Consider the following 72,089-nt stretch of genomic DNA (forward strand, 5'->3'; position numbering starts at 1 on the left):
GTTTGGCTAGCCACAAAACCAGGTTCAACCCAACATGTTTTTCAGAGAAATTTTGTAAAACATTTAGAAAAAATCGTTAAAAACTCACTCTAAATGGCATTTACTCCTTTAGGAGTCAACTGAAAATTTTTGTCATATTGACTTATTTGTAGATCTTACTTTGCTGAGCATGTTGCTGTGTACAGTTTATCTCTATCTTTAATAATATGAGGCAGGAATTACCTGTGAATGGGGACGAAGTCTATGATTGTTTTTTTAAATCAACAATGTTAAAAAGAGAAACGGAAAAACCGTATCGTTTTCTGTTTTTGGTTCATTTTAAATGTGAAGTTATTTAAGTTATGACGTCATATTCAATGTAAACAAAGAAACGTTGTCATTAGGTAACGTTTTTTAAATAACAAACATTTTTTTTTAAATGAATTAGTATAGTTCCTTTCTTAGACTGATAAATATACATTTTATTCAAAGTCTCATGTAATCAAGACCGGAAACGGAAGTAGATGTCTGCGCCGATCCGGAAATTCAAAAACCCGACAACAAAAAAATTGAACGATTTTGAGTTTATTAGTACAATGAAAAATTCGGGAAATGTCTTTTTTTCTTTTTTTTATTGAATTTTCTACTGTAATAAGGGACTTCGTCCCCATAATATTCAAAATAATAAAAAAAAATGGCAAAATTTCCCTATACTTACTAATTTTGGGTTAGCAATCCAACAACGGGTTCTCCGCATATAGATTTTAACCTGATAAACACTATAACCCCATGTTGAATTCGCTCTAAATGCTTTGTTTTCAAAGATGTAAGCTGAAATCTACATTTGAACCCTATGTTCTATTTTAGCCATGGCGGCCATCTTGGTTGGTTGGCTAGGTCACCAAACACATTTTTAAACAAGATACCCAAATGATGATTCTGGCCAAGTGGTTTTAGAGGATAAGGTTTTTGTTAAAGTTAACGACGACGGGCCAGGTGAGCTAAAAACGGATGCAAACACCTTATGAATGCATCAACATATGCAATCTTTAATGACTTTACAACAGCATCGTAACTATATTTCTTCTTCAAAAGTACGGTAAAAGGTTCGGTTAGCTTTTGAGGTGAATGACGACATTTTTGTGCTTTGTGAAGAATATTACAATAGAAGATTAAATGTAAAACAGATAAACGTATAAGAAGTCTGCGTGTTGATTTATATTTACGAATGGTATCTTTGCACCTATGATAAGTAAATGTTTTGCATATTTTTAATATTGGAAACCCTGGAGTAATAACTGTTCAGTAATACAGAGATATTTGTCGTTGAAATCAAATATACTGAACGACTTTAGAAACGCAACACTCATTTTGTTGATTTTTTTTTACAAAATCTGTTTTTATTCTCTTTCAACGACTTTTCAAGCTTATTATGCTTCTTTCTCCTTACAAAAAATCAAAATCTGACTTACCTGTGGTTATTGAACATATCGAATTTTTGAAGTCGCACGAATTTCTTAAAGCGAAATTTCGGTCCCATGAAAGATTGTTACAGTTTTTTTTGCTTTGTGAAACAGTTCTTTCAATCCTTTGCCTTACTTATTTTTTTTCTAAATGTTGTATCTGCATTTTGCCAAGTCTGAGAAATAAAAAAACCCAAAAAACGGAATTAGCCCTTGAGAATACTGCAAACATGAAAACATAAATGTGCTGCAATCATACCGTATGACTTCAGAAACTCGTCCTACCGTCCTTCCGACAACTCTACAAGTAGACAAGATTTGTTACTTGTCATCAATGAACAGATCAACGTGTAGTGACAATGAAACATCAACAGAATTTGAGTATGCAACGTCATTTGACAATCATGTTTACGGCTGCAACGTCAACTGCTAACCAAATTGCCGAGTGCCATTGAGTACAGATTCATGCCATACATGTTTTCCATGAACTGCATTGCCAAAGAATTGACTACATGAAAACCTTTAAAGCCCTCAAGATCCTACAGCATAATTGCCATAACCAATTGATAGGTTGAACAAATGCAAAATCAGAAGGTGTAAAACAGAACCCCAAAAATGTCAGACAGAATTTGTTGACCTTTCTGACAATCATTTTGGCGTTTTTAACAGCTGGCATTTAACGCTTTTAACGTTGACACATACATTAAAAAAACACAAAAATAATCTAGTGTTGCGTTTTTAAAGTCAGTCAGTATACATTGAAACCTTATATTTGTACTATTTTTTGTGTAAGACAGTTTTGATTTATTGAAATAAAAGATTTCTTCATGAACAGTACACAAAACACCACACAAAAAGTTATAATTATCTGGATTTAATATATCCTGGAACAACAACTTATATCATACCTTTTTCTTTGGAATAAAACTAGCAAATGTTAAATCCAGATCTTTCGGATAGTATTCCGATACTCTAGATTATGTTTTTGTTTAAAAGGCATCAAAGAATAATTTCACAAGTAAAAAAACATTTATTTGGTTAAATTATATTACGATATACCAATTACTGATTAAATAAAACAGACATGATAGAATCTATTCCTATGGTGATCTATAATGAGTACAAGTAGATCAAAATTCATTTCTTTATAAGAAAGCAATTTAGCAAACTACATGAACTATGATTTTCTGTATTAAATAAGCTAACAAAACAAAATAAATGTAGAAAAACTTCACAAATTTAATTTAATAAATGAATAATTATACTATTACTCTTCCCGTGATCAAAAAAATATATATATGTATATAATATCAATTATTGAAAGTATATGTACAATCGTAACCAGGAGAGTAATTACCCAAAAAAACATTGTTTTTAAAAGTGATTTGTAATGTTTCACCATTGAACTAATAGATTGCCTTGCATCTCAGTTACGTAATTATAATTTGTTAAAGTAAGAAGTACAATTATATGTGTTCAATGTCATTATTTACACTTGACAAAACGAAAACCAAAGCTAAGTTTCTAGATGGATTTGAAATATAACTTGTTGTTTGACAAATTATAAGAATGATATGATCTAGTCCTTGTAAGACAAACATACCATGTGTGATGTGCATGAGGCAAGACAATGCATGCCGTTTTAAATGAATTATTTGACTGTAAAGAGTTAATTTACATATTAATTCTTGAAATTGATCATGTTGATATAAATATCAGTATTAACTCATTATTTCTTGTTCACGCTTTAGCAAACATCATAACTTAGGATCCTGTATGGTGATCTTAAATCTAAATAATGATGAATGGATGTAAAAGTTAATCTTTTTGGTCGATGTGATTATGCTTTTGATTTTAATAGTTTTATTTAAACAAATCTTACCACAACAAGTACAGATATATATATTTAAGCTTAACTTTAATGACGTAAAGTCTGCGTTGTGCCACTGTAAAAATGATTTACCAGAGGTAAACAAAAGTAAGTTGATAAAATAATGAAGGTTTCCCTATCGAACAAACTAGTTGCATGTGTGCACAGAAAACATAATCAGTTATACGCTGTCATACATATTGTTTACATGGGTAGATCAATGTTAATTAAGATAAACAAAAAAACGTATTTAGAATCATACAGCTGGAGGACACCACAGTCTTATTTTGTCCTTTAGATCAGTAACATTTTAATATATGCAATCATTGAATAAGCTTTGGATGTGATAACGTGATTCTTAAACGTTTTGTTTGAATCCGTAATCTATCCACTTATCTTTTAATGGACTCCGTAGAACAATTAGATAATGAGTACATTAAAAAAAATGTTACTGTACGCCTTGTTTGACGTCATTCACGAATGTTATGGGTAAAAACAATCACTACAGTAACACTGATATTGTCCCAGACTGATATAACTTAAGCATATCTACCATTTTGTGATTCATTGTTATATTATGATGCACATTATTTTACTTTATATCAAGAAATAGTTTCGGTTTTCAATTTTGTGACTAAAAAAAACCACCTCAATCATTTGAAATAAGCCGTAAATTAATATATTTTCAAATTCAAGATTGAATCATACTTGAGTTAACAAGCCAATGTACCGCGTTTGAAATTTAAGATTGCCTGCATCCTTTGTTTTTCATCTGCTCTTGCATTTTCTCATTTTGTTGTTTTAGTTCCAAGTTTGCCTCTCTTTGTTTTCTCTCTTTATCTCTTTGTTCTTCAAGTTGATTTCTTAGCGTTTCATTTGCTTTGTCTTTCTCTTGCTCTATATGTTTTCGATGTTCCTCATGCTTTTTCTGTAACTCTTTATCTCTTTCTACTATCTGATTTTGCAATGCTGCGTTCTGTGTTTCCATTTTTTCTTGAAGCTTTTGGAAGTCACTATCTTTTGCATTTTGATACTCTTTCCTTTTTCGTTTGTCACTCTCTCTTTGTCCTTGTAAAATTGCCTGCGTTGTAGCGTCTTGTGATTTTTTTTGTTCGTCTAATTGCATTTGAAAGGTTGCCGTTACTCTTTCTTTTTCCTCCTGTATTTGTCTTTTGTGTTCATCTCGCTGTTTAATCAACTCTTTATCTCTTTCCAGCATCATTGCCTTCATTGTTGCGTTCTGTTCTGCTAGTTGCTCCTGAAGTTTATTATAAGCTTTATCATTTGACTCTCTGTGTTCATCCCTTTTTCTTTTATCCCTTTCTCTTTGTTGATATACAATAGCATTTGTTGTGGCTTCTATAGATTTTCTTTGTTCGTCCAATTGCAATCTGAGAGTTTCGTTTGCTCTATCTTTCGCCTCTTCCATTCGTCTACTATGTTCTTCTTGTTGTTTAAGGAAATCCTTATCTCTTACACGCATCATTTCTTGTATTGATGTGTTCTGTTGTGCCATTTGCTCCTGAAGTTTTTCGTTTGCACTATTTTTCGCTTCCATAACCTTCATCATTTCATTGTATTTTTGGTTATTTCCATCTAGTATTCGTTGCATTTCGGCTTCCATTTTTTTATCATGGTCGTCAGTCACTTTTAAAAGCTGCAAATCTTTCTGTCGTTCCATGTCCTGATACTTGCGATCCATATCAATCTGTCGTTGTTGCATACTCTGCAAAAATTGCATTTGTTGTCTTTCCTTTTCGTCTAACTGCTTTGCCTGTTTTTCTTTATTTTCTTTTTCCTGCTTCTTTATTTGGTATATTTCTTCATTACGTTTCTTGTCGATTTTCTTCATTTCCTCTGACATTCTTTGAATCTCTTGTTGAGCCTTTTCTTTGTCCTTTTTCACCTGTCGTTGTAAGTCTCCATTATTTTGAACCAGTTTTGCTAATTTTTTGTTTTCCTTTTTAATTGTATTCATTTGGTTAACAAATGTTGACTGTATTTGTTCAATCTCTTTCTTTTTTTCCAGTGCTCTTTCCTCCTCTACTTTTTTAATTTTCCTTTGTAAGGCGGCCTCAGCTTCCTTGTACATGTCATTTGTATAGCATTTCCCCCCGTTTGTGTTTACAATGGAATCAACAACCTGAATAAGGGTTTTAACCTTCGCTGTTTTTTTCTTCTCAGATGATGCTTTGTTATCAATTGCAATATATCGACCTTGACATCGATTTAAGAACTCTTTCAGTTTTGCAGGAGCTTTTTTTATGTATTGTTCCATACTGGTTTTTTCCCTTTCAAGATCATCCAATTTAGTAAAGGTAATGATAGCAAATCTTCCCATCTCAGCCCCAAATAGGTCAAAAAGACGATTAAACGTTTCAATTTCTTCGTCGGTGAATCTAGCTATTTGAATAACAAGGAGAAATGCATGAGGACCTGGCGTAGACATATTTACACATTTTATTATCTCCTTTGAAATCTGTTCGAAAGGGACTTGCGTATCGAATAATCCAGGTGTATCTACAACCACTATCTTACGTCCTGATTGGGTACATTCTCCTCTTTTACATTCACGAGTGACTGACTCACCTGCTAATTTTGATTCAAAATGTTCTGATTTTGCCATTATTGTATTTCCTGTTGCGCTTTTTCCAGATCCAGTCCTACCTACCATGACTAATCGAAGTTCATTCTCTTCCCGTCTTCCTGCAATAGAAAACAAATGTCTCATTTAAAGAAGTTAAGATTTTATACGTTTCAATCACCACCTCACTATGTTTTTTTTGGGTTCTTATATGAAGTCAATCTTTCGCTTTGTAACCAATACCGTGAAAAATTCTCGATACACTTATATCAGCACAGACTCAGAGATAAACTTTATAATGGATCTTACAGTAAACCTCCCACGTTATTAACATCTACATGCATCGTAACATACTTCCAAACGCTATCATTTGTTGATTTTATTATTTCAAAAATTGAAATAGAAAATACTTTCAAAACGTTATTCTTGTTTAGAAGCTTAACACAAATATTCAATGCACGAGATCCCGAAAACCCGCGAGAGCTCATTAATGCGTTAAAGTCATTTCTAAACATGACGTTGTACACATGAAAACACTAAAACTGATGGTTTTTCTGTAACGTCAATAATCCGAATCTGGACAATATTTTATCAAAACAGAGTTTTGAGTTGATTAACTATTAACAAATATAAGAATTAAAAGAATTGAAATTTGTTTTCTATCAGTTTTTTAAGAAAAAGCTTAGATTTATTGCAATATTTCCAGCTTCCTGATTCATAGGGTGCGAATGAAAACAGCCACATACACGGCCTACTTACCATCGCTTCACTTTCATTAAATTTTGAGTTTGTCCTATTGGATTCCAAATGGTTTATGGAAGTCATAGATGTGTTGGCATATTATACATAGTATGGGCTGATAGATAATCATTAATTTTATCTTTTGCATAAGAGAAACTTTTAATATTAGAAACAATACCAAATTTTAATTGTCAAATAAATATGGCTTCTATGACTTATTTATTGAATACAATATACATGATATACAAGAATATTCATATGTTTTCAAATTCATATCTTTACTTCACTTATATAGTTACTGAAAAAATCAAAACACACTGACACTTCCTTATTAATTGTCCTATTTGTGTATATATAAAGAAACATTCAAATAACAATTGCTCACCACAGTTTAATTTAAATACCCCATTTCCTTTTTCAATTTGATGATAATAAAACACGAAAACATTGTAGCAGTGGGGACCAGAATCTTTAAAAGCATTTGCTTTATCATGTGTGGTTGCAATACAAAATGTATTCGATCAGTAATGTTTTATTTTGGATTTAAGGGCATACGATACAGGGACAGGGGAGGTAATGACGTTGCTAACGTAAATTGTTATTTTGACGAAATAAAACTATGACTTATCGGGAAAAGATTCAGTTTTGGACTGCTTTTTATCATTCTAACTTATCTAAGTTAAAAACGAGTTCATGAACACCTCTTTTTTTAAAATGTAATTTGGTTTGATTACGCGAGAAGATCATTTGTGCCAATTTTCATGAAAACGTTAATTGTGCATTTCTTTTTTAAATTTGATAAATATACAGCAAAAAATTAAGTTTTTTTCTACATTCATGAACATTTGATCAAAATGAGTTATTTCTGAATGAAAAATGTATATTACAGAAATTACAAATTATTGAACAAAAAACAATATCTTTCAAAAAAAAAAAGGGTATGCCTTTCAACGAAAAGGAAAAAGAGGCCACAAATCCGAATTTTAAGCAAAAGTAGTACATGAAGGTATATACATACATATTTGATTTAATCAGGTAAAAATTAGTCTATATGGATTTTTTTTACCAAACTGTAAATACGGGTTCAAAACTGTATTGCATGCCCTTAAGCCCTATTACAATAGGTACTATATTTCCAACAGAAGGCCCCAAAATATAGCAGTTTTACAAAATTGTTACAATGTAAATTTTTAGTTATCTATTGTACAGTAGAATGTTTCTGCTACATAAATATGGGTTTTTGACAATTCAATGCACATATATCGGGTAGTAGCACCATTAAATCATACTAAATTACTGATATCTTCACAATTCTGGTATTTTAGTTAAATTTTGGACAGTTTTCGTATAAAACGAAAGTGGCCGCATTCGCGTGCATCCTTAATATTGAAATAGAAGTTGTATTTGATGATAATACATAACAATAAATACCAATTGAATAGTACTGTCATTTGTATCTGTTTAAATGGTACTGTAATTCTTTGTTAAAGACGTTTAGATATACATTTGGATACAGGTAGAGATTTAGACGATGTCAAATCTGAATAAGGACACAGTTTTGAGGCTCGGTAAATTGCAGACGTCTAAAAATTAGGTGACCCAAATCAACAGTTAAAAAAAGACTTGTCTTTGAAAGAATTCATATTTTGTTCTCATAATACCATATAAATTTGTCCGCTGTACTGTTTCTTCATTAGTGCACATCTGTGTTTTTTCTAAAAGTTAAGAAGATATTGGTATATAAGAAATTGTAAACATATACTATTTTCGAAATAAGACATATTAAAAGTCGCATTATCATTAAAATCTGATTTAAATTGAAGAAATAATTTAGAATACAAAATTGTTTAAATTCAATTCAGATATAAATGTTTAGAATTTGAAGCTTTAAAGACGTCCATTGGTAGTTTTTCTGTCGCAAATTTAGTTTACCTGGCGAATCAAAGCTTCAAATGCAATACAGTTATCTCTATATATCCTAATGCAAAACAGTTCATAATTAAATTATTTTCAATCATCATTTCAGTTTAAAATCTTTATTAAAGAAAAATCCTTGAAAAGATGTTATCTTATTTGATCCCTACACTAGATGACGTCATATGTTTGCTTCCGGCTTGAACATAAACAACGGGCGTTTCTCTCTTCTGTGCCAATAGAATGTTGTGTGCACATTAGACAATCTAAACATTTAGGCTGTCATGTTTTATATTTGTTTATAAATTTGTATTTTCAATAATAATCCTGTATTATGTTTCAGTATACTTGTATTAGACCAAAGTAGCTGTATTTTCTAGAGACGTACACAGCCAATTTTGCATAGGTACTTATTTTATACTTAAAATCTGTAGTACTGAAAATTTACTTTTGATATTTAGTACTATTTCTTTACTTTAAAATGATTGTACTATTTACGTACCTGTATTTTACAGTACTTGATTTGTACTTAAAATGTTGGTACAGTAATAATACTAAAAGCGATCACAATATTCCATGTTTAAAACTCATAATATTAAGAGATTTGAAGAAGACATACTATCAAAATGCTTAAAATGTAACGTTGTAACCAAAAATACGTAGTACTTACATTTTCAAGTTCAAATCAAGTACTGTAAAATACAGGTACCTAAATATTACAATACTTTTAGAGTAACAAAATTGTACTGAATATAAAAAGTTGATTTCCAGTACTACAGATTCTTGGTACAGAAATAGTACCGATGCAAAATTGGCTTAGATAGAAGTCGGTGGTATGTCAAAGAAACACTTTTTTTTAATGAATTACCTACCGACGAAAGCTTTTAAATATTAAAATTTTGTGGCTTAATGCTCTTTAACCTTTCTTGTGTTTAAAAAAGAACCAGAATTTGTATATATTAACCCGAATTGTAATCGGAGAGTTGATGCTCAAATGATTATAATTATATCAACCTAATCTGACACTTAATCGTACCTTCAGATTGCGGCCTTTGAGATTTAGATGGGGGTGGCGGTCGTTTTGGAAGTGCTGGCTTGTCTGATGATTGTTCAATTCCAGGTTCTTGAAAATTAAAAAAAATCAAATGTATTTGATGTTGTAGAGTAGATCCGTCATTATATAATTTTCAACGTTATAAAAAGGTGATGAGCAATTTGATTGGTTAATTTCCAGTGATGGGTTTTTCTTATGTGCAATAGAATACTATGCGGAAGTTTGTCCATAGTACTGGACTCATGCGGAATATTTCTATATTTCACATAAAGATAATGTCCGCACATTTGTAGATATGCAAATTCAATAAAGATTTATGGGGGAACATCATATGTGGTATTATTCATTAATGATTACAACGATCAATGTTAAACCAAATATTACCATGAAATTGAAATGTAATGATTTGCGTATTTTTAACAATTAAAATAAAATAATGGTAGCCCTTTATATGTTTGTAATAATACTACCTAGAATATAATCATAGACATGGCCACATGAATCAAGTGTCTCTCCATCCGTACTTCTTGGATTTGACTCTGAAATGAAATAATAAAACAGTATATGTGTATCTTGCTAAAATCATCTTGTAAAGCATCAATTTGAAGTTATGTGCGTTAATAACAGAAAAGCAAGAGTCATTGGACAGTTTTGACATGTGAAGCATTCATTAGCAATACTATAATATCTCAAAATTTTCAGATGTCCAAATGTATATAGAGATCTATCCGAAAATGAATAATGTTCCCCTTATGAAAATCATTTTTTCATTTCATAAGTTTGATCCTTATCCATATCGAAGGTATCAATTTAGCAAAACAATATTTGAATTAAACCTAAGGCTCTTTAGAGCCTGTGTCGCTCACCTTGGTATATGTGCATTTTAAAGAAAGGACACAGATGGATGCATGACAAAATTGTGTGTTGGTGATGGTAATGTGTTTGTTGATCTTACTCAACTGAACATTCTTTCTAATTACACATTTTCCCTATCTGTAATGAACTGTGTTTTTTAATTACAGAGGAACATATTTTGTAAAAACGTCTTAAAACTATTAAAATTGACTATAAATGGCAATAAATTCTTAAGGAATCAAATGACCATTTTGGTCATGTTGACTTATTTGTAGATCTTACTTTGCTGAACGTTATTGCTGTTTACAGTTTATCTCTATCTATAATAGTATTCAAGATAATAACCAAAAAACAGCAAAATTTTCTTAAAATTTCCAATTGGGGGGCAGCAACCCAACAACCAAGTGTCAAATTCATCTGAAAATGTCAGCGCAGAAAGCTATTGATTTATAAACAATTTAACGCCTTGTAAACATTATCAAAAGTACCAGCATAATAATTTAGTACGCCAGCCGCGCGTTTCGTCTACATAAGACTCATCAGTGACGCTCATATCAAAATATTTATACAGCCAAACAAGTAAAAAGTTGAAAAGTAAGATTTGCTCTAAATGCTTTGGTTTCAGAGTTATAAGCCAAAATCTACACTTTACCCCTATGTTCTATGTTTAGCCATGCCGGTCGTCTTGGTTGGTTGGCTGGGTCACCGTACACATTTTTTAAACAAGATACCCTTATTATGATTGTGGCTATGTTTGGTAACATTTGGCCCTGTTGTTTCATAGGTGAAGACTTTTGTAAAATAATTACGAAAATTGGTAAAAAATGACTATATAAGGCAATAATTCCTTAAGGGATCAACTGACAATTTTGGTCATGTTGACTTATTTGTAGATCGTACTTTGCTGAACATTATTGCTGTCTACAGGTTATCTCTATCTATAATAATATTCAAGATATTAACCGAAAACGTCAATTTGTTTTTTGAAATTACCAATTCAGGGGCAGCAACCAAAACAACCGGGTGTCCGATACAGAGCAGATAGATCTTGACCTTATAAACAATTTAACTCCTTGTCAGATTTGTTCTAAATGCTTTGGTGTCAGAGTTATAAGCCAAAATCTACAATGCTCCATATGTTCTTTTTTTAGCCATGGCGGCCATCTTGGTTGGGTGGACGGCTCACGACACACATCTATTAAACTAGATACCCTAATGATGATCGTGACCAAGTTTTGTTTAATTTGGTCCAGTAGTTTCAGAGAAGAAGATTTTTGTAAAAGTTAACGACGACGGACGACGACTACGGACAACGCCGGACGCAAAGTGATGAGAAAACCTCACTTGGCCCTTCGGGCCAGGTGAGCTAAAAGTAAACCAAATTGCATTATAATATACGTCCGTGACGTATACATACTAGCTCCTTGGATCTGTTTTAGTTGATTTTAGTCTCTGATGCACGTTTCTGTTTGTTTATTGTTTGGATTTTAACTAGCTTCAGTGAATACAATTACTCTCAAATCGTAATTTAGTGGTAATTCAACCTAATGACACCATTTGTTATGCTTTTTTGTTATTCAATGTAATTCACTCAGCGTTACATCTCTTTGTTTTTAGTATATGTAACACTCAAAAACGTGTCCTTCCTCCCAAACGTGTCTTATTCCCCTAAACGTGTCAACATGCATGACATTATGTCTCCGAACTGCAAAACATGTCTTAATGTAAATGGGCACCAAAGCGTGTCATTCGTATGAACGCATAAACGTGCCTTACCCCATCGTGTCCATATCAGGTTTAATATTAATTTTTATTTTACTGGAACTATCATGCATGTTCATATCATAAATACGTATGTTATAATAAAATAAAAAATAAATTAATATACATCTTTTTTAAACCAACAGTATTATATGTGTAAACGTGGGTTGTCCGTTCGGCTATGTTGGATGGCAATCATGCTCAGTTTAATTGTCGATATTAAATAAGATACCTTGGGAGTGTCCCTATCATAACCTGTCTTACATAATGGAGATTCGAGTAGTTTCCTACTAAAGTCATAAAATAATCAGTATTTACAAGCTCTTTTTTTTAATATCCCGACTAGTGTTAATCCCAATTACGGTAAAAAAAAGTCCCTAAGCTAAAATCCCGATATGATAATAAATCCTATGTACAGTATTTATTGTTAGCATGATGTCGTTCAAATAATAAATGAACTATTTTACACTGGACGTTGTGTATTTTGTTAGTAATGCTCTTGACCAATTAAGGTAGTGAGTATGCTTTTGGATTTTCTCGTTTCTTCAACGTGTGGATGACGTTTAGTTTGTGCAAATATGTTGGCCTAAACATTCCTAACGAAATATTTCTTAACGAAATGCGCATTTGGCACAGTTCAATTGGTACCGTTCATATAAACATATGAAGCATCGGATATACTTTGCATTTTTTTTTTAAATTCACCGACAAATTCAAAACCACACTGAATATTTGTTTCGATTATCGTTCCTCAAAATGTTAGGTTTAAAAAGATTTAACACAATAAATGTGTATTGTTTTGACGATAAATAATATTTATTCATATTTCATTGTTTGTGATTAATGAATAGTACACAAATATTATATTCTTACCCGTATCGTAAGCAGTATTTCTGTATGCACTGGAAGTTGTATCTTTGGACTCTGTTATTGTTAGGGGCTGAACTATTTGTAGTCGTTCAGGCAAAATAGGTCGATGAAATATAGGCTCATCTACAACAATTGATTATTTAGATTACATTTGCTACCTCTATCAATTGTTTTTACTTTTCACGAATGAATAGTGTTTTCCTTATATATCTAACTATTTTTCAGATTGAAAATGCCTTGATTTCTAATTCCTTTATACATGTCAATCTAATGATGTTATGCCCTTTTTTTATACAGCTGAAGAGTTTTTTGTAAAGCTATTGTGTAACACTTCCATGATTTTTATTTTCATGTTTCAACAAAACGATTTAGCCAGCTTTTCAAACTATATTTGTAGTAGAAAAGAATATTAAAATGCTATAAAATGTTTTTGTTCAAAGTAAATCATTAACTATTAAACAATTTCACATTTACTTAATTTAACTGTTTTAAAATTAAGAAAAACAAAAACAACATACAACTGTCATGTGGTGTGTTTCCATAGGTATTTTGAGACATTTCATGGGACATTGTCTTCGGACGGTTTGTTAAAAGTGTTCGTCGAGCTGGAGTTGGAGGGGGTACATAGTTCATCTCATCTGAAGAAAAAGTAAACAAACCTGCCTAAAGACAGATGTAGTTACAAATAGATATTTTCCAAGTTATTGAAAAATGTTTACAACAGCACCAATAGTAATATTTTATTTCCATGCAATACCTCTGCATTTCACAAATAACATAGATTATTTTAATATTTTCAATCATGATGATACAACATTCTACAAAGATAAGAATATGTATATATGATTATTTTAGATGAACAAACATCGAAATCATCTACACATATCTGTATCTGAATGAAATCACATACGATTATGCCTTTACTTTGAACAGTGTATTGCTTGTTCCAGAGATATTTGTTTAAACCCTTTTAACAATACAACTGACTACTTTTTCATTTCATGACACACTTTTAGTACACATATTGATAAATAGGCCTCAACATACTTAAAAGAATTGGAATATCAATGAAATATTTACCTTCTCTGTCTACAACCATATATCATTGATTTTAATATGAATTGATTTGTATTCCATTATTGAAAAAAATGTTTGAATTGAACACTCAACATCAATTAAGTTTCATTATAAGAACTTGGACACATAGTACAATGTATCAGAAATGGTATTTATATCAAACCAGATGAGTGTTCGGTGACATTGCCATATGTAGACTTCGTTGGGTTTTGGAACGTCTTTGAACGTTTCGGAATAACTGGCGGTTTATCTAAAACATCCAAAAGTATCAAATTAATTATCTGATTTATGATATTACAGCAAGTGTTTTTGTACTTTGTAAGTGGACAACTACGCCAACCAACTTATATAAATTCAGCGATTTGACTGATAAAACATTATATACATATAATGTTGTTTGATTACTCAACTTTACGGTAAATTTCTAACTAATCAATCAAAATTTTTGTACACAAACTTTTTTTTTAAAAAGATTTCAATCATAGACGGACATCACGTTGTCCTTCGATAGAAAAACAAAACACAACATCAAGATAAAGTCACTACTAAAGAGTATACATCTACCAACAAATCAAGTTCAAGATTATAATACACATATAGAGATGATCAATACGGACATTTGTTTGTGTTTATGTTAGAAGATATGTGTCGATTTCACTGATGCTTGTGAAGTGACAACACACAATCGACCTTTTCATGTGAAGTCACAACACACAATCGACATTTTCGTGTGAAATGACAACACACAATCGACATTTTCATGTGAAGTGACAACACACAATCGACATGTTCATGTGAGGTGAGAACACACAATCGACATTTTCATGTGAAGTGACAACACACAATCGACATTTTCATGTGAAGTGACAACACACAATCGACATTTTCATGTGAGGTGACAACACACAATCGACATTTTCATGTGAGGTGAGAACACACAATCGACATTTTCATGTGAAGTGACAACACACAATCGACATTTTCATGTGAAGTGACAACACACAATCGACATTTTCATGTGAGGTGAGAACACACAATCGACATTTTCATGTGAGGTGAGAACACACAATCGACATTTTCATGTGAAGTGACAACACACAATCGACATTTTCATGTGAGGTGAGAACACACAATCGACATTTTCATGTGAAGTGACAACACACAATCGACATTTTCATGTGAAGTGACAACACACAATCGACATTTTCATGTGAAGTGACAACACACAATCGACATTTTCATGTGAAGTGACAACACACAATCGACATTTTCATGTGAAGTGACAACACGCAATCGACATTTTCATGTGAACCGACTATGCAGTCGTCTTGCCGAGTTGTTCATTTATTAATATGACGATTCTGAAGAAAGAAACGAAGTTAGCAGTATCCTGATACTTTAACTTCTTCTATAATGACGATGTTCTCTCACCAAACATTTCAAGATTAAGTTGCTACTGTATATGTACATTATTTTTATGTCATGTATTGCTCGTATAAAAGTGAGAATTAAAATGATGAATGTGTCAAAGAGGGACGAAAGATACCAGAGGGACAGTCAAACTCATAAATTCGAAAATAAACTGACAACTCCATTGCTAAAAATAAAATCGGCAAACAGACAAACAATAGTACACATGACACAACATAGAAAACTAAAGAATAAGCAACACGAACCCCACCGAAAACTAAAGCTGATCTCAGGTGTTCCGGATGGGTTAGCAGATCCTGCTACACATGGGGCACTCGACGTGTTGCTTATGTATAACAAATACGGTACACAGTCTAATTCGGTATGTCAGATTCATGAAAGGTAAGGGGATTGTAGTTAGGAACATATATATGATATCCTTTGTGAAACGGTTATTCCATTACGGTCAATAAACTCTTGATGGTGTACGTATAAATTACAAAGGGATGCTGTCAACTTCACCTTTAAAACTTTTGGTTTAATAGCTTCCTTGTGAGCAGCAACCCCCCATAAAAAGAATCATGAAAGGAAATGCAAGCATGGGAATATTGTATCAATACAATTCAATTTGCAAACAAAGTATATCCAGAAAAGCGCATGGGAAGCACGAAATTAACAAATATTTATCAAAGGTACCAGGATTATAATTTCATACACCAGACGCACATTTCGTTACAAAATGTCGTATCGTTTCATTTATAATTACCATAAGTTAATCCTTTATCCACATTCATGTTGTCATCACCGACTTTTGCCAAACCAGTGTATTCTTGTACGTTTGATGCACTCCCTATAAAGAAAACCGAAGGCTCTTAAAAAGTGTTTGATAACATTTAGAGGTCTGTGTTGTTTATACTGGTAGCCATCTCACCTATCCTTTTCTTTATAAAACGTGTTTCTATTTCTAATTAGTACTGTCGGTCTAATTTCATGTAGATGATTATCTTTGCTGATGGTTTTTCAATTTGGAAATGTGTTAGATCTAGACAACAGCGAATAATTTATCTGCTATATTATGATGCATGTGGAGAATTATCTGTTTACCTATGATTACCCTCAGTTTTTGTTGGGGTTCATGTGCTCAGTCTTTATATTTTTATGATGCGTTTTGTGTCATGTTATTTATCTGTAGGACTCAAATCTATGGTGGGTTCCAGATCTATGTTAGATTCTAATCTATGGTATATACGCAACAGTCCATTCAAAATTTTATCGCAATGTTTTCAAAACGTATCTATGGATATTATAAAAAAGAAGATTTGGTATGATTGCAATTTAGACAACTATCCATAAAAGACCAAAATGACACAAACCTTAACTACTATAGATCACTGTATGGCCTTCAACAATGAGCAAAGCCCATGCCGCATAGTCAGCTACAAAAGGCACCAATAAGACAACGGAAACCAATTCAAACGAGAAAACTAATGGCCTTATTTATGTAAAAAATAAATTAACGATACACAAATAAGGCTTAACTCATCAGATGGACAAAAAATAAAAGTGGACGTGGCCGGGTACTTATACATCCCGACACAAACAGACACAATGAACAGATCTGAGAGTACTAGCAGTTATCTGACAGCTAGTTCAAAGCCACCAACAACTAATAAAAAATCATACATCTAAGACTAAACAATCAATCCGTACGCATCCAACATCAAATGGGTTTAGTATAAATACGTTATAAACAGCGAGAGAACAACATGACCTTGTGCAATGCCAAGTTACCGACATATTGTAGATCCATGAATATGTATATGCATATAACATACAAGTAATATTGAGTGAGCTTTTAATCTCCTGATAACACAATCAACATTTATACCAATTAAAACAATATTCTATGATCTTATTACAGTGTTGAATAGGTAACTTTTCAGAATAAGTTTATTTAAAGGAGCGACAAGTTTACAAGGATCATTTCTAAATTTCCGGGCACGGTTAACAACATTTCCGTAAAAATTAGAATGTACTATCCCGTTTGAAATATTGTTTGGTTTCCTATTCTATGGCAACTTTTTGGATTTCAATATCTATTTCGGATATATAGGTTCAATTTTTTGACCGATACTCTCCAAAAAGCAAACCAGTGAATACATACATGAAATATCTGTAAATAAGAGATAGTTGTCTTAAACAAGTCGATATGTCATAAGAAGAGATGAAGCTACTTTTAAGTAAAATCAAATATAAAAAAACAGATTAGGATTATGAATAGAAAGCAAAATCATAACCATTTGTAAAATGAACATAGACGTTAGTATTGAAATCATGTTTCCCAGAAGAATAAATATTTGCTACTGATACCCTTCATTCAAACCACAACTTCCCTTTACGAACTAAAAAAAAACAGTTTCAATATTTACCTTATATGTATTTGAATGTTTATATGAATCTTGTTTTGTTTGACTGATGACGATTTCAGAAAAAGTCATGTAAAGATTAATGTCCTATCACAAACATTTTTTTTTCATAAACAAATCTTTATTTTTCATACAGTACCGTAAGTCAACATTTATATAGTGGAAAATTTTAAAAGCGATTGTTAGAAAGCGTTGACGCATTCAAAATTGAACAACGATTATTGGTTACATCAGTGTTATATAGCTGATAAATGATATTTGCTATGTTTCATTGTACATGGAAAGAAAAGGTTTTAAAGAAAGGGATTTCAAGAATATGAGAGCGTCTTGGAAGGTTTTTTCCTTTAATCTATAGTGTTAATCTTTTTTATTCACTTTTCAATTTCTTTATAAAATTTGCACAATAATCTTTATTCTGTACATTAATCTTAATACTTTATATTTTGTTTTTTTTATCCTGGTTTTTCAATTTTTAAATCCATTTACTGTAATATAGCCCCTTATATTTTATATTATCTAAACTCTATTAATAATCTCGTACAACTTTATTTTTTAACTACTGGACCAGTCAGCAAATTGTTGCTTATCATGTGAGTGTAAAATAAATGAATCGATCATGTATTTCCAAGAATCGGTGCTTTGCTATGTGTCCATAAGACACCAATCCCAGCTCGTACTATTACATACCCATATTGATTTTGCGTATTTATTGAATAATCATCTGCATAATGAACATGGGCACCCATTTTCATTTTGATGGGATCTCAACGTAACTTCAACAATAAAGTCAACCTCACAAACGCTTTATTTTACATTTCATTAAAAAAAATTACCATTGAAACCTTGGTACACACCATAAGGACAAGTGGTGGTGGAGGTAATTTTTTAACAGAACCGTCGTCATTTTCATTCATTTGTTCGTGTTGTTAGTGTAAGGAAATCGAACACTTATATATTTAAAAAAATGAGAATTGAAATGGTATTCTTTTCGTAGCAATAAGCATAAGGTGGTGGTGGCATGGGGTTTGTGTGTGTGAGTGTGTGTGTATAAGGGGGAGGGGGTAGAGGTGAATAGAACATTTATACATCAATATGCTTTTAACTAGTACACAAATTTGAATGTATACTTTTTGGCAATTATCTTTATACCTTTTTTTCAAATTATACGAATGCTAACAGATACATGTGGTAAATATCCTAATCGGGATGGAAAGATCTACGAAAATCTCAATATTATAAGCAAACAAAAAAAAATGATTAATAGCTAGAATTATGAAACGTAATAGGGACCTACGATAACTAGCCTTGTGCTTTTATTTGGAAATACTTCATCATTATATTTGTTTCACAATATACTAATTTGTTTAGATAACTTTCACACATTTTGTTACGTGCTATAGTTTAAGTCCGTGAAGAGAATTTTACAAACATGAGGAGTATACTTTTGTATTATTCAGTTATGTCGTAACAATTATCGTTTGTGAACTATTATACGTTATGTCTCTAAACCATCATTGAATTGACTGATATAAATAAAAAGTGTACTGCCTGATCCTCTCTCTACACAAAGTAAAACATTGTAGTTATCGTCAGTACAAGTGTGACGAAAGTATAAATACGGAGCAATGTCCGCTTGATATTGAAAACAACGCTCCGTGCACACGAAATCCAGACTCTCTGCACGGTTAAGATTCCTGATTATAAAATCATGTTTTGTCTGTTGTAAGGCAATTTTTTTGTCCTTTCCAATTGCCATATTTGAAAAAAAAATGCCATTCATAGACATGAATATCAATTGTTCACTTCATAAAGATTTGGGAACTAGAAAACAAGCGTTTACACTTTTCTTTTTAAGAATATCTAGGTCAAATTTATATGAATGCACGACTGACGTACCGACCTCTCCTCCCTTTTTGTAAATTAAAAATAGATTAAGTTTAAGTGCAGTTAAAGCTCAATCACTTCTAAGTTTTTGTAGTCTAATATTTGAAGTTTGAAAGCAAGGTGCTCGTTTTATCAAATTAGAATTAACCCAAACGTAAAAATGGTAAATCCACGATTATTTTACGAAGTTAAATTTCTATTACTAATGATTGGTACAAATTAACATGCATGAACACATGTTTTCTAATCATCCAAATGAACTTTATTTTTCTGTTAGATATAATATTGTGTTGCTGATTTAAACAAGTGCCAATAAGTTTGATCACTACGACTTGACATTAGACTACTTGTGAACACTCGTAAGTTTACCATCAAACTTACGATAAAACATGTAAAAATCTAATTACGATTGTTTTAAAATGAAACGGTTAAAAACTTACGATTTGACGTACGACCGAGTTACTATCTACGCTTGTCGTACTATCTTTTGCAAAACGATGGGCAGAAGGAAAAGATCCTTAACAAATGGCAAAAACAAAATCTCAAACATTGAACCAGGTTTAAAAACTAGTTTGACCCCTCACGCGTATAACAGTCACATGCAATCACATGCAATTATATCATATTGACGACAATGTGTAAACAAACAAAAAAACAGACAAACGGTTAAAATATCAAAAATTTGAGTTCAGTACAATGTACCCAGTATAATGTAATTATCTTAAAATTGAGAATGGAAACAGGACCAAGGATCATATGTTTTTATTTTGTCTATCCTTGTAGTTATATTTATCTGAGTCTTACTTTATCGAGGTAGTTTGAACTATTTACACTATACACTATCACTAACAAAATCTTTCGGTGACGTTTATTGTTGTCATGGATTGTTTTATGAAATTGTATTTTTTTTTGTAAGTCAATTTTGTTGTGTATTTGTCCAAATTTCACCTGCATTGCTGAATCTCATATTTAAGAATTATACTATTTTTTTATTTTACCTGTTTCTGAGAAATTGTCTTTAAGCTTCAAATGATTTTTGGGATACCATCCTTCTGTTTGATTATGATTTAACCAAACCCAGCCTGACTTTCGCTGGTTGACTACTTTTACAACATCACCTATTGTCAATGTCAAATCTCCAATTTCTTCTCCTGAGTATAGATCTGTTACACAGAAGATCTCTTCTGTGTTGAAATAGAGAAATGTAGAAGAAACTATTAAGCCAATTTAAACAAAAAAAGAATGCTCAGTAAAACAATTAAACATTTGTCTTTATATATCGCTGTTATGTCATGTTGGCGCTTCTGATTATGTTGTGTCCTATAAATTTTAATAACATTGTAAAATTACAAAACCAAATGTCAAAAAATGATTTTGTCGTGTTTTAAAAAGGAGACTTGGGATACTAAGAGGACACCAAAACGCATATGTCGAGGAACACACACTACTTACCAGTAAAAGTCTGATATGGCCCATATCTGTACTCTACTGTACTGGATGTTACTCGACCTATCTGAATTAGTCTATAATTTACTTGATAATACTCAACTGTAGTCTGAACTATATTTTACAGACTGAACCTGTACTCGACCTTAACGTAACATATAATACGCGTATAAAGCTAGGTGCACACTGCCGATTAAACTCGATCGAGCTCGATCAAGCCAAATTACGTGAGACTGGTCTGACTCAATCGACAAGAATGTTTGGGATAGTTTACCTTACTCTTCGTCGATCTGGTTTTCTACAAGACCAACTCGACCAATACCCGATCCATTTGGGACCACATTCGACCACTCTTCGATCTTTACTCGAGAACACACGACTGCTTCACGATTATCTAAAAGTGTGTGCGAATTAATTCTCATAACTCTACTACCGCAAAAAATATTTTGGCAACATCTTTTTTAACTGTACAAAAATTTCTCAAATAACAGTACGTGTCTTTACTTTTGCAAGGAGAGGTAAAATTTTAAAAGAAAGGCAAAATACACCAAAGGGACAATCAAACTAAAAAGTTTCAGACAAACTGACACAGCCATAGCGATAAACGGTAACCGAAGAGAAGACAAAAAGCAGTCAACATAACATAGAAAACATAAAACTTGGCAACACGTAACGGTAACACAACAAAACCTGGGATGATCTCAGATGTTCCAGAAGGAAAGAAAATCCGGCAATATTTTGCACCGGAAGATTTTTGAAATATTTAAGTAATTGTGCAATGATATTCATTATTATACTGCTGATGACTAAGTATCTTTCAAAGTTGGTTTAAAATCAATATTGTATTTTTTACCTGTTATATAGGCTATTTTCTGTTTTGTCAGTCCGTATTTCCCGTTCGTCCAGAAATATTTGCAGCATAAAAAAAGAAAATGTGGTATAATTGCCAATGAGACAGATCTTAATTGAACACCAACTGACACCGAACTTATCAATAACATCTAAAGGTCACTTTACACATGTTACAGTCAATTTTTTTTCCATTCGAACTTTTGACGTAATTTCACAAAAATGAGACGAAAGACACATATTTTTTAATTTGTGCGAATTCCTTTCTAACAGTAACGATACAAACTGTTCAGCGAGCAAACGTTTTAATCATTCGTTTCAAACATACATTTGCCAGTTTGAATTTATACACTCGCTGCAAATGCGCCTACAGGTTGTCGTTCGTCGTTTGTTAGTTCAAACGATGCATTCCTTTCTAACTTTAACATTAACATTATATTAATTATCTAAACGTGTTCTTGTCATAACTCAATACATTGTCTAAAATAACTAAAACTTTCGATACATTTGTTTCAACTTTTGTAACGTTTAATAATTTCATCCAAAGCATAACAAACGGCACATAACGTTAACTTAACATTGTTTAGAAAGAAATGCACTATTGGTCTCTTGGTAGATATGTGTACAGTTGTAAATTGTTCCAGAAAAGGTATAACTCCAGAGGATTGAATTCTACTTTTGGATATTTTGGGGAAATATGTGACATCTTTGCCCTCTTTTCTGTCAAATACATGGAGGTTGATGCCATAAAGCACACAGAACATAAATATCTTTAACCATTCAACTACTGGATATCAAATCTATGAAAAACACTGATTACATACTTATGCACATTTATTTGACAAACAGTACGCTTTATTTGTAAGAAAGTAAGGAAATGGGGATGGTAAAGTTTATGTATAGTGCTATCTAACATAAGTGCTAATCCAGTTAGAAATCTCATTTTGTGGTGTCATTTCGAAAAAAGAGCAATAAAATAACCATTTCAGTGTCCACTACGAGGAAGTTTTTATAAGCATTTGGTTACTCTTTATTGAGTTAGTGCAAGTCTCTCATACTGCCCACACATTGGTCAACAACTGACTCACCTATATTCAGCGGTACCCGTTGCTGTCTACATCATCTTATTCGTCTCTATGCACTCTACAAGCTCCGTCATAGCTATCAACATTGTCTGAGTACACAGTTATTTCGTAGTGCATTTCTTTTAGACAATAAATGGAAATGTTTAAGAAAAGCCCACCTTCGCTTTCTCAATTATATTTTTACAGTGTGTTTTGTGATTTTACTTTGTTCTACTTTTGGACAAATCATATCAAAATGATAGAAACTTCATAAGCTCTAACTCAAAATATGGACAAATGTATGTAAAGGGGGTCTTGAAATCTTTTGACAGCTTCCGAAATGCTATTTGTTGACCTTTTCAACTGGACCAAATCACTACTTTACATAATAATTCATGAATCGATAATGATTTTTTTGCAGTGTAATGCTATCCCCTTTCTTGCTTTTTGATGCATAAAACATAAAGAAATATATTTGGAAGGGGTATAACAAAATTGACAAGTAACACACTATCCACACTAGGGACTATAATCGTGGACAACAGATATCAAGGGACGATAACTGTGTACTCGGACCTAATATAATAGAAAAAAATGACCAATCTTGGATAAAACTTGGTATGACCTAAGCATAACAAATTATGAGACTGCTAAAAAAGTTTCACGACCATAGGATATATATTATAGACAGTATGATAAATTCTATATTCAACATTGCGTGTTTAAAATTGACGTTAAAATTTAAAAAAAATCAAAATATTGCAAAAAAAAACTTTTTAAATGCCTTTATATATAATATATCATGAATTAAAAGCAATATAATACTCATTTGATATATCAGACTTAGCATAATTATTCAAAAGTCAAATTTATATGAGTCTGTGCCTAAAAATGGAGGTTTTTCAATGAAGGGGGTCCTTAGATAAAGATATAATATTTTCCAGCAATTTTAAATGTTTTAATTTTTTTGGTTCTTAGTGATCCTAACATATGTTTTTATTGTACTTTAAAAGGAAGGAAAATATACAAATAGCATATCATATTAGTTTAAAAGGGTATTAGGCCAAGTAAGACTGAAAATAGTTAAGTGTTAATTTAGGCCGTAGCACATATTTACACTTAAACATGCATCCTGAAGCTATAGGAAATAAAAAAATGTGTCTTTTTCATCATTTCTATACTCAAGTTACATGGTCACCTGTCTCTCTGAGCTCTTACCACTTTTCCCCATCTTCCCTAGCCAAGGGTTACGATCCACTTCATTGGTCACCCATGGCTTGCGAAGATGCACTTTACCCACAAATCCAATTGATTTATTTCTATGTAGATATTTTAAATGTAAAACTATGATTTTACTCGGACATTCTACTGGATATAATCATAAACGGAGACCGTGTCAATGGGACACTGATAATTTCCAAGCTAGCATACTAGTTTATAACATTATAAAGGGTAGTGTATGTACGTGCGTCCAGACAGACAAGGGTAGCACTAAATGGCCACTCCGAAACGGCAGGGAATAAAAAAAACTGGACTTTTCATTCCTAAAAATATACATACCCCACCAATTCCCGATTATCCCTACGACCCATATACGATAAGGTCGATCTTGTCTGGTCGAGATCAGACTGAAATCGTGAATAGTTGATTTGGTCTAGCTATTCGAATAAAGATCGTGAACAGATCGTGAGTTGATCGGAATTATCGAATAAGTATTCATTTTGTTGTCGGAATGGCGTCGTGATGAAGTCATTGAGGAGTCGTGAATGGTTGAGTTAGGGTCGTGTATAGTCGGATGGCGGTCGGGTAGAAGTCGTTAACTAGCCCGATCAAGAATTTTGTTGAGCTTGGTCGTGGGAATTTGGACAATCGGGATCATCGATTTGATCTGATCGGCAGTGTGAACCTAGCTTTAACCATGTTCAACCTGGTCTGACCAAAACTCGACCAAGTCTATATCACCATGACCACATTGACCTATTCTATGTATTTAACAATCGTCTTTTATAAATTAAGGAACTAGTTTTAACAACAGCTATTTTCTCTGGCCAAAAATATGAACAATAATTTAAAATTGATAATAAATCTAATATAGCATTCAATCCAAAATTTCACAATAAATTGAAAATAATTTCAACACTATACACTTACAAATATACTCAGACGTACTTATATATATATGTGACTGTATCTTATATTAATTATGTACACAGCCATGCATCACCATCATTTATGGCGATCCGATGGATACATCTGTTGTAGGGTTGTCACTGACTCAGACGTACTTATGAATATAATTATTTTCTGTGATTGTATCTTACATTAATTTGTAGGATCCTTTACTATAGATAATTTAGCTGATCTGTAACAATAACATCGTCATGCCTTATATATCATGTACTGTATTACGCCGCTAGATTAAAACTGATGTGGAAAGGTAACACATGCCCACCGAAGGCTCTTTTATTGAGAGCCCAGGTGGTCGTGTGGTCTAGCGGGACGGCTGCAGTGCAGGCGATTTGGTGTCACGATATCACAGTAGCATGGGTTCGAATCCCGGCGAGGGAAGAACCAAAAATTTGCGAAAGCAAATTTACAGATCTAACATTGTTGGGTTGATGTTTAGACGAGTTATACATATATACATAAGTACGTCTACAACAGATGTATCCATCGAATATATATAGCACCTTTAGAATAAAGATTACAAATATTGGACCTCGGTCACTGAGACATCATAGCTGCTTTATCCCTAATATTCATTGTCTGTTGTCTCTTTCTGTATAATAAAACAATTATTTTACTGGACATGCGTGGAATACTAGTAATAAGTTGTTTGTCACCAAATTAAACAATATCTACTAGTATATGATACCAAGAATTGAGGCAAACTTGTTTTCTTACCATCTTGATTTTCTAAAAGTTGTACATATGTTGCGGGAACAAAACCCTTTTCATGTCCAATTTGTGCTAAAACCCATCCGTTGTTTTCAACCCCAACGATTACAACAATATCCCCTTCGGCTATTTCAATATCATCGCCTACATAGTCGTAAAGGACTTTAAATTTTTGTAAATAAGCTACAACGAGAAGAAAATATAAATGGATTACAATTGTAAAACAATGTGGTGAATTTGTTACTGCTTTCAGTACTTGGGAAACATTCGAATTAAAAGCAATTATCATTTTGTAGAACCAACTGTACCTCATTTAAACTAAAAATAGCGGTAAAAACTATGTTGCCTTCGACGTAATGCTTTACTTTATTCATTTACATGATTGTTCCGAGTTAATAAAGATAACACGTAAAAGGAAATTGTTTATCGCTAGCGTTTTTCATAACTAAATTTGTAGGTTTTATGAATGTTTTGTTTGTGATGCATAATTAAGAATTGAAAGGTTTATGTGTCAAAGAAGAACCATCCCGACCAAAGATCAGACAACACCATAAGGCAACCAATTGGTTGTCAGCGCTGCAAAAACTCCCGCAGCAAGTTGGCGTGCTTCACCTTGCCCCTAAACAAAAATGTATACTTGTTCAGTGATAACGGACGGCATACTGGACTTTGAAATTACACAAGAAACTGACATTAAAAATCATACAAGACTAAAAAAGCCCTGCGTCGTGGTTAACCCTTTTTTTGTTTTTTTCTTAAATCTTCCTGTGTCCCTCTTACAAATGAATAAAAAACAAACACACAACAATAAAAAACAGTTTAACCCAGTCCGATGTCAGAATAGGTAACAAAAGAAACTAAAACAAAATGACAACGATACATATATAAACAAAGGACTGCTGGAAGTAACTGACATGCCAGCTGCAGACCTCAGTTCAACTGATTGAAAGATTATGTTTTCATTATATAAATATCAAGCACAATCCCTCCCGTTATGTCTTTAATATTTCACCATCATAAAATATATGAGGAAAATATAAGCCGTATCATGCAAACAACCTTTTGTAGAATCAAAGTGTTTATTTCCAACGCAAAGACACTAAAGGGAATCAATATCAAAGCCAAAACATGCAATCTTAAATGACCTGCCAACAGTATCGTAACTAATTCTCTTTTTAATAAGTATGTTTGAAGGTTTTTTTTAGCTTTTGGGGTGAATGCCTACATGTTTGTGCTTTGTAAAGAATATAAAAAATGGATGTGAAATACCTGAACGTATAAGATGTCTGTCTGCATGTTGATTTATATTTACGAATAGTGTTATTGTACCAAAGAGTAATTGACAATTATAAACTATAACATTGAAAGACCTAACTACAAATCTTTTCTTTGAACAGTGTATGCTTACAAGATCGTGTTATAGTGCCTTGTTCAAGTTCTTGTTGGGATGGTTTAGGCTGTATCACTGGTTTGGGTGCCATCTTTAGTAACATAGAAACAACTAAAATATAAAGGACATTTTGACAATCGCTATAGTTTAACAAGACATAATGACTATAAACTCAATTGGTGTACATGGTTTGAAAAACTACTATTTTGTTTAGCTTTTGATCTTTATAAGAGAAAGTTTAATCAAATCCAGCGATCTCAACCTGTAGCCAATAACAATACATCAAAATATTCAACCGACGTTTATTCAGATAGTTGAATCATATTACAGGTGTTATTAGTTGCATAATGTGCTAGTGACCTGATACCTCGAATCACCATATGGAATTTACTGACACCATATATACCATATTACGTCACTACCACACTATGTAACGAATTTATCTTGCCGACTATCTTAAAATGTGAAATGATGCCTCTGCTGGTGGACAATAGTCCCCGAGGGTATCACCAGCCCAGTAGCCAGTACTTCGGTACTGGCATGAAAATACGGATTTTTTGTGTTATTAAAATTTGCTGTTACAAAATATTAGAAATTATTTTAAATTAAGGAATGTATCTCCCTCGTGCAAAGCTCTGATTCCTTTCACTGATTTGGCTATACTTTTTGGACCTTTTGGATTATAGCTCTTCATCTTTTATATAAGCTTTGGATTTCAAATATTGTGGCCACGAGCATCGCTGAAGAGACATGTATTGTCGAAATGCGCATCTGGTGCAAGAAAATTGGTACCGTTAATTTTATTACTACCACTGGGTAGATGCCTCTGCTGGTGGACTATAAGTCCCCGAGGGTATCACCAGCCCAGTAGCCAGTACTTCGGTACTGGCATGAAAATGCGGATTTTTTGTGTTAATAAAATTTGCTGTTACAAAATATTAGAAATTATTTTAAATTAAGGAATGTGTCTCCCTCGTGCAAAGCTCTGATTCCTTTCACTGATTTGGCTATACTTTTTGGACCTTTTGGATTATAGCTCTTCATCTTTTACACAGGCAAAATTTGCTCACATGAATTTCACATGAATCTCACCTGAAATTGACATGAAAAATTTCACGTGAGATTCACCTCAAATGAGCTTATACATCAAACTCACGTGAAAATTTCCATGTGAATTTCACGTGATTTGAGATTCACACGAATCTGATGTGAATTTTTTCACATGAATTTCACGTGAAATTTACAAAAAAAAAATTTGATATTTTTCATGATTTTAATTCAATTTGAAAATTTAGATATTATTTGAAATGCTCTATTTTAAAAAATTATGTGAATTTCACATGAAATTTTTTACATGATTTTCATGTGATTTTCACATGAGTTTCACATGAGATTCGTGTGAAACTCACAAAAAGTTATTTCACGTGAATTTCACGTATAAGCTCGTTTGAGGTGAAATTGATGTGAATTTCACGTGAGATTCACATGAATTTAAATTCACGTGAAATTGATGTGAGTGAAAATTGCCTGTGTATATAAGCTTTAGATTTCAAATATTTTGGCCACGAGCATCTCTGAAGAGACATATATTGTCAAAATGCGCATCTGGTGCAAGAAAATTGGTACCGTTAATTTTATTACACTAGTGACCTGTCAAAATGAGAAAGACTTCGATACTGTTAGCATTAATGAGCTAGCTAATTCCATTGATCCTTCAAAAACAGATGCCAGCAATAACAACTTGTTAGGTTTAAATGAGTTTTATGAATTTATTTCCATCTAATCACTAATTTCTGCGTCTGTTGAAACCTGTAAGATTATTTTTTTTTCAGTACCGTTTTTTTTTTATAAAGGGAAGTATCACCACTACTAACCATGTATGCAATAAGACCTGCCTCCATTTTACCTAATATATGGAATATAAAGGGACGTAACACCACTACTCACCGTGTATAAAATAAGCCCCGCCTCCCTACTAACCTAGTATCACATATACACGGTCTCCACGAGGACGTGTTATCCAATCATATTCCTAGAAATATATATGAAGTAAGAGAAATAAGTGCATTTCCATTTATAAAATGTCGTTACCTTTGTGTGAAATTACTTTTTCTAGGTATTTTTCTGGCATCCATCCACCTTTCCCATTAGAAACGATCCACACGTCACAATTACCATTTTTGTTTATAACTATGACTTCATTCCCTTCCTTTAATTGCAGGTGACCTGCATTTTCATCATTAAAGGGTTTAATGACTCTATATTTGTCTCCTGTCAATAAAATATTTGATTTAGACGAAACTTTGAAGATTGTTAAACACACACCAATAGCAACACAAATTTGCCATTCATAATTTAAAAGACACATTTTGTTCATATATATGTAACATTCGGAAACCTTTCATCAACCTCCGCCTCCTCATCTCCCCAACTTATCCAATTCCCCATATGGCTTTATATGACGTCACTAAACCACAAAAGCTGATCCAGTTTCGATATGGACCACATCGTGTCATTTTATATGAGCGTTCAATCTTGTACAATACATGAAGAGTCAAAATAAACGTCTTTTTTGTGTATGAACACTCAGTAGTGTTCATATTTTTAAAGACGCCTATCTTTTGAAAACATATGTTATTGTCCTAAGCATGCATGCAATATGTGATACTGGACGATAAGTACCCTACAAATTATATACATGTTTTGATCTAAATATGCCCGCAGTAATTGACCAGCAACGTTAAGTTAATCAATTATCTATTACGTAACTAAACCCGGTGTTAGAAAGTTACTTATTAAACCGACTGAGCCCAAAAGTCATATTTCATGTTCTTCATAAACCAATCAAATATCAAATAAATACTCTTCTATAAATATTACTTCATACTGAAATTATTATATTAGGAATTGGAAACCTTTAACATGTTTAATCTTTAGAATTTATACACACTTAAGTGTTTGATTTAAAGTGAATTAGTTTTCTATCCACATATTTAAAATGTACGTTTTATGACTGTGTCATCCACACATGTCTTGGGAAACCATCCTTCTTGTATGCCAATTTTTCCTCTCCATGTTTCGCCATCTTTTTTGAATACGCTGATCACATCGCCGATTGATAGTCTGAGTTGATCATCAGTGGCTGGTTCATAATTTGTAACCACTGTAAATCGACAATTATAAGTTATCAATATCAAAAGATTTGTTAACGTATGAACTTGGGTCAAAAATATAGTTGAAAACTAAATATTTGATTGTGCACGTTTACAAGACCTTTTTCTTTTTCGAAACATTTAACCTCATGAACAATTCAATACAGGGTCATCTGTATTCTCGACATTTACTTCGGAATTTGTTATTGTCATAATGTGCATCTTTAACTGTCTTCCTGTTGCAACTATTTCTAAGTTAAATCTTGTAAAATAGAAAACAAATTGTCATTTCAATAAAGAAAGACTTGTTGCTAGGAAGAAATTACACTGATTTTGATAATACATACATATTGTATAGGGTAAAGTTTAAGCACTGTGTACGTGTCAAATGTAATGCATGTTAGAAACGTTTGATTTCAAACATTAATATATATTTAATACGCATATTTAGTTTATTTAATTAGATCACCACTTAACTGGTTGCTAGTATGTACAAGTACTTCCTTTTCAGAAGGTCTGTGGTATAGAGTAACAACGTCACAAATTAAATGGAATTTAGTGTTGAGACAAAAACTGACCCTAAACGTCCCTTATATTTCTGTTTTACAAGAAAATGACACTTAATGTGGTTGGGGCTTCTTAATTAAAATTCATAGAATTTTTTAATAATTTGTTAAATGGAAGTATTCTCATGCTTTTTTTTAAACTAAAAATAAATTTGTTTTCTTGCTTCATATTAAGATAAATTAATTTAAAACACTCTCTTTATTTTATCTTAGTGATCTCCCCCTTTTTTGGCAAGCTGAAAAAAATAAATCAGATACTAAGATATTGTGTGGTTTATTTTGTTTTAGAAATCACAGCAGTAAATATGCAAAACATATAGTTTTCTATATTTACATTAAGGTCTTACACATGAATTAAATCCAAGATGGAAATAGACACCCGAGATACCTAATCTATTTCTTATCTTACAAAACTTAGAAATTAGCGTTTCAAATTATACTACTAGAAAACTGAACGTTTGTGTTCCATATGTTATTTCAAGCGGTAATCAACTTTCTTCACAAAACGTTTTATTTATGTTTTCTGAAATGACATTAATAATGTTAAGTTTTTATTCAGAATTTTCATGCACTGAATATTGCAAGCAATAACCACCAGACCTAAATGTTCTGTACTGTCCTTTGGCATTTGGCACTTGCTACAGCGGTCATCTTTAATTTCGTTAAATGTCGTACAAATCCTACAAGGCCACATGATGGTCCCTATAACATATGAAATATGATCAAAAGTTATTTCCTGATACTCCAATAACAAATCAATTCAAAGTTTTATTGCCATATAAACCTTACAGTTTGTGACATATAACAACAACAAAAACAAATGAAGACAATAACTAAGTAACTCAATATATATATACAAATTCCGGTAAATATCAAAGGGTCCCCTGTCCTCAGTTCCATTGACTTTTTTTTTATAAAAGATCTTAGTGTATTCACTTGTTTTGGTGTTGATGGGTTAAGTATATATATAACTTTTCCATTCTCAGTGAGATTAGCAAATTAACTAATTTGTATGTTAATGCAATTAAAATATGCTAATCTAATATTTGAATTGTGAGAACAATTTATTAAGAAATGTTTTTTATCATCTAGTACTTTGATATTTGCAAAGTCTCTCTTTGAGAGGAATTTAAAAATGCCTTCCTTTTTCAATTAATAATGATTGGTCACTGATTCTGAGTTTTGTAATTAATTTTCTGAATTCAAAGTTTGAGTTAAAGAGGTAAGGTTGTATCAATAGATTAATATCAAGTCCTTTTTATCATCAATAGATCTGAACTTATCCATCAACATGTTGTTGTTGTATGAGTTTATTTGGGGTTAAATATAGTATTTTTTTATTATTTTAATTGATCACATGTTTTTAGTCTATCTATATCAATGTTAGAATCAGAAAAAATGTTTTCAAAAGTGAACCAACAAACTAGGTTAAAGGTTCCACAAGGGGAATCACAACCAATATATTAGAGGAAAACTAAGAATACAATGGCTTCAATGGATAAGATAGGCAAACATCAGATAATGTAGTTGACCGGTGATGATTACAGTATAACACACATTTGTACAACTCAAATCAATTGTCAAAGCATAAACAGTTGAACTTAAATACTTTGATTATGATACTCATTGCTATAGTTTTATCAATCTGAATTTACGCTCTACACAGAAATCAAATTCGATAACACCTCAACAGACTTGAATAACAAGGGATATTTTATTTTGAGGTTTTACTGGTCTTATCACACACCAAGGGGTGTCAGGGTTAAACAAAAGATAAAACAACGTATATCACGAACACATATAACAAATATCACTAACAAGCACAATAAGAGCAAAACATCGTAATGTGCATGTAAAACATACAAAACAGACATACGATTTCCAATAATGTGTGATAAGACAAGATTGTACATTATTGTATTCTAATAATCCATCACATTGATTCGTTGACATCTGGGCTTGTTTCAAAAATTGTGGTTATAAAATTTGTGATACGCTAAATTAAAAAAAAAAACACACAATAGTCGTGTCGAAAGTTGAAATGTACATTTTCTGGCACTTGTATTTCGAACTTATAAATGTAGTAAATGATTGTTTCTATCTGAAACCATTAAAGATTATCATAGATAAAATTCAATTGTCAAAATGATAATTAAGTCATTTTCTCCTGGCTTACAAAAGATTTTGGAAAAATATATAAATTTTAGAATATAAAGACAAAATCATGTCATAATCTGGTGACATTGTAGCATATGCTAGCGTACATTTTTATCTGTTTGACACGGACTGTGATTCGGAATAAAACATTTCAGATAGGTAAGCCGAAGTGATTTTTATTTAGGATTGAAGCAAACATAATAATAGAAAAAGAACTACAACCACAATTTTAAATATAATAGACACCTTTTAACAGTTTCTCATTTAACATAATTATGACAAAACAAAAATATTTAAAGACAAACAGTATAAAAAAACCACTACAAACGAAACCAAACACCGAACAAAACGAATCTTAGAAGTTGTGGCAATCTCATATGTCCAGGAAGAGTAAGGAGCAATCACCTCTGTTGATGGTTATGATTTTTAGAAAATAAGTTGTTAATCGATTAAAGTTTTACATTGAAATCAATATTACTGTTATTGTTGTCTTTTGATGTTTTTCGTCGAAGGGCGAAAGCCCTAAGATCAGATGTGGCCATTGATTGTGTTTATTTTGATTTAAAGTTGTTGATATTTACATTGACATCAAGTACATATAATTTTCTATCCCACTCGAGTAGCATGATATAAAATTGCATTTTAAAACAACCTCAACAAAGAGATAAATTTTATACTGAAATGTTTTGTTTTTATATATACTTAAACATTTATGATAGTTTCTTTCATTCCTTTTCATTAGTTACTCATGTGGAAGAGTGATTATCGAAAGAATTTATGATTTTGATCATGAATATAATTACAAACCATTCATAATTGCTTTTAAAAGGCACTAGGACTGCATTTAACATATTCTTATCGAAACCTGAGTTTATTAATGTAACAAATAACATTGGGAATATTCCAATATAGTATCATGCAATTTTGCACAGAGATGAATTTCTATTCAAAAAGAAAAACAAGATAAACATATTTAAAAATTTTGGACAATTTTACATTCCATAAAACCATACATTAATGAATGGCAATCATATATTGTTAAAGGTGATAACTATGCAACATATATTTAGACCTTTATAAATAAGGAGAGAACATATCACCAAGTTATGTTATATCAGATAAATATACAATTAAGTTTCTATTTAGTTTCCGTCTCTTGCTAATGAAGGGACTGACTGAAGAAGTTAACTTTCCTTAAAACATGATTAGATACAATGCAATAACACATTCGAACAAATAGACTCACTTGATGGCACTTCAAAAGTCTAAAAGTCTAAAAAGACAATTTTTGTCTTGATTTGCATGAATTTTTACTCGACATTCTCCAAAAGTATGACTTGATTAATTTTATTTGACAAATTCTCATTTATATTAAATTTGTATGAAATTTACTAGACATATTCCTGACATTCTGAATATGGTCTTTAAATTTCTTGACAAATTCTTGACACTTGAATACAGTCGAGTGAGTGTCTTGAAATATCTTGACATATTCTCGACATTCTTATTTTTTTTCTCAATTTTTTTAATTGTGTCTTAAATTTACCTGACAGTTTATAGTGTTGTTTCAAGTTACACTTTTTACAACAAAAATGAATTTTGGGCATGTAAAATAATTGAAAATTTGGATATCTTAATATTTTAACAAATGCAAATATGGCTATGAAATTTAATGTATAAAACAATTTAAATGTGGGTTTTAAAATATTACAAATTTTGATTCATAAACCTTATAAATTAAATGATTAAAGCCAATCATACGGTTGACATATTTCATTCTACATTAAAAATATTTAATGTTAATATGGTAAATAATTGTTGTACACAAATGTGTATTATATAAATAGCAAATTATGATGATAAACAAATTATTCATTTAACAGACGAAAACTTTGTGTAATATCATCTGTTGGAATATATATTAAGTATTACACATGGACAGGATGTTCCTCATAAAATTGAGTATTCCACACCCCAAAAGAACACTCAACCGTCGAATAGAAATGACTGATTTACCTGTGATTAGCCATACAACTGATCTCAATTGACTGACTACGCCACTTCAATTTAAGAAAGTTTGTTGATAGGTAAAAATTATGAAAATCATTATTTTGATGAAAAAAATGAATTAAAATGGACTTTCTTCATCAAAATTATGAAGTTATTTAATCTTATCAATTAAACATTTTAAAAGAATAAATAAAAACTAAAATACATGGGGGATTATTCAGGTGTTCCAATTTAGTGTATCTACCTTTCCCAAATTAATCTTCGATTCTTCAAAGTTAAGTTTAGCCAAAATAAACTAGAGGCTCTTAAGAGCTTGTGTCGCTCACCTTGGTCTATGTGAATATTAAACAAAGGATGCCGATGGATTCATGACAAAATTGTGTTTTGGTGATGGTGATGTGTTTGTACATTTTACTTTACTGACATTCTTGCTGCTTACAGTTATCTCTATCTATAATTAACTTGGCCCAGTAGTTTCAGAGGAGAAGATTTTTGTAAAAGATTACTAAGATTTACGAAAAATTGGTAAAAAATGACTATAAACGGCAATAACTCCTAAAGGGGTCAACTGACCATTTAGGTCATGTTGACTTATTTGTAGATCTTACTTTGCCGACATTTATTGCTCGTTACAGTTTATCTCTATCTATAATAATATTCAAGATAATGACCAAAACAGCAAAATTTTCTTAAAATGAGAAATTCAGGGGCAGCAACCCAACAACGGGTTGTCCGATGCATTTGAAAATATCAGGGCAGATAGACCTTGACCAGATAAACAATTTTACACAATGGCAGATTTGCTCTAAATGCTTTGGTTTTTGAGTTATAAGCCAAACACTGCAGTTTACCCCTATGTTTTATTTTTAGCCGTGGCGGATATCTTGGTTGGTTGACCGGGTCATCGGATACACTTTTTAAACTAGATACCCCAATAATGAATGTGGCCAACTTTGGTTAAATTTGGCCCAGTTGTTTCAGAGGAGACGATTTTTGTAAAAGATAACTAAGATTTACGAAAAATGGTTGAAAATTCACTATAAAGGGCAATAACTCCTAAAGGGGGTCAAATGACCATTACGGTCATGTTGACGTATTTGTAAATCTTACTTTAATGAACGTCATTGCTGTTTACAGTTTATCTCTTTCTCTAATAATATTCAAGATAATTACCAAAAACAGCAACATTTCCTAAAAATAAACAATTCAGGGTCAACAACCAAACAACGGTTTGTCCGATTCATCTGAAAATTTCAGGGCAGATGGATCTTGACCTGATAAATTTGGCCCAATTGTTTCAGAGGAGAAGATTTTTGCAAAAGTTAACGACGACAGACGACGGACGACGACGGACGCCGGACGCAAAGTGATGGGAAAGGCTCACTTGGACCTTTGGGCCGGGTGAGCTAAACAGGAGTATATAACAGCAATAGAATGTCATAAACAGTGCAGAATGAGTCAGTACACATTTCAGGCTAAATTTCTACTGTTAAGATACATTGTAGTGCTAAGACATATTTAAGACTGTCAATAATGTGTCAAGACATATTCAGAGATTATCAAGAATGTCAAGAATATGTCAAGACAGATCGAGACAAATTTTAGACGGCCAAAAATTGGTCGAGACTAATCAAGACTCTTATCAGGTGATGCAGGAAGTGTCGAGAAATTTTAAGACAATGAACATACTGACATATAAGACTAATTCATACTATGTCAAGAATTTTTAAGAATTGTTCAGACAAATTAAGAATGTCAAATAAAAATCCATGCACATTCAGACAAAAACTGGTCTTTTCAGACTTTCAGACTTTTTTAGTGTAGGCAATTTCTCAAAATATTAAAGTACAAAATAGTAAAACGTATGAGACAATGCAACTCCTCCATCCCCGCCGCTTAAAAAATGCAAAAACAAAACACAATTGATTAATACAGAGCACCATTTGATTAGATGTATTACTGCATATAAATATTCATATGTATATAAAATACCAAAGCAAACGAGCAAAGAACAAATTTATTCTCACGTCCAGGTGTTCATTATGCTGTGAATCATTTGAATACGTTTTTATTTCTATGTTTACATTTGGTTGATTTAAAAAGACATTCATTCACGGCAATTTATGACAAATTCTTAACGGAATAGTTTAGACTGCTATCATTGAAATGCATTAAAGTTTTATTACGTCTGATATTTAAAGTTTTAAGTAAGTGGACCTCAGTTTCATATATAGTATTAGAAATTTTGATTTATTGATTTTGTAATGAAGAAATCGACAATGCGGCAACGTTCAAATGATAATGTATGTATTTATTTATAAAGACACACCCATCGTTATTGTTTGGTCTCCTAGGCAGTGTATTTTTTTCTAAAGCTAGATACTACATTTTTGTCCTATAGTTGTTTGTTTGGAAACTTATAAAAAAAAATAGGCTTTATTTTCAAAACCATGAACTTAAACCAAATAAGGTTGTTGGCGAAATCAGATACAAAGTTGAAGAGCATCCTAAACAAAACAAATCGAAATATTTTACTTAAAAACACCCAAATCAATCGATAGCTGGGGTAGTTAAATCTCAATGTTAAAAATAGTAATATGGTTCGATTGAGAGTTTACAGATAATTAGCATATTATTGATGTTTTACGTCAACTCGGAAGTGCTGACTTTTAGGCTGGCAATGCAATCATCAACACTCGTCATCTAACACTGGCATCGTTCTAGGGTTTATACAATTACATCAAGGATACTTAGTAAATTACTTGAACCACTTGATTCACGTTTTACCCAAAGAAGCATCATCGCTGATATGATAATACATATAATTGCAATATCAAATGTTAAATCATACAACAGATGACGATTTGAAGTAACGCAAGGTTGTTAAAAATGAAAAAAATAAGATATGAAATAATATTTCAAAGAAAAAAAATCTTTTTAAAGATATAAAATTTCTAACCAAACATTTGTTTTATATACATCATGAACATCATTATACTATTAAATGCTAGTTGCATGATCTCTTTTTTTTTTACAAACAAACACAAGAAGAAACTTACCCTCCTTTTCAAACGATAAATCTTGAACGAAATCAGGTGATACAAATTTTTCGTGTAAAATTCTGTATTTTCATTGGTTGGATCGTACAAAATATACTACGTCATGTCGCCAATTTATATAATATATTAAATAACATTGGAATGATTTATACAATTTTAATCAATTACTTTATTCATTTTTTTTTCTATATGATTTTGAATGTTTACGAAAGAAAACAAACATTGATGTTAAAGGAAGAGTGTAAAAGTATATGTTGTAGTAAACATATCTAGTATAACATTAGTTTATGACTGAAGAAAAGGACGATTCTCAAGCATATATTGTATTTTTTATGTCAAAAAGCTTGAGTAGTTATATGCACTTCATAGTTTATACTAATTTGAACTCTCTACCATTCAAGGTTGAATAGTATTGATTATGTTATCAGAAGCGATGTTTAATCAATACTTTCTGTATGGTCTTTGTAAAATCGGTTTGTTTAAAAATAGAATTTTGAAAATGGAAATTTAATTTTAATTGACAAATGGTTTTTTTTGCGAAACGTTTTGTATGACGATGGAATATTCAAAAAGGCCGTAAAAACGCAGCCCTGTTTATCTAATTGCGATGTTCTTGAAACAACACTTCGTGTACATGAATATCTGGTCCATGTGTTCTAATCAATGGTTAGATTCACAGTGATAATAATTTTATAAGATTTGAAGTTGTACTCCACTCACATATTTCTTTAAGATTATTCTAATAAAAAAGTTACAGGCAACAATCATATTTGATGTTCGTAGATACAAATCAAGGTAAAAAATGAAGGAATCGCAGGTGCTTTGTGAAAGAATATTAAAACTATGGATTTAATTTGTATAATGCATGCTAATATGCACGCAGTCACATTCTAGAATTAAGATTTGAAGTAAGATAATATCTACATTTACAGATTAGATACCTTTTTTGTATGATACACATGCAAAATGTGGAATATGATATTTAATTCGAGCAGCAGTTGACACATCATTTAACAAATGCATAAAAAACATAAACATCACACTCAGTCTTCCAGTGCATTAGCATTTTCAAAAAGTAAGGTAATGATCTATATATTTAAAAATAGCTGCAATTCAAAAATTAAAGGATCGATGAGAAATTATTTATAGCATTATAACATTACAAACTACTCTTTACTTGGAGTAGTTTGGGCTTCAATTGATTTGACGAGTTCAAAACACAGAAGAAGTATAAAAAATGTAGAACATATGGCAATTGGTATGGGCAAAGGAAGGGATATAATAGATAATATCATCTTTAGGGGATTAAAAATAGCATTTGTTATATGACAGTTCATTATAAGACGACAACATAAAGATTTAACTAGACGAACCACATCGGATAGTTGGGAGAGTACGCACGTGCGGAAGCTATGTTAGTATTATGATGATACACAAAAGGCACATGTCGTCTTCTCCTCATTCATGGTTTTTGGAAAGATAGCCAATCTCAGGTGCTCCGGAAGGGTAAGTAGATTCTGCTCCACATGTTGCACCCGTCGTGTTGCCTGTGTTATTACCAACCCGGTAAATAGTCTTATTCGGTAGGTCACGTTCCTGAAAAAGGGAGGGGATTGTAGTTACGTCGTAAAACACATATCTGATATCCTCTGTGAAACGGTTATTCCATAACGGGCCACCAACTCGTGATGGCGTCCGTAAAATTTAAAAATAGATGATGTCGACTTCACCATTTGAAACTTTTTTAATGGCTTCATTGTAAGATGCAACCCTCTACATATTTAAAAACAGCCGAACAGTTTTAGTTGAATCTACTATAGTCGAGTGAGTAGCAAAGATTCAGTAATTGTATTGTAAACCCTTTGGAATAGGCACTGATTGAATAGAAGCCAATTACTGAGAGATTAATGTATGCGAGATTTCACACACTTACCATTAAAATAAATATCATCATTGTATATGCACCGACCAACGATGCCACTGATCAAACAAAAGAAAGCTTCATAGAACAGCTATATAGAGTCATAGCAGGAACACATAAACATGACAGTCTCTTAGCAATGGGAGACCTTAAGCAAAGGTTGGGATGAACAATGAACGTCATGAGGACATCATTGGAAGGCATGGAATACGGAGAAGAAAAAAAAATGGAGAAAACCTTCTTGATATTGGTCAAAGGAACAACTTAGTCATTACTTACACAATATCTCATCTTAAAGACAAACACAACGTAACACGGATATCTTCAAAAAAGGAAACAGAAAATCAAATAGACCATATCCTTGTTAGAAGTGAGAAAGGCATTCACACTGGAGCTAAAGAACATATTCCAACTCTTAAACGATCTAAAGGACATAGAAACAATCTGGGAAGGTATAACAAAATGCTATCAGGAAACCGCAACTAACACCCTAGTTTTCAAAGAGCGTGGACAAAAGACTTGGATCACCCATGAGTCATGGAAACTTGTAGATGAGAGAAGACAACTAAAGAAAAGAACGAGTTTAGAACAATTTTAAGCCAAGTATAGTGACAAAGACAAGGATGTTAAAAATATGTATGAGTATGAGAAATGACAAAAGGCAATTTATAGACAACCTTTTGAAAGAAGCAAAAATTAAAAAGCAGCAGGCATTTGTATGAGGAAAACAGTATACGAGGTAACAAGAACAATTTGTAATGAAAAACAGAAGCCACCTTAAGTCATAAAAGATAAGTCTAGAAATCCATTATCTAACCATGACGAAAAACTTAAAAGATGGAAAGAACAGTTTCAAGTAGAAGCCTTAAAAAATGTTGAAAAAAAAGGAAGTCAGCAGGCATACATGACATAACAGCTGAGATACTGAAAGCAACGACCAAGTATTTACACAAGCTTTACAATATGATATGGATTGGAGATGAAATACCAAAAAAAGTAGACTCAAGGTAAAATAGTTTAAATAGTAAAGAAAGTATATTGAACATGCTGCGATAAATACAGAGGAATAACACTACTTTCTGTGCCAAGAAGGGTATTCACAAACAATGGAATGTTCCTCTGTAAAGCAACTGTGTAGACTTTGAAAAAGGATTTGATCCCATCCACAGGGAAAGCTTATGGTCCATCTTAAAAGCTTACTACATCTCAAACAAACTCATCACAGTTATAAAAGTCTTTTACAATTCATTTGAGTGTGCTGTCATAGACAAAGGATTACATTCAGAATGGTTTTAAGTAGAAACGGGAATAAAACAAGGATGGATGATGTATGGTTTCTTATTTCTGTTAGCCATTGACTATTTCATAAAACAAACGATAAAAGATCATGAAACAGGAAGATGGAAAGTTACCACCAAACTAGAAGACCTTGATTTTGCTGACGACCTAGCACTACTGTCTTCCAAATTCCAACACATACAATTTAAAACAGATAAACTTCAAGGAAATACCAACAAAATAGTACTCAAGATACCAACCTCTAAGACAAACGTAATGCGGATGAACACCACAAATATCAATCCAGTGAAGTTAAATGAGAAAGACCTAGATGATGTTGATACCTTCACTTACCTAGGAGGAGTAGGTCCAACAAAAGGTGACTGTGACAATGACATGGATAACAGGTTGAAGAATGTTAAAGACCAATGTAGAAGGCTGAGGAAAATATGGAGATCATCGGTACTGTCATTTAAAACAAAGGTCAGGTTTTTTTTTTGTTTTTTTTAATTGATACTTGTTTATTCCAAATATTTCCTGTTTACAATTTCCTCAGTTGCCCAGGATGCAAACTGTGGATTCCCGTTTACATTTAAGCCAACTGTCCGGGAAGCAGGAGGTTGAAAAATGTGCACTATATTATCCGAAAAAAATAGTATACATCATGTACATGTAATAATACTTATATTCTTTTATATGACAATGAGTGAAAAAGGAATATCTTTATAGAATGTACTACTAGTGGTAAATAATATAACATTATAAAAACATAAACGAGTGCACCTATAAACCAGATTCACATAATATTTTAACATAATCGAGTGCATCTTTAAACCATGGATTACCGTAATCAATATAAATTAAAGAGATATAAAAAAAACCAGACAACATGACTGCTATCTCCTGCAAGGTATGTACTTATAGTATGAAATTAATTAATGTGTTTATTTTCTCTTTGTCTAATGTATTAATTGATAAGTAACAGGGTACAGATTTCAGATGTGTTACCATGTATGATTTCCAAAGATTTAAAATATATGTAGAGGATATTTTTATCCCATCATATTTAATTTTGTTTCTTATTTTCCACAAGGACCATTTTGTCAAAATAAAAAATAGATTTACAAGTAAATTTTGGTTCGAGTGACCACTGCTATCTCCCAAAAGCATAAACTGTTTTAAATTATCATCATCTAATTGAATATTCCATAATGTAAAAATATCTTTGATTTTACTAATGATTAATTTTGTTGTATTGCAATCAAAAAATAAATGTTGAAGATTTTCAGTATTATTTACAGTTTGGCAAATATGACATTTTCCGTTTGACAATTGCATTTTTTTAAGTCTACTTTCCGTATATATGATATTGTGAATGCATTTCCATTGAAATTCTTTCATTTTATTGGTGATTTTAACTTTTTTCAAATTGCCCCATACTATTTTCCAATTAATTTCGTGGCCATAAAATTCTTGCCATTTAAGTTGACATTTTGGATATATATTCTTATTAATCATGTCTCGAATATATTTTAGTTTTAATTCTTTTGGTTTGATTGTTTTCCCAAATCTGTCTAATATTACCATTTCATTAGAAAGTTTCAATTCTATGTTTGGTTTCTTATTAATTTCATTATCAATTTCTAACATTTGTAAGAAGTCAATTGGTATTGCACTTTTAATTCTTGAAAATTCCGATATGCAGTTTCTTTTATCTACAAGTTTTTCAAATATAGAACAACAACTGTTAAATTTGTTGGTTTCTTCATTCCATATGTCTTTGATATATTTCATGTTACTATTTAGAAAGGAAGAAAAAAACAATGGCTTATTTTGAAATGAAATTTTTGAATTACCAAATAGTCTCATATTAAGTACCTCGTTCTTAGTTTTGGGATTATCTCCAATTTTTAGAAAATTAGACCATGTAAAAATCATTTTCTGATAAAATGAAGGAATATTTTTTTAATACTTAGTCCTTTAATATTTGAACATTTACATAAAAAATACTGATCATTATACTTGTTGTCAAAGTGTCGAAGACAATACTTGCCAATCGCATTCCAGCTTTCTAATGGTTCATGGAGAATGCGATAAAGAGACTTATAGGTTTCATAACGAGTGAGAATTAGATATCGCTTGATATCAACTCGAGTTATTTAATTTCAATATAATAATAAACGAGCCTGTGGCGAGTTTGTTATTACTATTTAAATTAAATAAAGAGAGTTGATATCAAACGATATCTAATTCTCCCGAGTTGTTAAACCTATTTCTCTTATGGTAAACATGCTTTTTGTGCTTAATAAAAAAAATCCGCGAAACGTCGACCCAGTCGCTTGAAAATAACTGCATTGTGACGTCATATGTCCTGTTCGTCGTCAATCTTCAACATAAGACTTTTTTAAACATTTTGTACGCTTCAGAATGTAATAATATTTGAATAAGAATATATAATAAGGTGAAAAGTGTACGTATTTTCTATATTATTGAAGAAATCGCTTATCCCCGTTGCAATGGAGGAAATGTACATCATTGTGACCTTTAACTGTCAACAATGACCTAAAGAATAGCGAATGAAAATGCCGCAATATCGTTTCAGGAGGTTTCGTTGGCCAATCAAATTAACGCATTTTTCGTATCACTTTTTCGTATCACACTCCGGACAGTGTGATACGAGAATTATCTATTCATGCCAGAAATAGATAACAGGCCCCAACCATAAGAGAATTTATTTGTTTACTTCTAATGAATAAGTCTATATTAATCATGCCCATTCCGCCCTTTGTTATATCAAGACAACAAACCTGTCTTTCTATTTGGTTAACTTTCCCATCCCATATAAAATTCCAAATAATATTGTTTATTTCTTTTGAATATTTTTCAAGAATTCCCCGCATTTCAATTTCATAACTACACATGGGTAATATGAATTTTTTTACAATTAAGGTTTTACCACTAAATGAAAGCTTCCTGCTTTTCCAAACGTGGACACAGTTTTTAATCTTTTCTATTATACTTTGCCATATAGCATCATTATACATTTCATATCCGTGATTTACTCCGAGGGTTTTTACACTACCTGTAATCCATTTAATTTTATTAAATTTTAGTTTTTTCCTTTTAAGAGATCCTATAAGTAAACCTTTGGTTTTATCAAAATTAATTTTAGATCCCGAAGCTTTTTCGTATAGCGTTAGGACATCAAAAGATTTTTCTACTGATTTCTCATTTTTGTTAAAAAGCTGAGTGTCATCAGCAAACATGCATAATTTAGTTTCTATACTTTTACCCCCCTCACCAGGTATTTGAATCCCTTCAATTTCCTTGTTACCTCGTATTGCACATGCCATTGGTTCTGCTTGCAAAATATATATAAGGGGTGCTATTGGACAGCCCTGTCTGGCCGAACGTGTTATCGAAAAATATTTTGAAACATGTCCATTTGTTTTTATACAAGTAATAGCATCATAGAGTAACATTTTAATCCATTGTCTAAATTTCCCCCCAAAATTAAACTTTTCTAATACAAAATCCACCCATCCCCATTCAACTCTATCAAAAGCTTTTTGTTGATCAAGAAATATTATTATTCCATCTTCATCTTCGTTGTCAATATAGTCTATTATATCTTGAATTAATCTGTTAGCATCACTAATGTTTCTTCCTTTTACAAACCCTTTTTGATCTGCATGTATTATTTTCGGAAAGACTTTTTTCAGTCTCATTGCACGAAGTTTTGCTATGATTTTATATTCGGTGTTAAGTAATGTAAGAGGTCTCCAATTTTAATATTTTCCCTTTCACCACCCTTATGTAATAACGTAAGAACCCCTTTATGTTGTGATTTACTTAAGACATTTTTATCAAATATTTCTTGAAGGAGTGTGAAAAAATCATTTTTTATTATATCCCAATAAAAGGTCAGGTTATTTAACAGCTTAGTCATGTCAGTTCTACTGTATTGATGTGAAACCTAAAACAACTGAGCAAGACACGAATAAATTGAACACCTCCCAAAGCAGATGTCTAAGACAGATACTAAAAATAAGATGACCTCATACTATATAAAACGAAAACCTTCACATAAAAACTAAAACAACGAAGCTAAGTGATGATATAAAAGAACGGCGTGGGAGATGGATTGGCCATGTACTGATAATGGATACCAACAGTATATTTTCAGTTGCACTTACATGAAAACATAAGGGAAAGAGGAAAGGACTGTAGAGACTAAAGGAACATCATTTCAGACGTACTTATCAATATAACTATTTTCTGTGACTGTCTCTTGCATTAATTTGTAGGATCCTTTACTATAGATTATTGAGCTGATCTGTTTAAACAATAACATCTCCATGCCTTGAAGGGCATGTACTGTAGTACGCCGCCAGGTCAAAACTGCCGAGGAAAGGTAACACATGGCCACCGTGAGCTTTATTTTGAAGCCCAGGTGATTGTGAGGTCTAGCGGGACGGCTGCAGTGCAGGCGATTTGGTGTCACTTTATCTCAGTAGCATGGGTTCAAATCCCGGCAAGGGAAGAACAAAGAAATTTGTAAAAGCAAATTTACAGATCTAACATTGTTGGGTTGATGTTTAGACGAGTTATATACATATGGGTTCGAATCCGAATCCCGGCAAAGGAAGAACCAAAAATTTGCGAAAGCAAATTTACAGATCTAACATTGTTGGGTTGATGTTTAGACGAGTTGTAGATACCTTATGTACACAGCCATGTATCACCATCATTGATGGCGATCCGATGGATACATCTGTTGTAGGGTTATCACTGACTCAGACGTACTTATGAATATAATTATTTTCTGTGACTGTATCTTACATGAATTTGTAGGATCCTTTACTATAGATAAATTAGCTGATCTGTAACAAAAACATCTTCATGCCGTATATATCATGTATTGTAGTACGCCACTAGATTAAAACTGACGTGGAAAGCTAACACATGCCCACCAAAAGCTCTTTCGTGAGAGCCCAGGTGGTCGTGTGGTCTAGCGGGACGGCTGCAGTGCAGGCGATTTGGTGTCACGATATCACAGTAGCATGGGTTCGAATCCCGGCGAGGGAAGAACCAAAAATTTGCGAAAGCAAATTTACAGATCTAACATTGTTGGGTTGATGTTAAGACGAGTTGTATATACATTATGTACACAACCATGTATCACCATCATTGATGGCGATCCGATGGATACATCTGTTGTAGGGTTGTCACTGACTCAGACGTACTTATGAATATAATTATTTTCTGAGACTGTATCTTACATTAATTTGTAGGATCCTTTACTATAGATAATTTAGCTGATCTGTACCAAAAACATCTTCATGCCTTATATACCATGTACTGTAGTACGTCGCTAGATTAAAACTGACGTGGAAAGGTAACACATGCTCACCGAAAGCTCTTTTTTGAGAGGCCAGGTGATCGTGTGGTCTAGCGGGACGGCTGCAGTGCAGGCGATTTGGTGTCACGATATCACAGTAGCATGGGTTCGAATCCCGGCGAGGGAAGAACCAAAAATTTGCGAAAGCAAATTTACAGATCTAACATTGTTGGGTTGATGTTTAGACGAGTTGTATATATATATACGAGTCTAAATTGAAAACTACGTTAAAATTGAAAACTATTGTATATATATATAATTTGGGGGTGACCTGAGGTAACCAATGTTATTAAAGATACATGTTTGGTAACTAATGAGTGCATAATTATATTACGGAAATATAGCATAGAATTGACATTGCATTATGTATTTGTTGTGGTAGCTTGAGCAAAATTTAGGTAAATTTTGAATATACTATGCACTTTGGATTGCTTTAAGGTGATACCCTGAAATTTCACTCAATTAATTTGGCTCGTTTAATTTTAATCAAATTTTGACAAAGAATTTTCTTTGGCCCTTAGACAAAAATATAAAATTTTCTAAAAATTAACAACACAACGTGACCATAGGGTAGTGAAATGGTCTAATGTGGCGGGTATCGACCATTATATATACCGCTGCCGCTGGCTAGCTTACTTGTAGGTGAAAGGGAGAGTCAGGGTTAACGACCCAAAAAGTAAAAAAGCTCATGTTACAGAAACAGTAACGAAGAATCTAACTACAGATGAGAAAGAGAGTCTCCAATGCACCAAAAGTGGAACAGGGATGAATAAAGGTAGTGAAATCCGAAAGGACAACTACAAACAGGATAACAAAGACAAGTGAAAGACAAACAGGGAAATGTACTTATTAAACATGGAAATGAGGTCAAGGACAAAAGATCCATGACTAACGGAATCTACATAACATAAGGCAAATATATACAAAGTATGAAAACTCCAAGTCGTCTTCCTTCTGAAAACAGGTGGACAGAACACTTCAGTGAAATTTTGAACAGACCATATCTAAAATAACTACCTACTATTCCAGAGCTTTGCATTGAACTGGAAATAAGTCTTGAACCACCCACCATATCTGAAATTGTAGCAGCAATCAAGACTCTTAAGATTGGAAAGGCTCCTGGTTCAGAAATTCTGAATGCCAAAAGATCTGGAAAAAAATTATAGTACAAACAGAATGGGATAAAGGTATTATCCTCCGAATACCTAAAGAGGGTGCATTGAATGATTGAAAGAACTGGCATGGAATCACTCTTTTTTTCTTTATCTATTCTTAGCAAGATCATGGCCAAAATTAGTATAATAAGAATATCTGAAACAATCGACAGTTTGCTAAGAAAGGAGCAATCAGGATTTCGTAAGGGAAAAGGCTGCGTTGGCCATATGTTCATCTTGAGAAATGTCATTGAACAATGCACAGAATGACAGCAGCAACTCTACATTAATTTCATCGACTTTGAAAAAGATTTTGATAGCATTCACAGGGAAACCCTTTGGAAAATCGTACAACTTTATGGAATCCCACAACACTTGATAAATCTAATCAAGTCTTTTTATAAAAATTTAAAATGTATAGTCGGAAGTGAACAACTTTATTTCCCAATCAAAATGGAGTAAGACAAGAGGCTCTCAAGAGCCTGAATCGCTCACCTGGTAAACCATGCCTTATTACCTAAATTGATAAATTAATGTTTGTTGTAAATTAAACAGAGTAACAAAGGCCATGTACTATCCTGGAAATACCTTTTAAAGCCTCTTAGGAACCTCTTTGTTCTACTTTTAGTAACGGCGGACAAGATTTTCAACCAATCAAAAATTCAAGCATAAACTTTTTGAAAGATACCCTAAGGTACAATCTTCCCAAGTTTCATTTGATTTTGAATAGTCGTTTCAGAGAAGAAGATTTTTGAAATAAGAACATAAAAAATAGCCAAAAATGTCAAAAAAGGGCATAAACTCATAAAACAGTGGACAGATTTTCACAAAAATCTGCACACAGGCAGCTCTCATCAGGCTGTTGTGTGACCCCTATGTTCTATTTTAAGTAACGGCGGCCATGTTTTTTGATGGATCAAAAAATCGAAGCACTAACTTTGTACAGGATAATCTAAGGAACAATCATGCTAAGTTTTATCCAAATCCATTCAGTTGTTTCAGAGGAGAAGATGTTTTAAAATTGTTAACCACGACAGACGCAACGACGAAGGACGTCAAGTGACGGGAAAAGCTAAAAAGGATATGTAACGTCATCTACACTATTTATAAAATCCATTGACTGGGTGATGCGACAAACAACTGCAGGTATCACAAGAGGCATAATATGGGGAACTTTCACCATTCTTGAAGATTTGGAATTGCTGACGACATTGCCATGCTATCGCACACTCACCAATATATCCAGGAAAAGTCCAGTGGAATAGAAAAGTATGCAGGACAGATAGGTCTCAAAGTAAATAATAAGAAAACTGAAGTAATGATTTAAACACTAACAACCCAGCACTAATTATAATAAACGGGAAACCATTACGACAGACCGATACCTTCACGTACTGTAAGATCAGATGGTGGAGCCAAAACTGACACCAATCAAGGACTGTCAAAAGATAGCGCTGTATTAAATAACCTGCAGCCCGTATGTAAATCCGGTTAAAACACTATCTAGACAAAACTAAAAACTATACAACAGTTGTATATAGTCCGGCCGATTGGTGCAGATATAGAGCAGAATTGCTCACTTGATGAGGAAAGCAAGAAACTTTGCATAGTAGTTCTTGGTTATATACCCTTTGATTTCAGCTATGGACCCACTCTGAAAAATCCAATATGGCTGCCATTTTCAAGATGGCGGTAAAACGGTAAAAAAATCAAGATTTGCCTAAAGGTATTAAACATAATTTTGGAAATTAAAGTAATGATTATTTAAAATTGGACTTCATGTGCTTGAATTTGTTATCAATTAATTTTAAAGTTTAAAACACTGCGTTCCCATTGATAAAACTCAATGTTTACATGTAGTTTAAATCATGTTTTACCTACACACAGTCGATAGTCAATGTAGGCCTTGTGTAGGTTAAGTGTACACAAAACTAGGCATTTAGGACATTAGTTTTATCGTGTTTATATTTAAGGAGGAAACTATTTTTGAGTAAAATTGATATTTTTTATAATTATTAGTGGTCTTAATTTTACAGATTTGTTTTTGTTAAAAAAAATTCACGTACTTTATTAACCCCTAATCTAGACTCAAAGCAGCATCATTGCCGAACCCATAAGGCAGGAACCAATTGATTTTCGGGGAGGGGGGGGGGGGGGGCTATTATGGTTGCGTATAAAACATAAAGGCAAGGGGGTGGTGAGCTATGGATTTTGTTTTAGAAACAAAAAATGTTTCTAGTTTTTTGCCCTGAAAAAAAATTTGTTTGTTTCACCCTCAGCTGCCACTATATAAGTTATATATAATGCTAAAATTGATTTAGACTTGTCACCAAAATTTGTCCTGAAAAAAAAACAATAGCTGACGCCCCCTCCCCTCCACAATAAAATGAAGAAAATAGTTGCTGCCTTATTCATTTGAAAAGGTCTTCCAGAATCGACTTGACGAACACAGAAATATTCGCCACTGGTCTTTACTCAAAAAACGATTCACGCATACATGCATGACTAAAAAAAGTGTGAGGTAAATGATATATTTGTCTAGTTTCTCAGATCCGTTAAATAACACGTAAAATAAATAAAAAAAAAACGTTACCCTATTCCTTTACCAAATACTCCTTGAAGAAGAAATACCATTTGAAACGAACAGAAAAGATAAAAATGTAGTGATCCCTAATATCTCAATCCTTTTTTTCGGCTGTAAGCACGCTGTTGCAGCTAACGTTTTCTACTGCGTTATCGAGACATCTCTTGTATACTCAAACTACTGCACATTATAAAGATGGCTTTCATAAAGTAGCAACCACTTAACTTAAAAAAGGGGGAGGGTTATATTTTTTATCTGAGTCAGTTTTTTTTTCGCGCGTACGTTTGGTGATCAAATACTTTTATTTCAATATTTAACACTATAAAGTATTGGGAAACTCTTGATTCAGAATATTTTTTTTATCATCTGTATGACCATTTTTTTTAATCAAATTTGGGATCGGAATATTTCCATTCCAATCCCCCATCCCCCCCTTTTGAAGTCAAATGGTTGTTCCCTTACCGCTAGAAAAAATTGAATTCAGTTCTACGTAATGAACATTTAAATGACATATAGTTTACAAGTGGGAACAAATCTTATGTACAGGTAGCTAAACAAGGTGTATAGATGTGAACAAATGTAATGTGAAACCAGTGTACACTACACTAAACTAATTGTAAACATGTTTACTCTACACGGCATTTGCTGTGAACACGGCCTTAGTTTGTTTATTTCTATAACACATAAGTTGCAAATATGGCTGCATATTCTAAAAAAATAGTGAAATTCAAAATGCTAATCAATATGTTACATTTTATTGTAATTGTTAATATAGTTAGGTTAAATGTGGTGGAATAGTAGGTAACTCATCTGAACTTAGAGGCAGTGCTAAGGGCACCTTGTCTCGTGTCTCATCAATGTCATGTCTTACGTCACTTATCGCGTTTTCATCTACCGTACCTACTACATCGTCAAATTATTCTATGTAATCAATAGGTGTACCTTTCTTCAGGCGGATAAATAAAGCCAACAGTAGTATACCGCTGTTCAAAACTCATAAATCCATGGACAAAAAAAAAAATAAGCGGGGTAACAAACTAAAACCGAGGGAAACGCATTAAATATAAGAGGAGAACAACGACATAACACTAAAATGTAACACACACAGAAACGGACCGAGCATCAGACAAAATCCCACAAGAATAACAAATATAACATATATATTACATCAAAACCAAATACATAAATTTGGGATAGACCAGTACCGTGACACGTCTTATCGTAATGTGAATTTACACTAAAAAATAAGAGAAAACAAACGACACAACGTTAAAATGTAATACACACAGAAACGAACTATAATATAACAATGGCCATATTCCTGACTTGGTATACCAAATTTAGACCTGCTATCTATCATGAGTTTAGAGCAAAGAATATATATTTAGTAAAAAATAGTTTTCTGATTTAGAAAGACATGTTACGAAGTTTGTTTTTTGTTCAATATTTGATGAATAATTGTTTGTTACATGCACTTTTCTATAACAAATCCGGCGAATTCATTCGAATGAGACCATAAATAGGTCTTTCCATAGAATGTAGTTTTTCTTCTTCCACCTCTCTTATTTATGTTATATAAACTTATCTATAGTTATTAATGTCTGAGTTATTTTGGTCTTTTGTGGATAGTTGTCTCATTGGCTATCATACCATATCTTCTTTTTGATATTGGTATCTTAAGATTTCGCTTAGTATTTGGTATATCATATCGAAGATTTTATACGCCTTTGAAATTGCACCAGCTTCACTGAATATTTTGTAAGAGTTATTTCCCGGAACACTGTTTTCCTTGTGAGTGCATCTCCTCCACAACCTGATAATAAAAAAGCGACACATTTGTTTGACCGAATTGCCCGTTATATCCTAAGAAAGTCTGAGCGAAGTGATACGAAGACATTATATTTCCTCTTATGTATTTTATATAAGTGATTTGCAAATGTAACTGGTAACCACTAGTTAGAGACAATGTCAAAGTCGTCACTACCGCAATGTTTAGATATACTTTCAGTTTTTGTTTTAAATTAAGATAATTATACTTTCATTCATTATACATATACGTAGGAGTATTTTTTTTAAAACAGAAATAATCAGTTATAAAACTGTAATGCAATTGAGAAATTATATTAAAAACCTACATGTTGTTATCTATTGTAAAACGTTTGATCTTTTTCAAGCATACTCATATAAGTCTTAAAGTAAATATTATTTAAGATATTAGATTGTAAATTACTTTGTAATAATTCTTTCGTTATCTTTCATTACAAAGCAAAAATTGCTATCAATAAAAAACAAACGTAGGACACTCAGCGACGACGGAGTTTGTAATTTGTCATTTAACATTGAAAAATGTTGATGACCACAATTTTGGGATAAAGTAAAACCGTGTGTATACAATTGTAGCGTTTTAAGTGCTTGTTTTGTATTTACAATATGATAAGAAATTTTATTGAAGGGGAATTTAAGGTTACTTGTTTTATTACTGATCAAATAATTATTTAACTGTATATTTTGATGATAAGCAGGTACATGTACATATTCAATAATAGGATTTTCACAAAATAGATATAAAAGAGCCAAGAGAAATAGCGAAATTATGCACAAAATCTTTCTAGTATTTTTGAATTTTTATCTTCTATTGTTCTTATACCTGACTCACTTACGATGTTATTGCAATAAAGGTACTGCCAGAAATTGTTAGCAAGCAAAACATTTATTATAAAGTGCCACCTTAACTATGATATAAATGAATTGCAAATACAAGGTTTATTTCTGTTAATAGATTACCCATAGATACATTGAAGTTCAAATAACTTTGAGCACACCGGAAATATCAAAATTTAAGTAAGGACGAATAAATTCATTTGCTATTAAATCCGATTTGGTAATAACTAGTCAATTTTTAGAACAAATATAGCCAAAATAAAGCGAAAGACACGAACATTTTGAAATGCATAATCTTTACAAATGGACAATTTTAAGGGGTTCGTATTTTAAATGTTGTTACCATCTTGTTCTAACTTAAAACATTTAGAAATGTGAACGATCAGATATTGTTTAAACAGACATAATGTAAGTTTTCTTCGTAAAATATGTTTTGAACCGTTTATCAAGAACTACTTGCATGCTATTATGAATAGTTTAAATTGTTTGTTGTAAAATTGAATTCAGTATTATATAACTAATTGTTGGGATATATATGCAAATGATGTTCAGTATTGAAAATCAAACACGTCGGTGGTTTTTATATACCTTTACATAATTTAAAAAAAAAATCGTCTTTCGTATTCATTGTGAGATAATATGAACTTTCTTTGTTTTAAATGTTGATATACAAAATATGTCAACTCAACTTTCTGCGTTTATAATTATAAGTCTTCAACATATATCCTATTTAACAACATTGACCATTACAATTAGTGTAGGACATTAGACTTAATATAATTGATTTATAATTAATTAAGATTTCACTTAAATAAACCCAATGATTCAAACGTTTTTTTTATTTATTTCTTTCGTGAAATCTTTAACCACACCATTTTTGAGCAAATAATATTAAATCTCAAAAGCACGTGATAAACTTTTATACTAAAAATGTCATAAAAATATCCAACATCAATTCTGCTTGAGATAAGTCGTTCCTTTCCTTTTTAATATTTTCAATATTTGTAAAAAAAAAAAAAACTGAAAAACAGAGGATATTGATAGTCTTTTGGATTTGGTTATTGCATTGAAATCAATTATATGAATTTGAATAAAGAAACAACATCACCTTGATATGGTCTATGATCAAGCATATTGAATTGACTTTCAATAAAAACAATATTGACAAACACCTGTTGTACCTCTGGAACAGATTTATGAGAAAGGTGAGAAAATTACCAGAGGAACAGTAAAACTCATAGATTGGAAATAAACTGACAACATCATGGCCAAAAAATAAAAAAACAAACAGACAAATCATTGTATACAAGACACAACATATATGTAATCGTCACCACAGAATGATTCATAAACAAGGTCATAATGATTAAACTACTTGATGAAATATATCATATCATTGCAATGGTTTTGTGAATTTTGTTTTGACTTATTAGTTGAGTATCCCTTTGAGATTTTCGCATCTGTTGCACTTAGTTCGTGATATATATATACAAACTTACATAGTGTGATTTGTAATATATATCTAAGAACATTCAATCATTGCCATTATAATATGAAATATGCCAGTTTCCTGTTCTGTTCATATGGGTTTCACCGCCTTTCATTTTTGGTTAGGTATGAATACAATTCAATTCAAAGCACAAAACAAAACAAAGTCACTTATGTAATTTGATCGAAACTATGTTATCGTGCACATTTTCGTTGACAGTCAAAATGTGATTAAGAAATAATTCATGGCAGCGATAGATTTGTTTGAACTGTTCACATTTCCTGTGCCGTGATATTCGCATTTTCTCCTAATCGTCCATTAGTTAAAAAATGATCGAGGTTCATAAATTACTACATCGTAAAATATGAAGCTTCTCTAATTTGCGGCTCGTTCCTTTTGTTTTCTCATTTTCATGATATAAGTTTGGTTAAAGATATATAATAACTAAAGTACAAATTAGAGTGGCTTCAGTAGTTTTTTATCACAATTTATATTTAGAACTATTTACCTATTTTGATCACCTTATGGACTGATGAAATCAGCTGGACGATTCACTATATTCAACAGCAGACATGTTGAAATGAACCAGGATATTCCATTAAAATCTTACAAATCTTTGAAAACTTCTATAAAAACAAAATTAAACTTGGTCTTGACTGTTAACAAAAAATCAGAATTAATTGAAAATATGTCATCCAAAGATATTTATAACCAATTAAATAACAAAAATGATGAGAGACCACTCGGATTTTCCAAATGGAAAAACATCTTCAATCTAGAATCAGTTACTCCAATAAATAATGTGCTTCAATTTACTTTTAACTATTTAATAAATAACAAATATAAAATGTTAAGATGGAAATTACTCCATTACATCCTCCCATGTTAACAATTATTACTACAATGGCACATACAAGAAACAAGTATGTGTGACTTGTGTAACTTGACTGAAGACTACGAACACTTTTTTCTCAAATGTCAATTCTTTCATGAATTTTGGAAGAAAATATCAAAATTGGGTCACATATTTTTAAGTTTAAAACTTTAGTACTGGGCTATAAAATACATGATCCTATGTATAATGATACAAATCTCTTCCTAACTGTTTTAATATATTCAATTCATAAAAGTACTCATATATCAAATTATAAACGAAAAGGCATAGACGCTTATGCAGTTTTCAGAAATGAATTTTTAAACACATACGAAATTAACAAATATATTAATGCTAAAAACAGCAAATTTTTAAATGATGTAAAGAGATACATATGATCATGAATAGCTAGATATACTATATTTTCATGTATAGAATTTGTGTAGCAAAAGTTGACAATATATCTGAACACGTGGTAATAAACCGAAACAGCATGATTCGTGAAAATGTACAGAATTTTGTCTCAAAACACATTTATACACACTTTATCACTTAATCAAATGAATTTCCATTTACAATGACGAAACTTACCACATATAATTTTTAACTTAAGTTTAAGTTGTTCGTGAGTATCAATAAAACGTATCGATTAATCCGGACAATCGATCAACCAGCTCCAACGGTTTTCATCAATAAGGTTAAAGGTCAATGATCATAAAGTTTTAATCTTTAGAAACAAACCGGACAAAACTGTACACTTTCAGTAATCATGAAACAATATAGTTTGGAAAATGTATGTTATAACCATGAACTGTAAAACTAACAAACTTTCTATAAATATGAATTCACTGAATAATTTCCCTGGTTATCCAGTGACTAATTCACAGGGATACTCGGCCAACTGCTGTAGGTCGAGTAATTTGTAACAACAGCAAAGAAAAGTGCAATAAAGATATTATTTTATAAAAAAAAAGAAGGATATTCCTATACATCATATTAGGCAATACTTTAATCCGTATATTGAACTATATTGGTTAACGCAGTTAGTTGAAAATATCATAGCCCCTTGGTGTTGCTAACACATATACTTGGATGTTGCTACCCATTTCCTTAGTTCCATGGTTGTTCCTTATAAAATATCGAATTCTGTACATTATCTATAATGTCTGTATTATACGACTGTTTCTCACGATGTACCTTGATACTTGAATTTGAATACTTTATTTAAAAAAACGATAAGTTTACAAGAATCATTTGTAAATTTTCGGGCACTGTTAACAAACATACCATACTAATGAAAGGTTTAGCTAGGTTAAGAGTTTCATCCCCTAATTTATACATGTCGATATGCCTTAATCAAGTCAGGAATAAGACAGTTATTTGATATTTGATATTCGTTTGATGTGTTTGAGCTTTTGGATTTGACATTTGTCATCGGACTTTTTATTTTGAATTCGAAACTTTCTTTTTCACTTACTTTTCAACATAGACAACATGACATACATGTAGTAAGTAAGCAACTAAATGTATATGTTAACACTATGATCTTTTTTCAACAATGAGCCAAACTCTGACTTCATAGAAAGTTTTGAAAATCCCCGGAATGACAAATTAGAACAATTCCATTGAACAACAAACGCCATCTAATGCGAAACTGTCTCATAACTTTGGACTGACACAGACATAAAGGTCCGCGGCTTAAATTGTTCACGATCGACCAACCAGTCCCCTAAACATTAAGAGTACTACAACACTATAACAAATGATAAAATACTTTAATCTATATTTCAATAAACTTTTGACTGTATAAACCTCGAGTACGAGCTTTACTGATCAAAGTTATGATGCACATGCTTTTTGTAATATAAAGTCATATAAATGGAGTAACCCGATTTTTTTATCTGAAAAATGACGCCTTGCTTGTATTACATGTATGCGTATTTCACAAAGATCTTTCTTCATACATTGCACGTTTAAGTCGTTGAAATATGAAGTTAACAGATGTAAATATTTTGATTATCACTGCGTCATTTCTTTTTTTTATATTGAAGATGATAAATACTCATATAACTATTTTCGATTGTGTTCTGTAATATTTTCTGCGAGAGTTCCAGATCAACAGAAAAATAATTAAAAGGGTATGCCAGCATGATGAATTAAGTAAACCTTGCCTGTGATTTGTTTAACTTGATAAAGTTAGCACGTTAAATGGAAAAAAAGTTAAAAAAGAAAGCTATTTACATAGAGATTTCAAGAATAGTCATTTAATGAAAGGACTAGGATTTGTCAATGATGTTTCTTCGGACCCAGTCTTTTCTTCGTTTAGGACAAAGTCTTACATAACACCGTTGGGTTAACTGTTTGAATTGTTTTGCATTAGTCATTTTGGGGTCCGCTTTAGCGTGCTCGTCGTTATGAGCTAATGCTATGGGTTGAAGACAGTACGTTGAACTATAATATTGTAAATTTTTGACACATTTTGACTTTAGGATTATTGTCTCATTTGCACTTATACCACATATTCATATTTATAATAACTCAAATACCAAAATACCAATATGAATTTGGAAAACGAACGTGATTTTTCAATTCGCATATATCTAATTTTGCAACTGCTTTGTTTTCTCGTTGACCAAAAAAAGAATTACGATTGTATACCAAATAGTTATTTTTAAGCAGGGGCGAATTAAGGAGCGTTTAGTAGTTTAGTATGAAGAGGACGTACATCACGTTTCTTGGTTCAAAAACAGATTACTTTATCATTTTTTTCTCTTTCTATAAAAGTTTTTTTTAGCCTAAAATGGTCTAACATGTTTTCATTGGTACGCTTGTTTTCTGAATCCGTTCTCGTATATTGACAATTATAAACTTGTCCAACGACACCATAATAAAAAACACTTGACAATATACGATAAGCATTTAAGGAATGACTATTATTTTCTGTCTATGAAGAAATAACATGAAAATGTGTTGTACACTGAATAACACGAATAGGAGTCATTTAGAAGTGTGTTATATTTTTATTATTAATAAAAAAAAAATCAAGTTTTATTATGGTGTGTTCAGTGTAATAGTTATTCCTTATCACTCAATTTGTAATTCCATTTGAAAGGGTAAAGCATGAACAACTTTTGTCTATGGGCTGATGAACCAAATTTTTTTTTTTGGGCAATATACCTTATCGCTTTTCCAGGTTGACCCGGCTGCTTAAACTTTTGAAGTCATACAACAATCAGTTTTTAATTATGGCTTCAGATATTTTGTTTTATGACGTCCACAGTTTACGGGAACTTATGTGATATCCAGTAATGTCGGACAAATAGCGATGGAGAGTATAAAAGGACCTGTGGAATCAACATTTAACACATTTAATAATGTGGAGATTAAAGAACCATTTATCTTTTCAAATTATGAATTCAATACTCATTTTTCGAATGAATTGAGACGCTTCGACAAATTCATACTTTGTATAATATATACAAGGTGGTCTAAACGCATGTTCATTGTTACCCTCTTCATCGCATGGGAATTTATATATTGGAGTTTAATGTGATGTACATTTTTACTGAACTAGTGCAAGTTTTTTGTTGAGATACCAGTTGAAGAACCGTCTCGGAGTAGGGTATTTTTGTCGATGTGTTGCAGACACATTTGGTTAGGTTTTACATATTCCCCATTTCCATTCTAAATTTTAATAACATTTGTCTTATTCCCTCGCATTATATTGTACAATTAGTGTTTAGGATTATCTTTATCATAGGAAAGAATACACACCCTAGAAATTAAATTGTGGAATATTTATTAAGATTACCAGCCTGTGTACACAGAAAATTAAATTCAAAGTTTTAAGGACGTACATCAACATAATCCAAGTTTGTACATTCATATTTGGCATAGAGAGTTCAAACCTTAAATTTTGTAACAACCTTCAGTTAATTGTTTGTCACCTTAAGTAAAATTAGAATGAAATTTAGCATGGAAATGGGGAATGTGGAAAAGAAACTATAATCCGACCATAGAAAAGACAACAGCAGAAGGTCACTAACAGGTCTTCAATGTAGCGAGAAATTCCTGCACCCGGAGGCGTCCTTCAGCTGGCCCCTGAACAAATAAATAGTGCATGTCTCACACAAATACATGCAAAATTGAAAAAAGATTGGTTTTCAATTGTCCTGCACAAGTTTTGTTTTCTGTTCAATGGTGTCTTAGGAATCTAAAAAAAAATCAGATTATTCCAAATTGAGCTTATATATAGAAATATCTAATTTGCATATTTGAGTGATAAAGGCCTAATAGCAGTAAAAATTATCAAGTTTCACCCCTCTCAAATTACCAAATACGATTTCGATCCAATGTTTGACTGATGATATGATTAAAGCAAATATTGAAGATTATGAAAAGCATTGTAATGAAAAAAGTATTTGGAGATTTAATATTTTTTTTCTGAGAGAAATCGTTTTCAATGGGGCGATACAACGGATTTTTATTAATTTAATACGATAATGCATTATTTTGTGACTACACAAGGTCTTGCTTTGTGAAATTGAGGACAAAACCGGGTCGTATACATTGACTTTGAGGATTTTGCCAGGCAATGAGCTAAACCGAGAAAAAAGACGTCCACACTCTTTCCAAATGGATAAAGGCTAGCTGTGAGGTCGTTGATACAAATCCGAATTAAGAAACTTAATGGGTCTATCAATACCCATGCTACTTCAATTTTTTTTCGACCCAAGTACTCAAAACATTTGTTTACCTCCATGACACATATGTTGTTGTCCACGCAGATACGCCCCCCCCCCCCCCCCCCCCCATATCGTTTTGTGTGTAAATATCATTACATGAATTGTTTGAGAAAAGAGTTAGTTATTGACAATTCATTTGAATTCACATAAAACTCAACAAATACCCTCACGACACTTACCAAAGAGGAAATCCTGAATAATCATATGTCTGTTATATGTTCCTTGGAATTTCAATCAAAGATGAAGCACTGGATCTGCCATCCCTGTATTGGATATTTAAACTACATAACTATCCTTACAAACAACGATATTTTGCTTGGTCTTCCAAGTGCTCCATGAAACGTCCATCCGAAGTATTAACATCTTTTTTATCAGCAATCAAAGCCGAGCTCCAAAGTTATTGGGAAACAGCCTTTTCTAAAGGTGGCGTGAATCAGATGTGGATACTTAAAAAATCATAAAGATCTTTTAGTTTACATACACACTATGACTCTCTTATTGGACTTATCTACACCTTACACAAGTATTCCCCACTCCAAACTAAAAGATGAATTGAAAGAGCTAGTATTACTTTGTTTAAGAAATAAGAATGGCGAACGTAGATTCAAGTTTCTTGTTTTGGGGAGGAATAAATCCTACTTTGTAAAGAATCACTTTGATTCAAACCGAAAGTTCTCTGAAACTGACATTATCAAGATGCTGGATTTGTTGATTGACAACATATATGTAACGTTTGGAATACGTGTTTTTTCAACAGATCAATTGTGCCCTTCTTCTTGTCGATTTGTTTATTTATAACTATGAGAATGACTTTATACAGGGATTTCATAGAAACAAATAGAAGAAGTTAGCAATATCCTTTAACTTTTTGTTCCGCTACATGATTGATATTCTCTCAATAAATAATACAAAATGTGGTGACTATGTTGAGCGAATCTATCCCATCGAACTGGGGATAAAGGATACATATACAGTTAATTCAAGAAATTGATAATGAGGGTTGTTTGAAAACAAAACTTTACGACAAAAGAGATGATTTCAGCTGTCCAATTAAGAACTTTTAATTTCTATATAGCAACATCCCAGCAGGGCATGCATACGGAGTATATATCTTCCAATTGAAACGATATTCCCGGGTTTGTATTTCCTATAATGATTTCCTTGAAGATGATTGCTTCTCACAAGGAAACTATTAAACCAAGTGCTCCAAATGTTGAAGTTGGAATCATCCCTTTGTAAATTTTACGGACGCTATCACGAGTTGGTTGACCGCTTTTGAATAACCGTTTCACAGATGATATCGAATATGTTCCTTATGTCGTAACTACAATACCCTTTCACTTTTCACACATGTTACCTTCCGAATTAGACTATTAACCGGATTTGTAATAGCATAAGCAGCACGACGGATGTGGGGCAGGATTTGCTTACCCTTCCGGATCACCTGAGAACGCTCAAAGTATTTGGTAGGTTTCGTGTTGCATATTATTTAGTTTTCTATGTTGTGTCTTCTGTAATTTTATTTGTCTGTTTGTCTTTTTATTATCGGTCATGGTGATGTCAGTATATTTCTATTTATGAGGTTCTTTTGTTCCTTTCTTTCACAAAATCGGGTCCAACAGTTTAAACATGACCAATCTATTGTTGATCCGTTTAAATTAATACAATTAGGTTCTGAGGATGACAAGTCTTTCAACTCCGTGTTATTATATTTCTTTCCATAAAATGAGTACACTTTAACGAGACATTAAACAAATCAGAGACAAAGTTTTCTGAAATCAACATTTTTAACTGTCTTTTTACTTATTTCTTAGTTGATCTAGAACAATCGTAGAAAATATTACTCCTCACAATTAAAAATATTTATTTGGTATTTACAGTCGGAAACCCGGTTGAAGAAAGATAAGAAGTTAGCAATATCCTTTAACTCTACTTTCCGCTATAAAGATGACGTTCTTTCACTCAACAATTCAAAATTTGGTGACTGTGTGGATCGCATCTATCCCATCGAATTGGAGATAAAGCATATTACAGATACAGTTAAGTCGGCTTCATATCTTGACTTACATCTAGAAATTGACAATGAGGGTCGGTTGAAGACAAAACTTTACGACAAAAGAGATGATTTCAGCTTTCCAATTGTGAACTTTACATTTCTAAGTAGCAAAATTCCAGCAGCACCTGCATACGGGGTATATATCTCCCAGTTGATACGATATTCCCGTGCTTGCATTTCCTATCATGATTTTCTTGATAGAGGGTTACTACTCACAAGGAAGCTATTAAACCAAGAGTTCCAAATGGTGAAGTTGAAATCATCCCTTTGTAAATTTTACGGACGCCATTTCGAGTTGGTTGACCGTTATGGAATAAACGTTTCACAAATCATATCGGATATGTTCCTTACGTCGTAACTACAATCCCCTTCCCTTTCATAAATTTGACCTACCGAATTAGACTATTTACCGGATTTGTAATCACATAAGCAACACGGCGGGTGCCGCATGTGGAGCAGGATCTGCTTACCCTTCCGGAGCACCTGAGATCACCTCTAGTTTTTGGTGGGGTTCGTGTTGTTTATTCTTTAGTTTTCTATGTTGTGTCATATAAACTAATGTTTTCTGTTTGTCTTTTTCATTTTAAGCCATGGTGTTGTCAGTTTGTTTTAGATTTACGAGTTTGACTGTCCCTTTGGTATCTTTCGTCCATCTTTTTAAATAGAAACAAAATTTATGACACATGCAAATTACTTAAAACTATAATTGTCTTTTCAAACACATCGTTATATTTTCAGTTACATGATAGGACTACAGAATGTTACATATTTGGACGTGATTTAACTAATAAGTATATTTCTTGAAGTTTTATATCCATTCCAAAAAAATAGCGGTATATATTTACACATATAAAGGAAACATTGTCTTGGCTTTCAATTGCAAGTTATATTCCAACCTGTCTTATGAAAGTATTTTAAAAAGTAAACAATGCACCTTAATCTTTTATTTATTAATCTAAATTTGTATACACAATACACTTATTTTTACTTGATTGTAATAATGTCAAAAATACTTTTAAAATAACGACATGGATATTAATTACACTCGTCATCAGTTATTTCATTAGATTATCATTTTTCAATACTATGTAATCATTTTCTGTAGCATATAAAGAGAACAACTATATTTTATTTGCTACGCGTTATCAAGTAAAATGGTATAAATTGTCGTTCCTTAATCAACAGAAGCTATTTCGTTTGAATACCAAAACTTAAATGGGGTTGAATGGAGAAGGTTTTGATCCAGTTAAACGTTTAATACCGCTGCAAATGTTTGCACCTGTCCTTAGTCAGGAATCTGATGTACAGTAGTGGTCGTTTGTTTATGTTATTTATACGTATTTCTCGTTTTTATATATATATTAGACCGTTTGTTTTCCCGTTTAAATTGTTTAACACTAGCAATTTTGGGGCCTTTTATAGCTTGTTGTTCGGCGTGAGCCAAGGCTCCGTGTTGAAAGCCGTACGTTGACCTATAATGCTTTACTTTTTTAAATTGATATTTGGATGGAGAGTTGTTTTATTGTCACTCACACCACATCTTCCTATATCTATTGAAATTATTGTAATTTAAATGTCTTTAGGTTCACTTCATCAACAGAAAGCTAGCTTCAATAATGCCATCAAATATTTAGTAATGAAAAAAGATTGTTAACACTATGATATTGTTGACATCATGAATACCAGAAATTATTTTAACACTACAATTTTGTCATTGTTATGGTTACTAAATTACCCTCATTCACCTACTCCCTAAATGTAAATAATAAAAAAAAATCAATAAAATAAAAAAGATCCAAACTGATACCATTACTAGTAAATGAAGATGAAATGCATATGAACTACAATGTGTTATCAATTATGTATTTATACAAAGTGTGATAAGGTATGTTTTTCAAGGTTAAAAGAAGTTACATTACAATAACGGTGGATAAAATGGCCGCACAGGTATGTGTATTACAGGCATTCTTTTAAACGTTTTTCGAATATCTTTTCAAAAACACGTCAATATGTATAAATTGTTACATTGTATTATTACATATTGGCCCTGGAATCAGACACAACGGTCATGATATGGACCGAGAGCTGATAAAAGGGACAATATGACAATTGACGTGCAACTATCAACTATTTATCCCATATTTTTAGGCTTGAGAAAATAGAAAAATAAATTAAAAAAAATATTTGAAGAAAAAATCAAAATGTATCACAGTGAGTTAACAAATTTTGTTTTACATAATTATATGGATTTTCGGGGGCTGATATGGATTTTCAAATGCCGAAATTGATTTTCGAGGGCTGATATCGATATTGGCCATGATGGCAAATCAGTAACCTTAATTTCCATGGCCATGCAAAAACGTACGTATTAGTACAAAATGTGTGATAAAAGCTATTATGTATCTTAGTACTAACTTTTTGATAAAGTGTTTTTTTTTTTCTATTTCCAACTTGTAACCCTTATCTACAACGTCACAAGATTCGGATATTAAATTTTTCACACAACATTGTCTGATTTTTGTCAAAACATAATTAAAAAAGAAAATGATGTATGACTCTGCCTCTGTAAAGTCTTTTTACAAACACTCTATGTTTTTATTCGCATTTTCCTTACATACTCATTTTTTCTCAACGGATTTTAAACGTTGTGAATTTGTATAAATAGGTTATTGATATTTTAATTCTGTCTCCTCACATTCTTAGCATAATGATTTATTTTAACAAAATTCTGAACATTATAGCTATGGTTTACTGATTTTGACATCTTACATTTTGAAATGATAATATTTGTCTAAGTTTTATAATCAAATTATGGATAAGAAAGAACACAATTTTCTATAAGTATTGCCAATATCCCAGCAAACACAAATTTTCTAATGTGGTTAATACTAAGGGTAAGTGATGAGCGATGTCAAATAAGAAAAAAAAATCATATTTTATTCAAAGCAGAAATTACCACGTGAAGATGTCATGTATCTGTTTTACTTATATTTTAAGCAGGTGAGAAAAAATCCTGGAACTTTACTAGGACACATCGAAGCAGTAAAAGTACTTCTATCAACCTTTGGAATAAACGTCAATTCAGTCTGTGAACATGTCGCATCCGTGTGTAAAAAATGTACAGAAGACGATGTTGTTCAGTTTGTGCAAACTATTCAGAAAATTCTACAGGACGTTAACAAGAATGATGTTAAAACTTTTACCGCAAAAGGATTTGAATTAACATCGTTAATGAATGTCGCGGCACAAACCATTAAAAAGGACTATTTAGGAGTTTTGCGACTACCAGCGTCGTTTTTGCAATGGCTTTGGTCAAATCGTGACTGTCATGTGTTATCTGAAATTAATTTTGGATTGTTAGACAGCAACATTCAAGAAGATTTTGCGGGAATTATAAGACAATTTGAAACATCAGAAGCTTATTTAGAGGGACTTGAAAACCACCTTGACAATAACTTTAATAGACATTTTGATTCCAATATGATGGATGGTATCAACATCAATGAAGGAACCACTTTTATAGGAAAACTACAAAAAAGAATTGAAGAGGAAATGCAAAAGAATGACCATGAAAGTGTTCCAAGTTTAATAGAACTCATTAAACTTTATATCTGTATAACATTTCTGAGATCAACGATTGTGCTGAGAATGCGTTGCATTGCGCATGCTGCGGACTCACATATAGCAAGCGGATTGAATAACGTCATCAACAAAGAAGAGGAAGCAGACAGAAAATTCCTTAAATCTTTTGAGCAACCAACTTATAATACAGCTACATTCTTTGCGTGTTTCAATCCATCGGAGAATGACCTTATCGTTTCCTATGTTAAAAGCAAAGGTGTTATATTCCAATCGCTAAAAGATGAGTTGCATGGTAAGCATTATTCTCTTCGCGCGGTAAGATGGCCAAAATATTGGGCAGTTATGTCAAGTAACCCTTGGGGAACAATTTGGAAAACAAAAAGTCCTAGTGATAGAGAAAGTCTGTATTTCGAGTTTGAGTCTATATCTGAGGCTGACAATTACTTTTTGATAAAATCCGTGAAAAGATATTTTTGGTATGTCTATATGAAACATGCTGCGTCTTTGAGGGGATCACCCGAATTAACAGGGCCCCAACGAGAATGGAAAATCATCAAATTTGAAGACGGAAGGTACATGATGTGTACACGTAAATGGCCTGGTAAATTTACCTATATGAAAGATGCCCTATTAGGCGAGTTGGTGGCTGCGTATGGGGATCCAGGAGATAGTGGACATTGGATTTTGGAGAAATGACTTTCTTATTCAAAATATAGTTTTAACATACCAATTTGCAGTATGAATAAAACAAAAATGATACCAAGTTCCAATGTTAACAAAAAGTATTATCAGAAATTATGAGTGTATTATCATTAAATTATCAAAAAATCTGTAAAATTAAACACAAATCGTTTACATACAATGATACATTGGTATTCATGGAAAAAAAGTTCACCGAAAAGGAAACTACATGTATAACCATACGAATGAATAAAAAGGTCACATTATTTATTTTATGCCTCAAAAGTGCTTTTTTCGATACCATCTTCATCACATACTTAAGCATTTGAAAGCAAGTATGTATCAATAAATGAATGCTTGATCGATAAAACCAAAGGTGAAAACACAAATCAAATCATTAAAAGACTTTCAAACATTTAGCTTGTGAAATGTTGGATACACATATCGTTCGTCATAATAAATCAAATTTATAAATAGACAATAGGACTGTTTAAAGTCGATAACAAACACTGGTGAGATGTATAAACAAAAAATATGACAAACCATATGAAAGGCTGTAAAGACAAACTAACAAAACCAAAGTGCCTTGTACGGAGAAAGTTGGCTATGAAAAATGTCTTTTTTCTGCTTCTTTCTATTCTTGAAGAAGGCTCTTTTGTCTTTGCATTAATTTACATTAATTGATATGGTGCACTTTGTGAAAACTGTATATTGAATTCAAGATTTAAGTTGGCTGACTGGTCTAGCGTGGGCGGGCTGGAATATATACTGTTCACTTCATCCGTCTACGACAATACCGCCTATGATTTTAGGGTAACTGCAGAAATCATCTCACAAATTTATATCGGTAGTCAAGTTTAAACAAAAACATCAACACTACTTTCGAAATATCCACCTCGACGGTTTCCTTGTAAAGTACTCGTGCTGAAAACATGTGGTCTTGTTTACGATTACACACTGGTTCGAATAAAAGTCTTAACTTTGGTAGCATGCACATACTAAACCATCTGTTTCTAAAACAATCTTTAAATTATTCGGAAAAATATAAGTTATCAAAAGATGTTAAAACGTATAATATAAACAAGTATAACTTCTACAAACATGCTGTACTGAAATTCGATATATCATGCACATTTCAACGAAAAACTTCATTATGTGTGACAATGTAGACAGCTATAATTGTCAATTATCTAAGACATCGCACCGTTGCCAATGTAAAGTTATAACTTTTGTATCTTCGACCTCATTTTTAATCTTTAAGATGTTTATGATTCAATTTTTTTATCAAACAAAGTTAACTAAACTCAATTTTCTATGTAGGTTAAGGACATATTTCATATAGTTTTTTTATATTCAAATCAAACTAAAAAAACTTCATTCATAAATAGATCTACATTAATAACTATGACAGAATTGATTTTAAGTTTTAAATCATATTGATATATATGATAGATCCCAAATTTGATAGTTTTGTGACAAATTTAAACATTTACTTTTATCATAACAATTGTGTTAGGATGTTACTTAAGATAAAACATATATTCACAGTGAATACAATGTTAACATTGTTAAGGGGTGGAGTAATTATTTTTTGTTTACATGAATTTTACAATATACCTTATGCCTGAAAAAAATAAATCACAATTATTTTCGTTATAATTACGAAGATGCATTTCATTTCCTTGGTCATCGTACGCATACACATTACGTTTGTACTTCCCCACTGTGTAATAATTGGGCAATGTATTGGTTCATGCGGATAGTTTTTATAGTGATATTAACACACTCATTCGATAAAGTACAATTTAAATAACAGAGTGCCCAAAACGAAAATGACACTTTAAATACCATACGTCTCGTGAGACTACTTACTCAGACAACAATAATGCCATAGTAACTTCTTGATTTAAATTTTGAAAAAAAATATGTTCATGTGAACTTAGTAAATGCGCTAGTTTAAGGTAGATCACAAGTATATATTTTTTGAGACAGATTTTTTGAAAATGTTGTTCAGTTTCTTCAATCTAATTAGAAGATTCTCATGGAGGGAAACAAAGATGATGATAAACAATTTGCCGTAAAAGTGTTTGAATTGATATCAATAATATATGACGCGGCTCACACTATCAAAACAGATTTTTAAGTATTTTGCGACTTCTTTAATTTTTTATGTAATGGCTTTGGTCGAATCTGGAGAAAAATGTCTGGTCTGAGATTGATTTGGAATTGTTAGACAGCGGAATACAAGCAGATCTAGCGGGAGTTTTCAAGCAATTTGAAACGTCGGAAGCTTATTTAGAAGGAGTAGAAAACGATGTATACTTTACACATGACTTACACTCGGACGCAAGAGTTATGGAATTAGCATCGATGACGACACTACTTGTATAGGCAAGCTTCAAAAACAAATTGAAGATAAAATGCAAAAATGATCAAAGAAGCTTTCCATTCTTAATTGAACTCATCAAACTGTAAATATGTATAACATTTTAAAGATCTACGATTCTGTTGAGAGTTCGTTGTATCGCGCATGCAATGGGCTCATCGCCAATAGTTAGCGGTATTATAAATGCAATTAACAAAAAGACCGTTAGACAATTCTTAAAAGGTATGTTTGAGCAGCCAACTTATAACCATGCAACATTCTTTGGATGTTTCAACCCTTCGGAATATGGCCTTATTTGTTCATATGTCAAAAGTAAAGATGTTATATTACAATCACTGCACACGAACTTGGATGGAAAGCGTTTATCCCTCCGTTCGCAGAACTAGCCTAATCATTGGGCAGTGTTATCAAAAAATCGCCCTGGTGATAGGAAGAGCGTTTATTTTGAGTTTCAGTCTCTATCTAATGTTGATAATTGTTTTTTTTTTTATCAAATCTGTAAAAATGTCATGGTATGTCAAATGAAAGACAACGGCTCTTTGAGGGGAAAAAAAGAAATTGAAAGTCCCGAACGCGAATTGAAAATTATCAAATTTTGGGACGGAAAGTACATGATGTGTACGCGTAAATGGCCAGGCAAATTTAAATATATGAAAGATAATCTACTTGGTGGCGGCGGTGCTGATTATTACAATCATGCAGAAAGCGGACACCGGAATTTGGAACAATCAAAATGTCAAAAGGAAAATTTAATACCAATACTAACAAAACTTCGTAGTGGTGTCATTTTTATATTTAAGATAAATAGCTAAAATATAACTTGCAAAATTTTATATACAAATATAAATTAAAAGTGTTTCAGTTGTGAACATGGCGTTCATTATCACTGAACTAGTATATATTTGTTTAGAGGTCAGCTAAAGGACGCCTCCGGGTGCGGAAATTTCTCGCGTCCAAAACTGTTTCGATTTTTCGAAGTTTCTCACTTCGATTTGTGTATTTAAAAAAATCAGTTTTATCTCTTTTTTACGGAAGTTACAAAACTTTTCTAAGTCATCATTGTGTTTATATATATATATATATATATATATGTCAACTATATTTCAATTTAAATACCAAATAAATGCTCATGAGTGTAGACTTCTTTAAAAAAAAAAACTCTTACAAAATTGAAAAACATATTCGATAAACAGAACAAAAACTCACTTATATATAATTACAAGTTCATATAAAATTATGCTGTTGTATGAAGCCATTCACACTCTTATATTGGAAGTCAAATTATTAATAAAAAAACAACAGAAACACTACAGAATTATCCATTCATTGTAGAGAATTCGCGTCGAATAAAATGCGTTAATTGTTTCATTATTTTGATCACAGACTGAAAATTAAGACTTACGTTTAGTACCATGCCTTTAATTAATATAACAATTATATATCCACATACAAAGAAGGACGTCTAAATACATTTATTTAGAATAATTAACACGAATAACTAGATGCAGTACAACTGTATTTTCAAGGCCAGGTTTTTAGGTGTCCAAATGGGAAGGGATTTTGGTCCTAAGTTTTCAAAATTATCCTATAGATGATAAATGCAAGATAAAACATTTCTTATCGAAATTTATTGTACTAAACGAAACATTTCCTTATTGTTTGCCATATGAAGAGATGATAATTGTCTTTATGTAAGACATCGCCCCGTTACCACTGTTAAGTTATAACTTTGACTATATCTCCCGCCTCGTTTTAAATCGGTAAGATTCAGAAATAACTGTACACATTTTTATTAAATACTAGGTTATCTTAACCGGATTTTCTTTTTAGGTTAAGGATATGTTTGAAATAGTTTGTTGTTTTTGATATAACAAGTGAAACTATACGAAAATAGAATAAAAGTGTATGTAAACTGATAACATTGACAGTTTTAATCCTAATCGATAAATCATAGCAGCATCTTCAAGTATTTAAGTATAGAAACCAAAAAAACAGAGAATCAAGGATACAAAGCATACTGTAAGTCAGAAAGTCATGTTAATGAAGGCTAATATTTATTACGTTTCTTTTTTATCAACATCAATCGAACGTATACAACTATGTTGTCTTCAATCTGGTTTACGTTGTCTGTCTATTGGCATGACAACACTGAAATTTGGACTTTAAAAATTTGATATAATCAAATTAAAGAATGTATCGTCTTCATTTATAGGTTTGATCTTGTTTCTGTTTTGCTTTACTTAATATATGAATCATTCGTTTATAGTAATTGTTTAAAGGCCAATAACAAGTATTGCCTGAATGTTCTTTTAAGTTTTAATTACGGGTCTTTATCGTTTATATCATCATTTAAAGTTATCATGTCATAACCAGATCATTGTAGCAAGTTTGTCAACCAAACGAAATAATTGACAAATAAACGAGTATTATAAAAAAGTACAAGCTAATGAATTACAATCATGGCAAAATTGACAATATCAAACTTTTGAACACCTCATTCTAAATGACCAATTACAATATTCGTTTGAAGACTATGCGGTATGGGCTTTGCTCATTGTTAAAGGCCTGCGTTGACCTATAGGTGTTAATTTCTGTGTCATGTATTCTTTTGTGGATAGTTGTCTCATTGGAAATCATACCACATGTTCTTTTTTATATTGTTCATTTTGAATATTCTTCTCACAAAAAGTAAAATCACAAAAATACTGAACTCAGAGGAAAATCAATACGGAAAGTCCATAATCACATGGCAAAATCAAATAACAAAACGCATCAAAAACGAATAGACAAGAACTGTC

The 72,089-nt window shown here is 32.0% G+C and overlaps 2 protein-coding genes across 2 annotated transcripts; one reads left to right on the forward strand and one right to left on the reverse strand.

Annotated features, from left to right (window-relative positions):
• Window positions 1-4,054: 4,054 nt before the first annotated feature.
• LOC134717547 (reticulocyte-binding protein homolog 2a-like) lies at window positions 4,055-27,626 on the reverse strand. Its single transcript, XM_063580037.1, has 9 exons — window positions 27,554-27,626; window positions 26,152-26,328; window positions 20,887-21,072; window positions 16,345-16,428; window positions 13,610-13,729; window positions 13,095-13,214; window positions 10,076-10,144; window positions 9,588-9,674; window positions 4,055-6,018 (listed from the first exon to the last, which is right to left on the reverse strand). The coding sequence occupies exons 1-9, from the start codon at window positions 27,624-27,626 to the stop codon at window positions 4,055-4,057; spliced, it is 2,880 nt and encodes a 959-aa protein (XP_063436107.1).
• Window positions 27,627-65,645: 38,019 nt separating this feature from the next.
• Window positions 65,646-66,920, forward strand: LOC134717548 (toxin CrTX-A-like). Its single transcript, XM_063580038.1, has one exon. It carries the CDS (start codon window positions 65,874-65,876, stop codon window positions 66,918-66,920), a length of 1,047 nt encoding a protein of 348 aa, XP_063436108.1. The 5' UTR covers window positions 65,646-65,873.
• The last annotated feature ends 5,169 nt before the right edge of the window (window positions 66,921-72,089 follow it).

The sequence above is a fragment of the Mytilus trossulus genome, chromosome 5 (assembly GCF_036588685.1).
Source record: "Mytilus trossulus isolate FHL-02 chromosome 5, PNRI_Mtr1.1.1.hap1, whole genome shotgun sequence".
NCBI lineage: Eukaryota > Metazoa > Mollusca > Bivalvia > Mytilida > Mytilidae > Mytilus > Mytilus trossulus.

What these genes read in the sequence shown, in the direction of transcription:
- LOC134717548 (XM_063580038.1), top strand. Translation starts at nt 65,874, where the DNA reads ATGAATGTCGCGGCACAAACCATTAAAAAGGACTATTTAGGAGTTTTG.
- LOC134717547 (XM_063580037.1), bottom strand. Translation starts at nt 27,626, where the DNA reads ATGGCACCCAAACCAGTGATACAGCCTAAACCATCCCAACAAGAACTT. An exon ending in TGTCTATGATTATATTCTAG is followed by an intron (nt 9,675 to 10,075) that starts GTAGTATTATTA and finishes TTAATTTTCAAG; the next exon opens with AACCTGGAATTGAACAATCA. An exon ending in TCAAAGGCCGCAATCTGAAG is followed by an intron (nt 6,019 to 9,587) that starts GTACGATTAAGT and finishes TTTCTATTGCAG; the next exon opens with GAAGACGGGAAGAGAATGAA.